At 38.5% G+C, this 72,089-nt stretch overlaps 3 protein-coding genes and 1 non-coding gene across 4 annotated transcripts; 2 read left to right on the forward strand and 2 right to left on the reverse strand.

The window, feature by feature from the left end:
- Nucleotides 1-39,152: 39,152 nt before the first annotated feature.
- LOC133823711 (uncharacterized) lies at nucleotides 39,153-41,840 on the reverse strand. The gene is made up of 5 exons (XM_062256557.1): nucleotides 41,189-41,840; nucleotides 40,873-41,009; nucleotides 40,152-40,734; nucleotides 39,886-40,016; nucleotides 39,153-39,500 (listed from the first exon to the last, which is right to left on the reverse strand). Exons 1-5 carry the CDS (start codon nucleotides 41,838-41,840, stop codon nucleotides 39,153-39,155), a joined length of 1,851 nt encoding a protein of 616 aa, XP_062112541.1.
- Nucleotides 41,841-47,200: 5,360 nt separating this feature from the next.
- Nucleotides 47,201-49,900, forward strand: LOC133823712 (zinc finger CCCH domain-containing protein ZFN-like). Its single transcript, XM_062256558.1, has 6 exons — nucleotides 47,201-47,791; nucleotides 48,072-48,087; nucleotides 48,312-48,440; nucleotides 48,603-48,725; nucleotides 49,638-49,699; nucleotides 49,798-49,900. Exons 1-6 carry the CDS (start codon nucleotides 47,388-47,390, stop codon nucleotides 49,898-49,900), a joined length of 837 nt encoding a protein of 278 aa, XP_062112542.1. The 5' UTR covers nucleotides 47,201-47,387.
- Nucleotides 49,901-68,479: 18,579 nt separating this feature from the next.
- On the forward strand, nucleotides 68,480-71,526 carry LOC133822248 (protein SIEVE ELEMENT OCCLUSION B-like). The gene is made up of 7 exons (XM_062254520.1): nucleotides 68,480-68,775; nucleotides 68,884-68,970; nucleotides 69,051-69,475; nucleotides 69,572-69,675; nucleotides 69,775-69,917; nucleotides 70,011-70,502; nucleotides 70,661-71,526. The coding sequence occupies exons 1-7, from the start codon at nucleotides 68,539-68,541 to the stop codon at nucleotides 71,297-71,299; spliced, it is 2,127 nt and encodes a 708-aa protein (XP_062110504.1). The 5' UTR covers nucleotides 68,480-68,538; the 3' UTR covers nucleotides 71,300-71,526.
- A 49-nt stretch (nucleotides 71,527-71,575) lies between these two features.
- On the reverse strand, nucleotides 71,576-71,719 carry LOC133828448 (small nucleolar RNA snoR137). The gene has a single exon (XR_009891059.1). It is a non-coding gene; the product is annotated as a small nucleolar RNA snoR137 (small nucleolar RNA).
- Between the last annotated feature and the right edge of the window lie 370 nt (nucleotides 71,720-72,089).

The following is a 72,089-nucleotide window of genomic DNA, read 5'->3' on the forward strand; positions in this document are numbered from 1 at the left end:
TGTCTCACCGCCACCCTAGTGGCCCATCTGCACACCTCGTGGCCTCATATCTGGCCCTAGAACTGAAACTGTGTCTGGGGTCTTCCTCTTCTGATCACTGGGGCATGTGCCCTTACAAAAGCCGAGAAATGGAGGTCCCGACCTCCTAGAATCCCTTATGGCTGCATTATCATGCCAGATCTTGTTCTCAGGGCTCTTAGCTGTAAGCGCCTTCTCCACAGCCTGTGCATAGGTAGTCACTCCCGGCACAATAGTAATGCGAACATCTCGAGCTATCATAGGCTGTAGCCCCTGTAGAAATCCCTCTCTTCTGGTCCCATCAGATTTCAGGGCATAATCGTTCACTGACATGTTACACTAAAGTAACCTACTGAACTCCTCCGCCTTCGCAGCCTTAACTGCATCGTTGTAGTATTTCTCATTGAATAAAGTTCTTAATTCTTCCCACTCCATTGTGGTAACTGCTTTAGTCTGGGATACCACCTCCCACCATATTTGGGCATCCTCCCAAAACACATAAGTGGCGTAGGACACTCTCTCATTACCACCTACCCTCATAAAGTCTAGGATAGTGGTTATCATGGTCATCCATTGCTCAACCTTTAGTGGATCAGAACTGTTGTAGAGTCCAAGAACTTTACTTAGCTAGTTAGATAATATTAGTAATAGTAATAGCTAGTAGTAGTTATAGTATGTTTATTACTGTGGATTTTGGTTCAAGCCAGGATTTAGTTGGAAAATCCTAGCAATAGTTATGGATTTTATAAGTTTAACCTATAGTTTAAGAATATTAATTATAACATAAGGTTTGATTAATATTGCTGGTTATTAATATGATGATTATTATAACCTAAGGTTTAGATAGAGCCAATAGGATTATGACACTTGTCATATGCATGATTATTAAGGAATCATTATTTTAATAAGGGAAATATAAGACTTAGTCTTCACCAGAATCTGTTAGGATCATGATATTTATTTAGATATTTAGACTCACAATTTTATTTATTTGTGGATTAGGTTGTTATTTAGATAATTAAATAGATTTTTTTTTCGTAACTTTAGGGTACTGTAACTTCTGACCTATTTTTAACCAAGTTATGTTATGAATTTTGAAAAATAGTATTTCTAAAAAGTTGTAGATAATTTAATTATCTTTCTAACAGTGTAAAGATATTCTAAATCAGAGTCCTACAGCTCCCAATATGTTTATTTTACTGTAGGTTAGTTTAGTGTTACGGGATTTAGAAAGTTAGAAGTTAGGATTCTATATTAAATTTAAATTTAAATTTGGATTATAATTAGAAGATTTTTATTCGTTAGGATTCTATTTTTAAATTTAAATTTGGATTATAATTAAAAGATTTTTATTCCTAGAACTCAATAAATAGGACCTAGCACCAAGCCTTTTCATTCATTCTTCAAGCATTGATTAGAGCCTTCTAGGTGCTAGTGAGACTATAGAGTGATAAACACTTGGGTTGGGGTTATAAGCTTTGTCATTCTAAGCTTATTAGACACTTGGGAAGTAAGGTTCATAGAATGTATTTCGGTTTCGAGGTGTAGTTCGGTCATAGCAATTTCAAAGGTATTCCTATTCTTTGTTCCTTTTTTGTATTGTTTCATTAGTTCTTATAGTTTTTCTCTACTCAATTCCTAACCCAATCTTCTCTATTCTTGGTTAGGCATCTAAGTTCTTCGAACTTGAGATTTCTTGTTGGTAAGTATCTTCTCGATGGTTTAGTTCATTCCGCTTCTTCTCTTTATTTTAGAAAACTCACATCTCTATTAATGGTTTTTAGGAGTGTTCCAAAATCCTGACCTTGTTCTCATCATCCCGGTATTTTGGTAAGGAAAATAGGCTAGATCTTGTATGTTTGTATGATATGTTATGTTTTTATGTTATGTTATGTTTAATATGTTATGATAAGTTTATGTTTTTATATGTTATGTTATGATTTACCCTACCTCAAATATTAGACAAGGGACATAGATGGGTTATCATACACTACATGTGATCTAACCTATCTCAAATATTAGACAGGGGACGTAGATGGTTTATCACATGTCATAATGGCCATTATTATTATAGTCTTATATAGTATATGTTATGATATGTTTTTAGCATATGCTATGATATGATTTTATGTGTATGTTTATGTGGTTAGTAGTTTTTCCTTACTGGGCATTAGGCTCATTCCTTTATGTTTATATGTGCAGGAAAATAGTTATGGCGGCAGAAAGATTCTTGGCAGTTTGAGGATGTGTATTGAGGCAGGATGGAATCGGTGGATTGCGCGTTCGATTCGAGGATGAAGTTTTTAAGTCTTTTAGTTATGATTTTTATGTATTATTATTTTTCGGCACTTAATTTTGTAACCAATTTATTTAAGTTATGTTTTGTTTTCAAAACAATGGGATCCCATATCCTAAATGAACTTTTATGTATTTAACCTTTACTTTACAGTTTTTAAATAAAGTTATGGTTATTTCATATGTACGTTTTCTTAAGATTAGTATAGTAGTTATTAATGGTCCAAAGTCTAGAATAGTTAGGTCGTTATAGTTGGTATCAGAGCAACGGTCCATTCGCATGAAGTTCTCCTCGATACACACACTCAAAGCTCGGAATCTAACCGCCAATGTAAGTTTTTATGTTTTAGTTGTTTTGATTATGTGTTTAGTTAATGTTTTAGTCCTTATGTTTTCATTTAATAATATTTGTAAATTAGTTTATTTTTTTCGTTATTTATTTTATTTATTATCTTTGAATTTATGATTGTACATAGTGAAAACTTTTTTTTCCAAATAAATATCTTTGTTATTTTTGAATGACATGTATGAGTTTGATTTTTTTTTTACAATCATAATAAATAATAAATTTAATAAATAATGACCAAGTTCGGTGAGGGTGGATACAAATCAATGGATCAGGTTATATATTGAGAGTTTAGGAGGCCATAGTAGTGGGAACGATTTTACTGATCCCAGCCCTCCCTCAATATGTTTAGGAGGCCGCAACGCGCCGCCGCCACCAGCTGAAAACACTGCGGAGATCGCCAGACTGTGACAACAAGTGGAGGAATTACTGCAGCAACTGCAACAACAGACTCAGACTCAGCCTCCACCTCAGCCGCAACCACTACCTCAGTAGATGACTCAAGTACCCCATCAGGTAGGTTCTTATGGGGGATGGCCAATGGCGAACTATGCCCATACCCAGCTCAGTACATGGAGCCAATCTATGAGCGGTTTCGTAAGCAACACGCTCCAAACTTTCAAGGGACAATAGAACCCGTTAAGGCAGAAGAATGGCTCAGAAATGTAGAGCCGATCCTAGCACATATGAATCTCAGCAACGCAGACCGCATATCCTGCGTTTCTTCTCTACTTAAGAAGGAAGCTAGAATATGGTGGGACTTAGTTCAGTAGACTAACGATGTCACCACCATGACATGGACAAGATTTGTGGAGCTGTTCCATAAGAAGTATTACAACTTGGCAGTCATCGCTACAAGGGTCGAGGAGTTCGCTATTTTGAAGGAGGGCAACTTAGCGGTAGTAGAATATGCTCGGCAGTTCAACAGATTAGCCAAGTTTGCACCAGAGTTGGTTCCAACTGACTTTATGAGGGTGACCAAGTTTGTTAGAGGACTTAGACCATAGATTGAATTGATGGGTTAAGCTAGCAAACATGGGAAATACTACCTATGTCAATGTTCCAGAAACAACAATAGAAGTAGAAAGGCTTCAGGCGAATGTTAGTAAGGAGAAAGCTAGTAGGCCTGAGCCTAAACAGTAGGGTCAACCTCAAAATGGTCAGAAAACAATAGCTGTCAGCATAACAATAGTAATAGTAATTGTCACAAGAGAAGGCATCCAGATGATAAGCAGTCCAATGGTGATAAAAGAGCACAAACAAACAATGGAGGCAATAAGTCGGGTTATGTAGAATACTCGCAATGCTCTAAGGGCCAAAAGAAACATCTTGGGGAATGTCATGCAAACATCAAGGGATGCTTCAACTGTGGTTAGGAAAGTCATCGAAAGACGGAATGTCCACAGCTCAAGCAGAAGGAGAAAAGGGATTAAACGATGGTTCTAGACCAAAGTCTTTGCCTTGACCCAGGGTAGAGCCAATGCTTGTAACAAGCTGTTACAGGTTAGATTCCTATCCTCGATATTATATGTTCTAGTATTGTTTGATTCAGGAACAACATACTCGTATATCTCGTTAGGAATGATAGAGAAATTAGACAAACCTTGTAGAACTAGGTTTGTGACATAGTTGTCTTCGGGTAAAATAGTCCTATCATCACGGATAGTACGAGGCGTACCGATCAAAATTGAGGACGTAAGAATTAGAAGGAGCCCTGATAGAACTGGAGATTAAAGATTTCGACGTGATATTAGGAATGGACTGGCTAGCAAGGCATGGCGTAACCATCGATAGCAGACATAAGCAAGTGATGTTCGAGACTCCTGACGGTCAGAAACGATGCTATATGGGAAAAAATTTAGGACTACATACGTCGCTTATTTCATCTTTCAAAGCTCAGAGGATGATAGAAAAAGGATGTCACGCATTCTTAGCTAGCGTTACAGATGTAGTTTAGGGAACACCACTAAAGGTCGGAGATGTACATATTTTAAGGGAATTTCCAGAGGTATTTCTTGACGACTTGCCAGGATAGTCGCTGACACGGGAAATGGAATTCACAATCAAATTAGTACTGGGCACCAAGCCTACTTCCAAGGCACCATACCGGATGGCTGCTACCGAACTCAAGGAGTTAAAGATGTAGTTAGAAGAACTCTTAGACTTGGGTTTCATTAGAACGAGTCATTCGCTATGGGGAGCACCGGTACTATTTGTGAAGAAGAAGGATGGAAGCATGCTGATATGTATAGATTATCGCGAGCTGAATAAGGTGACAAATAAGAATAAGTACCCGCTACCCGGAATTGACGACTTATTTGATCAACTCCGAGGGGTAACCATTTTTTTTAGATTGATCTACGGTCCGGGAATCACCAGCTCAAGGTACAAGAAGAGGATATTCCCAAGACGTCTTTTAGAACTCGTTATGGACATTATGAGTTTCTAGTTATGTCTTTTGGTCTTACTAACGCTCCAGCCACGTTTATGGATTTAATGAATAGGGTCTTTAAGGACTACTTGGATAAATTCATTGTAGTTTTCATCGACGACATCTTGGTGTACTCAAAGGATAAAGTCGAGCACGAGAAACATTTAAGATTAATCTTGCTACGACTGAAGGAGCATCAGCTTTACGCCAAGTTCAAGAAGTGTGAATTTTGGCTTTTACAAGTAGCATTTCTCAGCCATATAGTATCCAAGGACGGGATTGTTGTAGACCCATCTAAAGTAGAGGCCGTGAAGGATTGGCCAAGACCAAAGAACGCATCCGAAGTAAGGAGCTTTCTGGGATTAGCAGGTTATTATAGGAGGTTCGTAGAGGGATTTTCTAAGATAGCCACTCCATTCACCAACCTGACCTGGAAACAGCAAAGATTCAACTGGAATGATAGATGTGAAGAAAGTTTCCAGTTGCTTAAGGACAAGTTGTGCTCAGCACCAGTACTCTGTGTACCGACACCCAACGATAAGTTCGTAGTCTACTACGATGCATTGAAGCAAGGGTTGGGTTGGGTTGAATGCCGATGCAGAATGATAAGGCGATAGCCTACGCCTCACGACAGCTAAAGGAGTACAAGCAATGCTATCCAATGCATGATATGGAGTTGGAATCGGTGGTCCTTGCGTTGAAAATCTGGCGGCATTATTTTTACTTAGAATGGTGCGAGATTTATACGGACCACAAAAGTTTAAAGTACTTCTTCACACAAAATGAGGTCAACATGAGGCAGCGTAGGTGGTTAGAGCTAGTGCAGGATTACGACTGCGAAATCTTATACCACCCAAGAAAGGAAAACGTAGTTGCCGATGCGCTAAGTAGGAAAAGTTATGGAAGTTTAGCAGCGCTAACAGGAATAGAAAAGTTGCTACAACATGAGATGATCAATGCCGGAATAGAAATAGTTGTTGGTAAGATGGCTAATTTGTCTGTCCAGTCAAATCTGCTAGAAGATATACAGATTGGGCAAGGGCATGACGACACACTAGTGGCACAAATGGATGCAGTCAGAGAAGGCAAGGCCACAGATTTCTCAATATCAAGTCAAGGATTATTGAGATATAAGGATCAGGTATGCATGCCAAATGACCAAAGGATTAAGATGACGATTCTAGAATAAGCACACAGTACCTCGTACTCAGTTCACCCAAGGTCGACTAAGATGGCACACGACATCAAGGCAATGTATTGGTGGCCAAGGATGAAGAAGGACATAGCAGAATTTGTGTCTAGTATGCCAGTAAGTGAAAGCAGAACATCAGTGGGCTACAGGCTTATTGCAACCACTTAGAATTTCAAAATGGAAATGGGATGATATAGCCATAGATTTCGTGACGGGTTTTCCACGAACAAGTAAGCAGCATGATTTGGCTTGGATAGTAATAGATAGATTAACCAAGTCAGCTCATTTCCTTCCTGTTAAGACTTCATACACAGCGGATCAATACACAAATGTTTAAGTCCAAGAAATAGTACGACTGCATAGAATCTCTAAGACAATAGTATTCGATGGAGGATCAGTGTTTACATCGAGATCTTGGAGTGAGTATTTTCTGTTGATAGAATTCTCCTACAATAATAGCTACCAGTCAACAATTGGGATGGCACCCTACAAGCTACTTTATGGAAGAAGGGTCGATCGCCATTGCATTAGGACGAGGTAGGAGAAAGGCAACTACTTGGACCTGAAGCTGTTAGAGGAGCTCAGGATGTAGTAGCACTGATTAGAAAGCGTATGCTCGCTGCTCAAAGCCGTTAGAAAAGTTATGCGGATGCCAAGCGGCGTGATGTGGAATTCAAAGTCGGACATCAAGTTTTCTTAAGAATATCTCCTATGAAAGGTGTGAAGCGGTTTGGGAAGAAAGGCAAACTTAGTCCCTGATTTATAGGTCCTTTTGAGATATTGGAAAAAGTGGGAGCAGTAGCATATAGATTAGCCCTACCGCCAGCTTTAGTAGATAGTCATAATGTATTTCACATCTCGATGCTGCATAGATATGTGTCAGACCCATCTCACGTCCTCAAGTACGATACGATAACACTCCAGAAAGACTTGAGTTATGAGGAACGACCGGTTAGCATCCTAGATAGAGGGATGAAATAGTTACGGTCCTAGAGTATTCCAATAGTCAAAGTCCTATGGAGTAATTGTTCTGAATAGCAGGCAACGTGGGACTTGGAGGAGGACATGCAAGGCCGGTATCCGGAAATATTTGGTTAGTAAATTTCGAGGATGAAATTCTTTTTGGTATGGGAGAATTGTAGATTCCAAGAACTTTACTTAGCTAGTTAGATAATAGTAGTAATAGTAATAGCTAGTAGTTATAGTATGTTTATTACTGTGGATTTTGGTTCAAGCCAGGATTTAGTTGGAAACTCCTAGCAATAGTTATGGATTTTATAAGTTTAACCTATAGTTTAAGAATATTAATTATAACATAAGGTTTGATTAATATTGCTGGTTATTAATATGATGATTATTATAACCTAAGGTTTAGATAGAGCCAATAGGATTATGACACTTGTCATATGCATGATTATTAAGGAATCATTATTTTAATAAGGGATATATAAGACTTAGTCTTCACTAGAATCTGTTAGGATCATGACATTTATTTAGATATTTAGACTCACAATTTTATTTATTTGTGGATTAGGTTGTTATTTAGATAATTAAATAGATTTTTTTTTCGTAACTTTAAAGTACTGTAACTTCCGACCTATTTTTGACCCAGTTATGTTATGAATTTCGAAAATTAGTCTAAAAAGTTGTAGATAATTTAATTAGTTTTCTAACAGTATAAAGATATTCTAAATCGGAGTCCTACAACTCCGGATATGTTGATTTTACTGTAGGTAAGTTTTGAGTTACGGGATTTAGAAAGTTAGAAGTTAGGATTCTATTTTAAATTTAAATTTAAATTTGGATTATAATTAGAAGATTTTTATTCGTTAGGATTCTATTTTTAAATTTAAATTTAGATTATAATTAGAAGATTTTTATTCCTAGAACTCTATAAATAGGACCTAGCACCAAGCATTTTCATTCATTCTTCAAGCATTGATCAGAGCCTTCTAGGTGCTAGTGAGACTATAGAGTGATAAACACTTGGGTTGGGGTTATAAGCTTTGTCATTCTAAGCTTATTAGACACTTGGGAAGTAAGGTTCATAGAGTGTATTTCGGTTTCGAGGTGTAGTTCGGTCATAGCAATTTCAAAGGTATTCCTATTCTTTGTTCCTTTTTTATATTGTTTCATTAGTTCTTATAGTTTTTCTCTACTCAATTCCTAACCCAATCTTCTCTATTCTTGGTTAGGCATCTAAGTTCTTCGAACTTGAGATTTCTTGTTGGTAAGTATCTTCTCGATGGTTTAGTTCATTCCGCTTCTTCTCTTTCTTTTAGAAAACTCACATCTCTATTAATGGTTTTTAGGAGTGTTCCAAAATTCTGACCTTGTTCTCATCATCCCGGCATTTTGGTAAGGAAAATAGGCTAGATCTTGTATGTTTGTATGATATGTTATGTTTTTATGTTATGTTATGTTTAATATGTTATGATAAGTTTATGTTTTTATATGTTATGTTATGATTTACCCTACCTCAAATATTAGACAGGGGACGTAGATGGGTTATCATACACTTCATGTGATCTAACCTACCTCAAATATTAGACAGGGGACATAGATGGTTTATCACATGTCATAATGGCCATTATTAGTATAGTCTTATATAGTATATGTTATGATAAGTTTTTAGCATATGTTATGATATGATTTTATGTGTATGTGTATGTGGTTAGTAGTTTTTCCTTGTTGGGAATTAGGCTCATTCCTTTATATTTATATGTGCAGGAAAATAGTTATGGCGGCAGAAATATTCTTGGCAGTTTGAGGATGTGTGTTGAGGCAGGATGGAATCGGTGGATTGCGCGTTCGATTCGAGGATGAAGTTTTGAAGTCTTTTAGTTATGATTTCTATGTATTATTATTTTTCGGCACTTAATTTTGTAACCAATTTATTTAAGTTATGTTTTGTTTTCAAAACAATGGGATCCCATATCCTAAATGAATTTTTATGTATTTAACCTTTACTTTACAGTTTCTAAATAAAGTTATGGTTATTTCATATGTACGTTTTCTTAAGATTAGTATAGTAGTCATTAATGGTCCAAAGTCTAGAATAGTTGGGTTGTTACAACTGCCCTCAAAGACTGGAGGGTGTTGCTTCCTGAATCTCTCGTATAGGGGTTCCCACCTATCTCCCCCTATTTGGGGCTGTACAATTACCGACACCTTAGGTTGTACCATTGCTGGTACTGCGGCCTTTTGGTTCCCTGCTGGAACCTATCGCTGTCTCAAGAGGCATATCTCTTTTTCCGTCCTCTCTAACCTGGCTTGCATGTCAGCAAGCACTTGTTTCCAGTTCTCTAAAGCTGGCGGTGGGGCCTGGCCCTGAACATTCCCTTCACTGGCCTGTAACTCGTGGCCAGTCAGTCTCTCTGACCTTCGAAGGTTCATCTTGACACTCTTTCCACCCTACAGAGACCAAAGCGCCCATTAGGAAAGTCATAACTATACCACTTGCCGCCTGACGGTCCAAGATCATCAGAAAAACACACATATGCAATGCTAATAAGCATGCCATCACACAATAAATATACTCATTCATTCATAGTGCCAATAAGCACCTCCAAATATCCATCAGCAAATAAAAATACATATAAGCAAATCCAAGTATTTTCCACAAATCCAACATAACTAATAAGAATGTTCTTTAATTCCTGGCAGTAATAACAATGCTAATAAACATTTTCCCCTGACCTAATGATAAAGGAGTTTTAGGCTTGTTTATGGTCTAGCTTTTAGGAAGGTTTTCATTAGTTTAGGGCTATTTTATTATAGAATTATGCTTGTTTGTTCATGTTTCAGGTTTTTGATGCTAAGATGGTGAAAAGAGTGGAATGAAGTTAAAGTGGACGAAAATGGAGTTATTTTGGAGAAAATCAAGTTTTTCGGGAGTAATAGGTCCGAGTACTTATTTTGTCAATAGCGCTACAGCGCTATCATAGTGGCGCTACAGCGCTAGAAAGGATAATTTAAGGCTGTTGAATTTGTCAATAGCGCCCCAACGCTACATAACTAGCGCTACAACGCTCAAAAAACAATTTTTGAGGCTATTTGGTTCTGACTATAGTGCTACAGCGCTCAAGACCTGGTTCTACAGCACTATCGACGCGGTTTTGGGATTTTAAGCAACTTTTAGAAGGTCAAAATGGTCTTTTCACTTGGGAGCATTGGAAAACTATTTAAGGAGCATTATTCTGCGAATTTAAGTAGAGTTCTTGGATTTTTATATTCCCTAGATTTAGAAAAGACTGTTGTAATTAGATTCATTTTTCTGGTTTATGACTTTTTAAATTTCTTGTTCATTTGAATTCTTTAGTTTATTTTCTATGAAAAATTATCTGAATCATATTGTCATCATGTTGTCTATGAACTAAATTCTTATTTAGAGTATTTTAATGTAGTCACTGGATATTCTTTTCATCTTTAATGCAATTTTTATGATTCTTTTATTTTATGTTTATCTATTGTTCTTATGTTTAATGCTTGTAATTGATTGGCCATCTTTTGCATGATTATTGGTTTTAATTCAATATCTGAAAAGTGAGAATCAGAATAGCTTTAGGCAATAGACATAGATTTCAATTTAGAGCGAAAGTATCAAATTGGTTTGTGTAGCAATTAGGTTTTTGTTCTTAATTCAGTTTATGTGTAGAATTTATCACAGACATGTAGAGAATTCACAGGTAAACTGAATATTTTATATCTTGAGAAAGATAGAATTGTCAGTAGTAAACCTGCTATAATCATAAGTATAAGAATCATATTAGTAGTATTATTGTTTGAATAGAATTGAAGGTTGATGAAATTAAAATGCTCTAATATTTCTTTTATATTAAATTTCATTAATTAAACTTTGCTTTTCTAGTTTATTGTTAGTTGTAATTTGTCACTTCCCTTTCATTAGACAAATAGAAATAAAAGTTTGCTTTTGGTAATTAGTAGATCAATTCTCTGATAGAACGATATTGTACTTCCACTACTATTACTTGTTTGTTTGATTGCGTATACTTGCGCAGCAGAAATATTGCAACACCTAAATACAAATAATGATGCTAATAAGCGGCTCCCTTCCATCCACAAGCAGTAACGATGCTAATAAGCACATTCTTTAACTTTCATGCAACAGTCAAGGGCCAGGCCCTATCAGATAATCTCATGCTTCCTAAACAGACATGCAGATATGGCATTCATATCATTTTTAAGCATTTAAACATAAAACAGTTACCGAATCCTGAGTTGAGCTTGTCTTTAGTGGTAAGTGTACATGCCCGACCATTGTTCAAGAACCCTTAAACCTTGGTAGCTCTAATACCAAGTTGTAACGCCCTCCTAATCCAGAACCGTTACACTATGTACTTAAAATTTTTAGACCTGCTAATCAGGTCATTTGGCTTAAAATGTGTAACTAAGGTTAGTGACAATGGTTAAGGTTAAAATTTTGGCCAAATAATTTTATGTAAAAAATTTTATATAACATGGGATCTCAAAATATTACAACTCAACTGTTAAAAAGGACAAATACATAACGAAAGTTACATCAGCCGATCTAAGCGGCAAAACAGGGCTGTAACCCTAGTTCCTCTGAGACAACCCCAGCCATGATGGTCGAGCAGCCACATATGTACATGCCGCCACTGAAGCTCTCCAACTCATGGCTGGTCAAGCTTTCCCTTTCCCTTACATGCACTACAGAGCATCCGTGAGCCGAGGCTCAGCAAGAAAACTGAACATGCAACAACAGAAAAATATAACTTAAAATAACCATTCAACAAAATCAGCGACATTAATTCATAACCAATATTACGTAAGTCCAATCGAGTGATCATTGGATGAACCTGGGGTCGTCTCCCTATTTAGTTGGCTTTTAAGCCAACTCTTGGGCCTATGCCCTATTTACATGACCATAGAGTCACATGGGGCCTCGCCCTTAGCTCTGTCTCACTAGACATAGAGCTAGCCCAACCCTCGTGGGTCACCTTCGACCTTAAAGTCGATCAATGTAATAATATGTTGCTGGTTTAGGTCAATGCCTGTCGACCAGCGCACAGTGCGCTATTGCCGCCCTTAACTTATAAGTCAAGCCCTGATTAAGGATTTCATACCTTACTTATAAGGAACAGATGTAAATAGACACATCCCAACAATTCAGCACATACTCATGCTATTCATATAATCCCATTGGATAACCATTTTCATAATACCAAGCATATTCATATAACGGGGCCACATGCCCTAACTATAGAATTCATGTAACGAATATAAGCACTTAAGGATTTATCAGCAAGCATTTTAAACAATAGCCTAACATAACCAATTTTGGGGCCCAAGCCTTAATCATTTTAATATATACAAAACGGGCCAAGCCCTAATCACATACAGCATGTTCTGGGTGCAGTTTTCTTACCTTAGGTCCAAGCAAGCGTAACTAAGAACGACCCTTGAGCACGATCCCAGTTCAAAGCCCTTAGCGATACCCTAAGAAAGAACCATAAATTAGGATTCTATTAATATCGAATGATCAAAGGCTTCCAAACCAAGTCCTAGCCTCCAGGGCCTCGGGTTCCACAAAACCGGGTAGTGAAAACAATCCCGAGCCCTAAGGAAAAAGTTTCATTATAAAACAAACTCCCCAAGGAAAAACTGCCCAGGCGGGCCGCGACTTACCCCCCTGTGGGTCGCGGCACGCCCCCCTATGCAACCTCATCCTCCTCTCTGTCCAAAGGCACGGGCCGCGACTTGGCCTATCTAGTCGCGGCGCCTGGTTCAAGCTAAGCCGTGACTTGTCAAGAACAAGGTCGTGACTTGGCTCCTCGAATCCAGAAATAACCTCCATTTTAGCAATCAAATTCAATCCTAACCATACCAAATTCCACCCTAAAACATAATTCTACCATCTCAATCACTCTAACATGTTCCCTGCAATAAAATCCATCAAAAGAACTAGCTTAAAGACTCATCAAAACCACACTTCAATCTTTGAAACTCAAAGGCTCAAAAACACTTTAAAACAACCAGCAATTCCAGAAGTTAAATGCTAAAACCATAGTTAAAAGCTTACCTCTACTGAAGATTGAATTTCTACTGAGTTAATCTCCAAGTCTAGAGCTCCAATGTTGTGATTTCTAGTAAAAAATCCCTTGATTCTTTTATGGTTTAGCTTAAGAGGGTTTTGAGGAGAAAGGAGGGTCAGTTTAGGCAACTCCTAGGTGTTTCTCACTTTTGTCTTTTCTCCCTTAAGTGACTTAAGTGAATCCCAAGGCTCGGGGTACCGAAAACGTCCCCGAGGGCAAAATGGTAAATTTTCCCAATATTCCCTCCTAAACACTCTAACTCCAAATATATCTCCAAATATTTATTTTCATAACCTGATAACACAATTAAATATCTAATACCCAAAATACCCATTGACTCGCCTCGAGTCGGGTACTAGGTCTCGTTGTGACTTTCCTGCTAACTTGCTCCCTAGGATCGCCTCGTGCCGAGTAACCCAAATAAACCCACATAATAATGTGGTCACTCACATATAACACATATATGCACATAAATACACATTTATGCCTGCAACAGGCCAAATTACCAAAGACACCCCTCTAATAAGAAGCAGACCCACATGCATATTTAATATCCCTAAATATGTGCTTTTAATCATATATTCACATAATTCACATAATTAAAATTAACATAGCAATTAAACACATATGTTCACATATTGCCATCCTGGTCCCCTAATCAAGGCCCTAAGCCTTATTAGGTAATTTTGGGACACTACACCATGGATCCATGAAATTAAGCTCCAATATGTTATCGTGAATTTATTTACCAATAATTTCACTACTTTATTCATTCCTTGTGACTCCACTATAGACTCGGAATTGAACTCTTGAATTCATAGAAGGTATTTTCCAAACCACAAATACGTTATCCATTGTTATAACAATTACAGTCAGCTAATCCTCTATCAATGACTTTCTAACGAGTTGGGTGCAAATTACCAATTTTACCCCTCATCGGTATTTTATCCTTAACTCCCACTAAGTTCCTTATAAATGATATTTCCATGAACTTAATCACATAAATGATATCTCAATCATTTAACCTTTTGAACAAAGAAATTAAGGAAAACATCTTTTCACTTCTCATACAGAAGTTATTGATTTCATATCTATGAATAATACTTTCACTCAATTACACTACTAAATCTCCAAGATGTAAGTATGGGATAGACTGTAGGGTAAGCTGGTAACGAATAAGTCGAAATATTCAAATAATATAATTAGCATAATAATATCACTCACATTTAAGATAGACTTGATCTATGGTCAACGTTGCGACATTGATTAGATTCGATAACAACGATACTTTTTTATCTGTCAATAATCAATATTGGTCCTAGTCCAATGTATTCATATACTTCTAATCTTTTCTACTTGATCAATGCCTTGTGTAATATATGCTTTCATTAGTAAGAGGTATTTTGGTAATGGCATGGGCCAAGGTATTATGGTAATTTGTATTTTTTTTATGTGATTATGATTTAAGCTATGCTATGCATGAATTGAATGTATTTTTTATTTTATATGAACCTGTCAGTCAATCCACACATCTGTTTCTTCAAGTATTAGGGGCCAAAGTGTGATAGAAGTTGAATTATATGGGTCAAAGTAGAGTTATGAGTTTTATGGAAGAAAGTGTAATTATGAGAAGTTAAAACTATTAGATTTGATGGAAATTACAACAAGGTGCTTAAGTAATTATGAAGGAAAAGTTAGAGGTTGGGGATAGCATGGTAAATTCTTTTTTTATAAGATTGTTATCCCTCAAAATTCAAGAGATTACGTGATGAATGAGAAATTGGCACGTGGCATCACAAGTCATGGAAAAATGACAAAGTATTGAAAAAAAGACCGATGAGAAAAAAAGGATAGGTCCAGGACCTATAAGGAAGTCCACCAGGCCTAAACGCCCTAGGGTTGGTCGGCCTGGCCCTAGCCCCCTAGGGGTGGTTGGCCTAACCCCAACCCCTAGGGGTGGTCGGCATGACATGCTCAAAAGCCACACGGGTGGTCAACCCACCCTATTCTTCATAGGGTGGTCGACCTAAACTCCCAAATAAATGTAATGCCCCAAATTTCCTAATAAGGTTTAGGACCTTGATTAGGAGGCCGGGAGGGCCATAATTGATTTATTATAGTATTTAACGAATATATGCATGTTTACGTGAATTATATTATTATATGATGGTGGATGCATGCATATGGGAGAATTTATTATTGTGAGGGTATTCTGGTAATTTGGCCGCTGTGGGCGTAATTGCATAATTTGGGTGCATGATTGTGATTAATTAATATAGCCACATTATAAGGTGGATTGGTTCGAGCTAGTCGACATGAGACGATCATGAGATGCGAGAGTTCGGTCTAGTCATAACGGGTATAAGTTCGGGGCTCGGGGTGAGTCTCGGGGTGAATTTAATGATTAGAGCATTACCGGGAATTAAAGGGTAATGGGATATGATTTATTGGTATTTGGGAATATTGAGAATAGCGGGAATTGGAGGGTGTTAAATGTGATTAATGGAATAGGTGCAAAAGGACGGTTTTGCCCTTGGTGGCTATTAAGGTTTTATTTTAGACCTAAGGGTATTTAGGTCTTTTTACCCTAAGAGATATATATCAGCCATTAAGGCTAAGGAAGAGTATCAAAAAACAGAGTTTTCTTTTCTTTCTCTCCCGATGGATTTTCTTCCTCTTTTCTCTTTGGATTTTCAAGCTCAGTTTGTGGGATTAAGCCAAGGAACCAAGCTTAGCCAAGCTAGGGTTGTGCTCCACCATAGAAGAGGGTGTGTTGCCAAGATTGAGGTGAGTTTCTAGCCACTAGAACTCTTGGTTTTACTCTGTTTTCTAAGTTAAGTTTCAGCTGGTTTTTGAGTTGGTAACCTGGGAATTGGTTGGAGTTTTGGCTAGGGTTCTTGGGGTTGTGGTCCCTAGGACATGTGGGGATGGTTTTTGGGTTCATTTGGCACCAAAAATGGGATTTGGAAGCTTTGGAATCGAGTTAGAATTGAGGAAATCGAAGAAGGAAGTTTCAGGGGTGGTGCTGTCTGGGGGTAGCGCTACAGCGCCCATTAGAGGGCGCTATAGCGCTACACAGGGTTTCAGCAGGGCGGTTGTGGTTCTGTTTTGAGCGCTGGGGAGCTAGAAGGGCAGCGCTGTAGCGCTCCCCTGTTTCCTCTTAACCCTGTTTCGGGTGTTTTTAAGGGCTTTTGGCTTGGGGTTTCAATCCTTAAGGCCCGGGATCGAATCTACTCACTGTGTGGGCGTGTTTTGAGGTCCCGAGAGTGGGGTTTAGGTTAAGACCCTGTTTTTTTGGTAATTTTCATTAATTGGAGATTGTTTTGGTTATGACTAGGTGACCGTTAAAGGATTAAGGATCGATCATTCTCAGGGGTCGTTCTTACTCTAACTCTCACTCGAACCGGAGGTAAGAAAATTGCACCCTGTGTATATGTGACATGCGTGGTTATTATTGATGCATGTCGGTTGATTATTATGTATGACGTGCATGGCTATTCTTAATGCATGTTGGCGGGTTATTAAACGTGACATGCATGGCTGTTATTGGTGCATGTTAGATTGCTGGATGTATTGTATATGATGCATGAGAAACAGGTGATTAGGACATGCTCTGTATACTGGGTATGATATTGTTCAGAGCTTGAGCCTCTGTGTTGTTGCATAGTCCTAATTGTACTGGTATCTGTTAGTAAGCATGCTAAATACCTTGTTTATGAACCTTGGACATGTGATATATGTTTGGTGGCATGGCTTACCTGTGTATGGCGCTGACTTATTAGTCAGAATCGACAATGGTGTCAGATCCGTCTGTGAAGCTGTGACTTATCAGTTAAGTTCACCACGGGCTGTGCACTGGTCGCGTTTTACCGACCCAAGGGTCAGAAGTGGCAGTGCGTTGTGAACGCCGGGCCGATTAAAGATTGGATCTAATCGAGGTCGGCATTGAATGACTCATATGGGGTATTAATGCTAGACCGACCGGAAGGTCAATGAGAACTATAAGCGCTTGCCTGGTCTACGACCAGATGACTATAGCCAAGGTATATGACCCCGGTGACCGTTTGTCACATGGCTAAGGGACGTTGTCCATAGTTTCGACTCTAGAGTCGTGAGGAAGGTTATGTTGGTGACTAATCACCATGCACCTATCCTAACCAATCTTACGAAAGAAACACTTGTCAGTTGAGCCACGGTGACCCTATCGTCACGTGGCTAGAGGGAGCGATGCTCATTATTGTGACTTTTGGCTATTGTCACCTATCTGGATGGACCATTGGTTCCAAATGGTTACTATGGTTATAGTTGATATTATATCATGTTATATTGTGTTTTCTTGCTGGGCTTCGGCTCACTGGTGCTACGTGGTGCAGGTAAAGGCAAGAGAAAGCTGGACCACCCTTGAGTTGGAGAGCTTAGGTGATGACGTGTACATATGCAGCTGCTCGTCCGCCACGGCCGAGGTTTAAAGTGGAACTAGGGTTGAACCCTGTTTTGCTGCTTAGAACGGCCTGTTGTAAATATTTTCTGTAATAAACTCTGAAGCTTTATTTTCGGGATCCCAATGTATATGCTAAACGTTCTAGTGAAACGTTACCTCTTAACCAAGATGTTTAATCCCTAAACCGCTAATCATACTTAGTTCACGATTTTGGCCAAATGACTCGGTTAGCGAGTTTAGCACCGTTTACAAGGCACACCGTAACGGTCCCTGGAGTTTGGGGTGTTACAACTTGGTATCAGAGCGAGCCAAGGTTTATGGTTCCTGAAGACAAGCTGGGCATGTACACTCATCACTGAAGATAGCTTCACTCAAGGAATGGTAACTATTTCTGTAGCTATCTGTATAGCTGTTTGAATAAAATGTAAATGCTTTACCTCCACATTGTATTAGGGAGCATGAGATTCTGATAGAGCCTGGCTCTTGACTATATGATTATATGCTCCGTGAATATATATATATGACTGTGATCATATGTTTGCCTGCTCCATGAATATATAATTGTGTTATCACGTGCTGGGGTTAGAAGCATGGTTTGAGTATTGAAAGAGCAGGGGTTGTGGGTATGTATGAATGCCATGGGCATGTTTGTAGCACTGCAAGTGGTTTATGATTACAGTGTGGTAAGGTTTATCCCGTGGGAAAAGCCCTTGATATGGTTATTGTGATTAATGGGTCAAGTTATTGACTGCAGATTGAATCAGCAGGTTTATTCAAGGCAGATTATGAGGCCTGGTGATAGTTATACAGGGGGTGGGAGTTACCGCCAGGGTATCAGTTCTTCGTCTGCATCTCTGAATGTTCAGCAGACGCTTACAGATTTGCAACTAAGATTGCAGAGGCAGGAGGGAGAGATTAGGTACTTGAAGCAACAACGGAGTCTGTTGAGGAGTACCTCTTCCTTTGCTATGCCAGAGATGACATCAGTTTCAGCTCAGCCTAGGGTTGAGAATAGATGGGAATTTCTTTGTGGAAGATTCCTGAAGTTTTATCCTCCAGTCTTCGAGGGAGGCCTAGATCCATTCAGAGCTGAGCAATGGATGGGCATGATCAGCTCCATTCTTGATAGTATGGGACTGGTAGGTCACGATAGGGTGATCTGTGCTACATGTGTATTGCGGGATGATGCCCGGACGTGGTGGGAGGTAGTATCCCAGACACGAGACACAGCGGTGATGGACTGGAAAGAATTTAGGCAGTTGTTTAATGAGAAGTATTATTGTGATGTAGCTAAGACTGCCAAGATGAATGAGTTTCTGAATCTTGTTCAGGGTAATGCATCAGTGACTGAGTATGTTACTGAATTTGATGAGTTGGCTAAGTTTGCCTTAGACATGGTACCCACAGATGTGGCTCGAAAGGAAAGATTTATTCAGGGGTTGAATCCTGGAATAGCGCAGGGCATTAGAGTTGCCCCAGTGTATGAAGTCTCTACCTATGCTCAGGTGGTAGAGAAGGCCCTTGCTGTTGAGAGTATAGTAGTTGGGCAGCAGAGTGCTGGAGAGCATGGAGCTCAGATAGTGGTATCTCCACTTATTGGATCAAGTAACAGGGAAGGTCGGAAGACATATCCGATATGCACTCGGTGCAAGAGGCATCACCTTGGAGTATGTCGAGCACGGGCATGCTTCTCATGCAGGATGTTTGGACATCGAAAGAAGAATTGCCCAACGCGGAAGAAGAGTGAGCAAAAGGGGATAAACAGCTCGATTCCAACTCGAGTGTTTATTCCAGGGCAATCGGAGTCTGAGACCGAGACTAGTTCCTCGGGGATGACAGGTCAGTTTTCTGGTTCTGGGTTTGGGTTACGCTGTTTGGCTTTGGTGCCATGCTGTTTCTTTTGTTGGTATGTATATAGAGAAGGTATATTGATGGTATATATAGATCACATGGTTATGTTGTGATGGGAAACGTAATATGGTATTGGCAACCTAATGAGATAAGTGAGTTATGGCAAGGACTCATCAGGGATTCTGATAAAGCTGGTTATGATAGGCTTGGGTTTGATCCAGGGTTTGGATTGGTTAAGTAATTAAAGAGCAGTCTTGAATGGAAAGGAAAGTGTAGTAATTCTTAAGTTTGTGAGCGGGAAGTCTTGTGACGGTTGGCACTGTGCATGGATTTGATATGTTTGTGATACTTGTAGTGAGGGCTAGAGTTTGTGCAGGGAGGTGCATGGAACTCTTAGCCAGTGTGGTGGATACCACCTAGATTGTATTAGTGAGATCAGGACAGACTGGATTAGTCTGTGTGTTTTTAAATGTGTTTCCAAGTGGTCTGCCAGGCCTTCTTTTTATTAAAAGAAGATTGGAATGGTGGTTGGTTTAGTACCAGAGATGGAATCGGATGTAAACACTGTTTGGAGTGGCTCAGTAGGGTTATAAGAATTAAAAAGTTAGTTGTTGGGTAAGATGAAATCCTTTAAGGTGGATCTTGGATCTGGTTAAGACCAGTTAGAGATCAGAGTGAGAAAATTATGTAAAAGATTGTGCTGAGTATATCTGGAGGAATGTTTTAATGCTAAGTGTTTATGAATCAGATGAATAATGCATTCAAAGGTTAATTTGAATGGGATTTATGATCGTCTTGGACGATGGTATAGTGGTGTTTTCTCTGCGGAGAATTGCCAGGGGTAAAGGGTGCCTTGGGGACAGGAGTGTCCATGGATAGTAAAGACATTTTAGGTGCCTTGGGGAAAAGTGTTGGGTCTTTATAGACCAGGATCAGTTAGTGGGTTGTTATGACATCCTAGAGATAGAGGAAAGTGGTTGTTTATGCAACATGTTGATTAAAGAATCTGTCCAGAACTGGAGTAGAGTTTCTGGCGGGCCAAGTGGCCAGTTTATTGTTTGAGATTATTATCTCAAGAAAGATAAAAGGGAGATGGTTAAATGGGCCACAGATAGACATGGTTCAATGGAAAGCTTTAGCTAGATTAGCTAAGGGTTGTCTAGTGACGGACATGAATTTATGGTGATATAGAGGTCGGACTTGGGATTCGATGGACATTGAGATTAACTGGGAGGTTCTGGGTGAATCTTATGTTATTCTTTTATTTGTTTCATTCAGGCATCATGGATGGGTAACATGATATGGAAGTTTTGATAGTGATGGCTTGAGATGAAAGGGATGTAATAGAGTGTGATCAAGTTCTTAACCTGTTCACAAATTGAGACAGAATGTCAGGAAACAGCAAGGCCATTACAGCCTTTGGGTATCTCATAGTGGGAATAAGTGAGTGTCGCGATGAGTTTCGCGATGGGATTCCCAGGTTGAAGGATCGATGTGAAATGGGTATTAGTCTTTGTGGACTGGTAGTCCAAGTGAGTCTAGTGTATCAGTAAGGACAGGTGAAAAGTATAGCTGATCTATATTTGAATCTCCTTGTGAGAAGGATAGAGAGCCTTCGTGAACTCAAGGTCCATCTTATCAGATGAAGACTCTAATGTTATTTCCAGGTTATGGAAGGGTGAGAGACGGCGATGAATAGAAAGATGGAATTTTGTACAGATCGTTATTCTCGGGCTGATTATAATCAGAGGGAGAACTGTCCAGTGTTAAAAGGGTACCTTATGAGATAAGGTATGGTAGATCATGTGCATCACCTGTACATTGGAATGTGATGGGTGAGATGTTACATCTGGATCATGAGATGGTTCAGGGACCATAAAGGTTACTAGAGGTTGGAGCAGGGATGCTCATTTCTCAGATTAAATGGAAAGTGATACTAAACTGGAAAGCAGGAACATGGAGTTCCAGGTAGGAAGTTATGTCTTCCTAAAGAATCACCATGGTAAGGGGTGATGAGTAAAGGCAAGTTGAGCCTAGATTGGTATGACAGTCTAAGTCCTGGATAGGACTGGTCAGATTATCTTTTGTTGGACCATAGTTTGGGTTCTGATAGTTGTACATTGTTTTGTGCATTTCCATGCAGAGGACATGGGTTGAAAGAACTCATGAGTTGAGTTATGAGATTTTGAGGAACAAAGTATACCATGATTCAAAGTATATTGCAGGAACAGTGAGGTCAAGAGAATGACCTGGGAAACTGGAATTGTTTGTGCGGAATTCTTATTCCGGGCTGTTCAGATAAATTTCGAGGACGAAATTTCTGTAAGGAGGGGATAGTTGTAATGCCCAAAATTTCCTAATAAGGTTTAGGACCTTGATTAGGAGGCCGGGAGGGCCATAATTGATTTATTATAGTATTTAACGAATATATGCATGTTTACGTGAATTATATTATTATATGATGGTGGATGCATGCATATGGGAGAATTTATTATTGTGAGGGTATTCTGGTAATTTGGCCGCTGTGGGCGTAATTGCATAATTTGGGTGCATGATTGTGATTAATTAATATAGCCACATTATAAGGTGGATTGGTTCGAGCTAGTCGACATGAGACGATCATGAGATGCGAGAGTTCGGTCTAGTCATAACGGGTATAAGTTCGGGGCTCGGGGTGAGTCTCGGGGTGAATTTAATGATTAGAGCATTACCGGGAATTAAAGGGTAATGGGATATGATTTATTGGTATTTGGGAATATTGAGAATAGCGGGAATTGGAGGGTGTTAAATGTGATTAATGGAATAGGTGCAAAAGGACGGTTTTGCCCTTGGTGGCTATTAAGGTTTTATTTTAGACCTAAGGGTATTTAGGTCTTTTTACCCTAAGAGATATATATCAGCCATTAAGGCTAAGGAAGAGTATCAAAAAACAGAGTTTTCTTTTCTTTCTCTCCCGATGGATTTTCTTCCTCTTTTCTCTTTGGATTTTCAAGCTCAGTTTGTGGGATTAAGCCAAGGAACCAAGCTTAGCCAAGCTAGGGTTGTGCTCCACCATTGAAGAGGGTGTGTTGCCAAGATTGAGGTGAGTTTCTAGCCACTAGAACTCTTGGTTTTACTCTGTTTTCTAAGTTAAGTTTCAGCTGGTTTTTGAGTTGGTAACCTGGGAATTGGTTGGAGTTTTGGCTAGGGTTCTTGGGGTTGTGGTCCCTAGGACATGTGGGGATGGTTTTTGGGTTCATTTGGCACCAAAAATGGGATTTGGAAGCTTTGGAATCGAGTTAGAATTGAGGAAATCGAAGAAGGAAGTTTCAGGGGTGGTGCTGTCTGGGGGTAGCGCTACAGCGCCCATTAGAGGGCGCTATAGCGCTACACAGGGTTTCAGCAGGGCGGTTGTGGTTCTGTTTTGAGCGCTGGGGAGCTAGAAGGGCAGCGCTGTAGCGCTCCCCTGTTTCCTCTTAACCCTGTTTCGGGTGTTTTTAAGGGCTTTTGGCTTGGGGTTTCAATCCTTAAGGCCCGGGATCGAATCTACTCACTGTGTGGGCGTGTTTTGAGGTCCCGAGAGTGGGGTTTAGGTTAAGACCCTGTTTTTTTGGTAATTTTCATTAATTGGAGATTGTTTTGGTTATGACTAGGTGACCGTTAAAGGATTAAGGATCGATCATTCTCAGGGGTCGTTCTTACTCTAACTCTCACTCGAACCGGAGGTAAGAAAATTGCACCCTGTGTATATGTGACATGCGTGGTTATTATTGATGCATGTCGGTTGATTATTATGTATGACGTGCATGGCTATTCTTAATGCATGTTGGCGGGTTATTAAACGTGACATGCATGGCTGTTATTGGTGCATGTTAGATTGCTGGATGTATTGTATATGATGCATGAGAAACAGGTGATTAGGACATGCTCTGTATACTGGGTATGATATTGTTCAGAGCTTGAGCCTCTGTGTTGTTGCATAGTCCTAATTGTACTGGTATCTGTTAGTAAGCATGCTAAATACCTTGTTTATGAACCTTGGACATGTGATATATGTTTGGTGGCATGGCTTACCTGTGTATGGCGCTGACTTATTAGTCAGAATCGACAATGGTGTCAGATCCGTCTGTGAAGCTGTGACTTATCAGTTAAGTTCACCACGGGCTGTGCACTGGTCGCGTTTTACCGACCCAAGGGTCAGAAGTGGCAGTGCGTTGTGAACGCCGGGCCGATTAAAGATTGGATCTAATCGAGGTCGGCATTGAATGACTCATATGGGGTATTAATGCTAGACCGACCGGAAGGTCAATGAGAACTATAAGCGCTTGCCTGGTCTACGACCAGATGACTATAGCCAAGGTATATGACCCCGGTGACCGTTTGTCACATGGCTAAGGGACGTTGTCCATAGTTTCGACTCTAGAGTCGTGACGAAGGTTATGTTGGTGACTAATCACCATGCACCTATCCTAACCAATCTTACGAAAGAAACACTTGTCAGTTGAGCCACGGTGACCCTATCGTCACGTGGCTAGAGGGAGCGATGCTCATTATTGTGACTTTTGGCTATTGTCACCTATCTGGATGGACCATTGGTTCCAAATGGTTACTATGGTTATAGTTGATATTATATCATGTTATATTGTGTTTTCTTGCTGGGCTTCGGCTCACTGGTGCTACGTGGTGTAGGTAAAGGCAAGAGAAAGCTGGACCACCCTTGAGTTGGAGAGCTTAGGTGATGACGTGTACATATGCAGCTGCTCGTCCGCCACGGCCGAGGTTTAAAGTGGAACTAGGGTTGAACCCTGTTTTGCTGCTTAGAACGGCCTGTTGTAAATATTTTCTGTAATAAACTCTGAAGCTTTATTTTCGGGATCCCAATGTATATGCTAAACGTTCTAGTGAAACGTTACCTCTTAACCAAGATGTTTAATCCCTAAACCGCTAATCATACTTAGTTCACGATTTTGGCCAAATGACTCGGTTAGCGAGTTTAGCACCGTTTACAAGGCACACCGTAACGGTCCCTGGAGTTTGGGGCGTTACAATAAACATAAAGTTCATACTCATTTCATCAGGCCTAGAACCCAGAAGGTCATCAGGCCTAGCACTCAAAAGATCAGTAGGCCTAGCACCTAGAGGGTCACCAGGCCTAGCACCTAAGTTTCATAGACCAACCAAGACTTAACATTTTCCTGAAGGCTTCAATCATGCATCATCAACCACGATATGGAGAAACAACGAGAAGGCCCAAGATCTCATAATCATGGGAGGTGGACACGTATCTCCACTCACAATGATCGTGTGCCAAACCACGATTCCCAGTGTTACTGGACATGTAACAGCCCTGGGTACTATAAATGAAGGACCCAGGGCTTTATGATAGGGGGGGGGGGATCCTTGGACGATTTTTAGACGGATATTTTCTGGGGAGAGACTCTGGGAAAATTGGTGATGAGTGAACTCTTCAGTTCATCTGTATAATTGTCTATCGAGTAATTCAATACTAAAGACTAAGTGGATTAGGTTATTACTATTCATCAGAACAAGGCTGAACCATTATACATTTTTGTGTTTGTTTAAGATATTTGTACTCTATCGTATATTATATTTATTTCGTTCAAAAGGTGTTGTATACTGTACATACGACCATTGGCCAATTTCATAGGTCAACATTTTGGTGCTTTCATTGAGAGTATGAAATCAAGAAGCACACTTTCATCTGTTTTAAGATGCCTCCAAAACCCAGTCAGACGAAGAAGACGACTCGTAGGGATTCCACCACTCAGGATCCCATCGATCCCATTAACAAACATCAGGTTGAGGTTGGAGATCAACCTAATGTGAAAGATCCACAGGATGCTCACCGGGAGGAGATGGCGCATTTTCTAGCGAGGCAGGAGGCCTTTGCTACAGAAATTGCCCTCCAGAGGGCAACTATGGAACGAAAACAGCGGGAGATAGATGAGCAGCTCCATAGGATGATCCAGAGGGAGCAAGAAGCTGACGGAAGGTAACAAGAGGCTGGTATGGTCCTGGAGGCAGCTACCCAGTTAGCTCGAGCTAACTCTAAAGTTGTTGCTCAAGCGATGAGGGAGGATAAGTCCAAAGCAGCAGGGATGCAAGACAGCAGTAACAGGGAGTCCCAGAGCCACATTCCTAGAGACAGGATGAAGAGGCACAGCCCAAGACTGCCTCCTCCATGACTAAGAAGAATAACACTTGATCTCGGAGTAAGAGTGTTACCAACCCGAAGGCTCCCTCCCAGGGGGACAGATGAAACAGCACAGAAAAGGAAGGTCAGACATCTGAGAGTTGTGACAAGAATGGAAATGGTCGTTCAAAGTTTCATAGTCATGTAGAAGGAGAGGCTCGGGGGCAGGATCATGCCGGAAAGAGCAAGGCGGACCTACCACCCCTACACCCTCAGTCTCACAAGGGAAAGGAACTGATGAACAATACCAATTATGTGTTTGATAGGCTCGGGAAAGATACACAACCTCAAGATCTGAGGGAGGTCATCAACATGAGGACCAACGCTCAAGAGGGGGTACTAGGGACGCCTAACCCACCTAGAGCAGTGATCCCACCAGTAGTGCAAGCTCAAATAGATGCACTCACCATGGTTGCTCAGGGTCTGACAAACAAACCTTCCAATATCGTCCCTTTAGTGCCAAGATCGAAGCTGCTCAACCACCACTGAAATACAAGATCCCAAAACTTCCAACATAAGCTGGGAAGGAGGACTCAGTACGACACATTGGAAAGTTCAAGGATCAGATGGAGCTACTCGGTGTGGAGCATGATTATAGGTGCAGGGTATTCCCTACCACTCTCTCTGACTCAGCTCAGGAGTGATATTGGAAATTCAAACCTGGATCCATCACTTCCTAGGAGCAGTTCAAGAAGGAATTTTGCAATGTCTTCAGTGCCAGTTGGATTCAACTAGCTTATGCCAATCGGCTAGCTGACATCAAGCAAGGGAAGGATGAATCCCTGAAGAACTACATCCAAAGATTCGTGAGAGAGGCAAATTGAGAATCCACAGTAGGAGATGAAGGGAAGTTGGTTTCCATCTCGGCAGGATTAATTTATCGTAATCCCTTATGGGATAGCATACACACGAACCCCATCAACACCTTGCAGGAGTTCTTGGACCAAGCAATCAAATACATAAAGCTAGATGACGCAATCATGAAGGAAGAAAAGGCATAAACCATCCGACCACTATCACAGTAGGCAAGAACGGCGCATACCCTCAGGGTAGCAATGGGGGCAGTGGTAAGAAGAGAAGTACCTCAGGGGCCAAGCAGAGTGGAGAGAAGAAGGCTAAGTCAGCACCAACCGACAAACAACCTAAGCATCAGCCGTACCAGCCCAGGGTCACCAAGTAGACTATCCTGACAACATCAAGGGCTGAGATTTACTTGGAAACACACCAGGAGGTACCATATCGAAAGCCACCACCCTTACGTTCAGAAGGAAATAGGGACAAGAACATGTTTTGTCGTTTCCATAATGACTATGGGCATGACACAAACGAGTGCAAATAGTTCAATGATAAGATAGAGTTTCTCCTTCGATTTGGAAAACTCTCGAGATATCGAGTCAAGATCAAAACCTCAAGGATGAATCCAGAGTTTCGAAGGAAAATGAGTCCACCACTGGAGCCAGTGGTCGTGGAATTCACATTGGATACCATATGTGGGGGGGGGGGGGGCCCACATAGCAAGAAATGGTAATAATTCTCGTAAGCGATATGCAAGGACCCTAAGACATGAGGTAGGGGAGTCTTCCCAGTGCATGGTAGTCGAGGAGTGGTCTCCAAAAAATTGCGAAGTATTAAAGTGAAACTCTCACTTTTACGAAGGATGACACCAGGCATGTGATGTACCCCCACAATGACCCTCTGGTCCTTACTATCCAAATCGCCAATGCCCGAGTGAAGAGATGCTTGATGGATACGGGAGGCTTAGTAGATATCATCTACAAATCATCCCTCGAGAAGATGAAGCTCATGGTCAAGGACCTGACTACTTGTTCCCAAGTGATATATGGGTTCACAGGAGAATGCTTAGCTCTAGCAGGGACTATCAGACTACCAGTCACGATGGGGGATGCCCCTAGGCATGAGATTAATGACAGATTTCCTATGCTAGATTGCTCATCGGCTTACAACGTAGTGCTCGGGAGATGACTCCTGATTACATTACACGCAGCAGTGTCTATCTGACATCTAACTTTGAAGTTCCCCACAAGCGCAGGGCAAGGATGCGTATAGGGTAACCAAAGGGAGGCACGTGAATGCTATAATGCATCAGTGGTCAATGCAAAGAAAGGAATATGCATAAACAACATGGCAGTAACCTATTGCGAAGGGAATGGAGGAACCGATGAGGTTGTCAACATGGAAGTTGACGTTGAAAGAAACATTCTACTTGTAACGACCAAAAATCCCTAATGTGGCTTAATGACTGGATTAAGGGGCCAGGAGGGCCATAATTGATTTATTGTGCAATTAAATGATTATATGCATGATTATGTAAGTTATATAATTATATGATGATAAATGCATGCATGTGGGTCCACTTTTCATTATAAGGGTATTTTGGTAATTTGACCCGTTGAGGGCATATTTGTATATTTTCGTGCATGTTGGTGAATTATGGATGAGACCACATTATTATGTGGATATGTTTGAGCTTTTTGGCATGAGACGATCTTAGAATGTAAGTTAGCAGTTAAGTCATAACGGGGTTATTTACCGGGCTCGGGGGGAGCCTCGGGGTAATTTGATTCTTAGTACATTACCGGGAATTATAGGGTAATGGGATATGATTTATTATTATTTGAGAATATTGGGAATAACGGGAATTGGAGGACATTAATTATAATTAACGAGATAGACAAGAAGACGATTCTGCCCTTGCTAGCTTTGAAAGGAAATTATTTAACCTAGGGGCATTTTGGTCATTTGACCTTAGGTTATATGTGAACTAGAAGGCTGTAGAAGAATAAAGCAAAAAAAGATGATCTCCTTCTACCTCACGATCATCACCTTTTCTCTCTTTTCTTTTGAATTTTGAAGCTGAGATTGAGGGTTCAAGCTAGGAGATTAAGGCTTGAGATTCTAGGCTTATGTTCAACCATTGAAGGGGGTTTAATTCTGAGTTTAAGGTAAGGTTTCAACCATGAGGTTTCTGGTTTCTCGCTTTTTTTTTTTTTTGAGTTAGTTTTGAGCTTGAAGTTTTGGTTATAGAAGTAGTTGTTTGATGAATTTTTGAGTTGTTTGAGCCTTGGGTTTTGTTAGTGTTGGATCATTGGGATGTGTTGGGAACTTTGATTTTTGGATTTGCGGAAGTTTGAGTAGGTTTTTGGAAGGATTTAAAATAGTTCAAATGAAGGTTTTTGGCTGGGTTCCAAGTGGAGTCGCGGCCCTGTTCTTGGGCGCCGCAACCCGAGCTTAGTTAAGAAGAGAGGTGAAGCTGAAGGGCCTTGGGGTCGCGGCACTTGGGAGGCTGGCCGCGGCGCGTGGTGTAGGCAATGGAGGCTGGCGCCTCTGTTTTTAGGAGGTAGGCCGCAGCTCAGTAGGGTGGGGCTGTCGCACGTAAGGGTATTTGTAGCTTGAATGGTGTTTTAATCGTGGGAACTCAAACCTTAGGCCTCGGGATCGTTCCTATTACACGATTTTTTAGGATTAGATGTCCCGGAGGCTAGGTCTTGGTCTGGGAACCTTTTATTACTCATTTTATTGATGGGAGTTTATATTTGGCTATGAATAGGTGACCGCTAAGGGACTTAAGGACCGATCCTTCTCAAGGGTCATTCTTTTATTATTCCATGCTCGAACCAGAAGTAAGAAAATTGCACCCAGTATGTGACATGCATGGTTATTGATGAGGCATGTTGAGTTCTCTATATGTGGACATTGATTGCATTATAAATGCTTTGCAATCTCGCTTATCTGTAAATGGTACTAACTTATTAGTCAGAATCGGCAATGGTGTCAGTATTGATTGTGAAGTTGTGACTTATTAGTCTAGCCCAACAGTAGTACTGAGCACTGATTGTATGGGATTGACCTATGAGTCAAGAACGGTATTAGCGTGTTTAACGCAAACTGAAAAGATTAGATCTAATCGACATAAGCATGAAATGCTTGACCGACCTTAAGTTCGATGAAAACAAAAGCGCTTGTCTAGTCTAAAGGCTAGTTACTTAGAGCAGAGCCAAAAGGCTAAGGTGACGGACACGTCACATTGCTTAGGGAGAGGATCCCTGGAGATGGACTTATTAGCCATCTATTTAAGGAGCAGAACCCTAGAGATAGACTTATTAGTCATCTATACAGGGGACAGATCCTTGAGGTAGAATTATTAGTCACCTATCAAATGTGTGACTCATTAGTCACTTAAATAACGTGTGATTCATTAATCACTTATCTGATTTGGGATACAAGCCCCAGTATGATTATCATAATCATTCATTGATATTGTATACATGTAGTAATGAGTTGTCTTGCTGAGCCTTGGCTCACGAGTGTTATGTGGTGCAGGTAAAGGGAAAGAAAAGCTTATCCAACCTTGAGTGGAGAGCTTAGGTGGAAATGTGTACATATGCGGTCACTTGACCACCACGGCCAAGGTGTTCTCAGGGGAACTAGGGGTTAACCCTATATTTTTCCACTTAGGTCGGTGGGTTGTAATTTTTACACTATAATGACCATTTTGGATTGTAAATAACTTGTAAATGCTTTTATGGGCCCATGTATAGTTTTATGTTTTAAATAAAGTATATCCATTCCTTTTGATCGAGATTTTTTCACCTTGGCCTATTAATAACACCTAGATGCACGTTTATAACCTAATTACTCGTTTAGCGAGTTATGCACTATTTAAAGTTCACAGTAATGATATTGGAGTAACCAGGGCATTACACTACTAGAGTCGGGGGCTGCTTTAAACAAAAATTTGTAATCATAGCAAGTTTCCCAAATCGAGGGAAACAACATCGATCCTTGCTTTGGGAATGATGTCATGGGGGTAGGACCAGTCGAAGAACTTGATGAAGTCCTACCAGATGAGGAAGACCCGACTAGAGTAATCAAAGTCGGGAAGGAGGTAAAGGTTGAAATTAAGGCACGGTTAGTAAAATTTTTGAAGAAGAACTAGGACGTCTTTGCCTGGTCACATAAGACAATGGCTGAAATTTCTCCATCCGTAATAATCCACGTCCTCAATGTGGAAAAAAACTACCCACTGGTCCCACAAAAAAGGAGACTGCTTGACAAAGACCAATCTCAAGCCTTGAAGGAACAGGTCGAGCAGCTCAGGGAAAATGGTTTTATAAGTCTACGAACAAGTGTGTCCCCATCTTTAACTTACTAAGGGGCAGCAAGAAGATCCAATGGACTGAGGAATGTGAGAAATCTTTCCAAGCCTTGAAGGAACATCTCGCTAAACCTCCCGTCCTAGCAAAGCCAATAGATGGAGAAGTACAATTAATTTATTTGGCAATCACCAAGCATGCAATCAGCACTGTTTTGGTGAAAGAAGAGAGCAGGGTATAACACCTTGTGTACTATATCAGTAAAAGTCTAGTAGGTGTGAAGTCTAGGTATCCTCGTCTTGAAAAACTAGCCTATTGTTTAGCAATCGCCTCTCAAAAGCTGCGTCCATACTTCAAAGCTCACTTGATCCGGGTCTTAACCGATCAACCTCTACGACAAGTTCTTCAGAAACCAGAGGCCTTGGGATGATTACTCAAATGGGTGGTGGAGTTAGGACAGTTTGATATCACTTATCATTTGAGGATGGTGATAAAAGGACAAGCATTGGCGGACTTCATAGTTGAAGGCACCAACCTTGAAGACCCTTCCTACCAATCGGAGAATGGAGATACTGAGAAGGAAGGAGATACTCCCCTATGGAAGCTACATGTTGATGAAGCATCTAATGAACATAACTCAGGCATAGGAATCATAATGATCACTCTGAAGAATCATCGAATCCGATGCGCTCTCAAATTTGGATTCAACGCTTCAAACAATGAGGCTGAGTATGAGGCATTGCTAGCATTACGCTTATCTCGGGATGTGCATGCATAGTCCCTAGAGATATTTAACGATTCCTAACTAGTAGTATACCAGGTATTGGGGGAGTATCAAGCCAAGTGACTAAGGATGGTGCGGTACCTGAACAAGGTGAAGGACTTGTTGACACAATTCAAGAGATACTCGATTACATAAGTCCTAAGGGAGCAGAATGCCAATGCTGATGCCTTAGCCAAGCTTGCCAGTGTCAAAGACGCGAACTCCCTCAATGTCGTTCCTATCGAATACTTGGCGGAAAGAAGCATTGCTGAGCAGGAGGCAAGTGTATTATTTTCGAAATATCTATGTAACAGCCATTGTGCTTCAATGAATGAATGAATTTAATTTCTTAAGTTTCACTTAATTCTTTAAATTTATTTCAACAAGGGACTGGTAACTTTAGACCTGTCAACCCCATCGGATCATGTTCGATTCTGGTCCTTGAGGGACCTATCAACTCATATGATCCAAAAGAGAGACAGGTCCTAGGACCTTGTCACCAAATTATCGGATCATGTTCGATTCTGGTCCTTGAGGGACCTATCGATCCATATGATCCAAAAGAGAGACAGGTCCTAGGACCTTGTCATCAAATTATCGGATCATGTTCGATTTTGGTCCTTGAGGGACCTATCGACCAATAAGATCCAAACAAGAGTCTGGTCTGAGGACCTGTCACCATTATGGATCATGTTCGATCCTAGTTCTTGAGGAACCTATCAACCCCCACGATCAACAAAAGAGACTTGTCCTAGGATCTTGTCGCCAAATTATTTGATCATGTTCGATCATGGTTCTTGAGGGACCTATTGACCCATACGATAAAAAAAAAAAGAATGGTCCATAGACCAGTCGCCATCATCAGATCATAATCGAATCTGGTCCTTGAGGGACCGATCGATAATTTGATCTAAGACTCGCTACAGGCTCGATTAGCCCATTAAGACCTGATTGGTCCAACTTAGACACTTATGTCTACAATCATTATAATGAGTACATGAGATATTACGTAGATCATGATTGACACTTGCTAAACAATTTGCATCTATGTATAGGTATCATTACTACTGAGTATGAAATAATCACCTGACTACCAATGAGGGATAAGCATTTGCTGCTTGCATCATTGGGTGAAAAGGATAGTACTATGTGTCTAAACGCTCAAAGCAAGGCATGGTCAAGTAGCAAGTGACCAATGCTTTTAAACACATAAACACTAGGGGGCATATAGTACATACCGATCTGGATATACACAAGCAATGAGGACGTGACCTTAAGTACTAAGCAAGCTCAAGTTTTTTTAGGACATTTGTTCAACATATGTTCCGAAAGTGCAAAAAAACAAAAATAAAAAGGCATTGGTAGGGAGACTCCTAGCCGTGTCCCTTCTAGGGTCTTCGACGAGTCCATCAACCCTATAGGGTGGTTGGCCTATCACCCAACCTGACTGTTTTTGTTCATGGTACTTGATGAACTATCGTTACTACTCACATTACCATTGTTAGCATGAAAAAACGTAAAGGAGCAAGGTTAGTATGGCACATGAAATACATGAGTTCAAAGTATACGAATACATGAACCAATGAGGGTTGTGAGTTGATATACTTAGTAAGCATTGGAAATAAAAAATTTCGATCAATACACTGAGTACTCATAACAAAAAAGCATAATGGTATAAAATTTCATATGTAAAAATTTTCAAGTACAAGGTGCCCCACCAATGGCACGAAAGGAAAGACAGAGTAAAAGACCAAAAGATGACTAACTAGGGTGAGGAGTATTGTCTGAAAGACCACCTTAAGCCTCGGCAGCCTCACCAGCCAAACACTTCTTAAGCTCATTCGCTCAAGTCTTCTCAGGAAGGAAATCCAAGTTCAGATCTTTGTTGGACTTCCAGATCAAGTAGAAGTAAGAGAAATCTGTCTCTGAATACTCCTCTCGAGCCTTGTCCCATGCATCCTTGACCTCATGCTCCTTCTCTACAAGAGCATCCTTCCGATTTTGGTACATGTCGGCAATCAACTTCTCTTTCTCAGCTTCAGGCTGCTTGAGCTGATCGGCAAGTTTTCCCGCCATCTGGGTTACCTTGAGAGTCAGCTCGATCACTTCATGCTTTGTAAGCTCCACAGTACTATGGAGAGTGTTGATCTTTTCATCTTTCAATGCAATGTTTGCATCCCTATAGCCAAGAACGCGCCTAAGGTCCAGCACCTCATGGCGAACAACTTCAATCTCAGAACGAAGGTTGGAATGCTTAAAGGTATACTCTACAAACCTATCACAGACATGGGAGACCAACATCAGCACCTGCAAAAAATATACAAGTGTTAGATAACATCGACACACAAGCTAACTAGACAGAAAGAAAACTATAGAGGACTTACACTCTGAATGTCAAGGAGTGACTTCGTGAGGATGGTGATCAAGTCCTCATTCTTAATCCCATTAGAGGACATTTTCTTCTGCTCCAGATGGGATGCTTGGTTCATGATGGCACCTAAATTTTGTATGGCAGACTGGTGTGGCTCAGATAAGAGAGCAGGCGTAGAGGAGGAGGCACCCGCATCAGTGATAATGGGAGGAATCGGCTTAGGTAAGAATGACTCTACCTCTATGATAGGACTAGACGCCAAAGGAGTCAGAGGAGGCACCTTGGGAGGAACCTCCGTTATTGACTCAAGCTCAACGTTACCCCTCTTAGTTGCTCGAGCGGGAGGGCTAGTCTCGGTTGGAGTCGAGATTTGTTGGGTGTGAAAAAATTAGAACATATCTGAACCTACAAAAGAAGATTAAATATTAGTGGGATATGAAATACAAACAAAACGTAAAGTAAAGATGATAAAAGTGTCGAAAATTCTTAATGAGATTCAGGTTCGAACGTGGGTTCATCAAAATCATATGAAGCAAGCAGCAAGTGCGTGGATGCACCCACCTCATCACCCTCCTGTCCAACTAGCATGGACGAAGAGGGTACCTCCTTGATACGAATAGGTCTCGATGAGTCTATGGCATTCACAATCTCGGGAGTATCTTCATCTGGAACACCGACGATAGTAGAAGGAAACAGCCCAACCTTCCTAAGGTTCTCTGAAGTAACGAGGGTCTTGACATTCTTCTCTCAGGGGTCATGGCAATCAACACCTTAGCCCTAACAGTCATAGCCTGGGTCAGGAGCGGTCTATAAAAAGGCCCAACATGCTTAATCTTGGAATAGTTGGCCTCAGCATCCTTAGTTAAGAAATTGTTGTCGGTATATCTAAACGCCTTACTATTTCTAGAGATCTCTTCCAAGAAGGTGTCGGTACCCTCACTCGTATAATGGTGGAAGTGGAAGTACCCCGAGTTGCACTGAGAAGGGTTCGTCTTCAGATCAAATAAGTAGTGGATCTCATGAGGTACTGGAGCAGCCCATTTTCTACGATGATAGATAATGTACAAAGCAGATAACACCAAAATTGCATTAAGAGCCAGCTGAGAGGGAATAATACCAAAATAATCTGCCACGCTCCAGAAGTATGGATGAAGAGGAAGTAGGGCACCAGACTTGATGGCAGAACTTGTCCAAGCACACATACCCAAAGGGCATCCTCAGCTCTATCATCTGGACCAGGGATAGTAATAGAAACGCCTGAGAGGTCAAAGGTCTTCCTTAAGTTATTTTCCTTCTCTTCAGTCATGTCATAGGCAGCCCCTTTGAACCAAACCATCTCGTAATCAGCAGGGAGAGGCTTCTCAATCGGTTTCCATATGATCTCATTGGCAAAGGTAGCCCCAGAATCTGATGAATGGAACTCTTTTTGTCATCTCTTCTTCTGCTGCACAACTAGTGAGATTGTCTTACACTTGGGAGAAGGGTGAACCACCTTAGGCTGGAACTTGTGAATAGATGCTCCTGAGAGTAAGTAACCTGGCGATGAGAGCCCTCGATATGTTCTCGCTGAGAAGAATAGCGATGGGAAACTCGACTGGTATTCCGTTCAAAGGGTGTTGCAAGGAGTCTCACTGACTGGACAGACTCTGCTGAGAAGAATAACTTCGTTGAGATGTGCCTTGAGAGCCTTGGGGAGTACTATGCTGAGAAGAGATCTGAGAAGAGCCAGGCGAAGAGCCTTGAGTGATGTGCCTGGCAATATGAGGATTATCTTCGGAGGCTTGCCAAGTTGTTTGTTTTACTCTCGCCATTGGGCTATATCTTTTCAAGAAATCTTTCTCACTGAATAAATATAAAGTGGAGTGAGGAAAAATCCTTTTAACCCTTTCCAAGAACTTCTGTGGAGTACGCTCACTTATAGACTTATCTGACAAAGAGGAACTAGACATCTGCAACAAAGGGAAAATAAAGATTAAAGTTAGTACATCAACATAATAAATCCAATAGCTAGGGGCATATCCATTACTCAGGAATAGAACTGAAGAAACCGAAGAAAAAAAAATTAGGGTCTCGGGTGGTCGGCTCATGGTGGGGCCGACCACCCTAGATCTTGTGTAGTGTCCTAAATTTGCTAATAAGGCTTAGGACTTTGATTATGGTGTCGGGAGAGCAATAATTGATTTAATTATGGTAATATGTGAATTTAATGATTATGTGATTAGAAATGCATGTTTAGGTGAATTAATTATGCATATGGGCCCATTTGACTATTTGGGGCATATTTGTAATTTTAGCCTATTGAGGGCATAAATGTAATACTTGTGTATATTGTGTTTGGTACCATGAGTGAGTGGTGATATATCCATGATTCACGATCCGAGACGATCCTAGAGAGCAGTTTAGCTAAATAGTCAAAGCGGGGTCGAATACCCAGCTCGGGAGGAGCCTAGGGGTATTTTGGGAACACAGTTGGTGTTTAAGATTTACCGGGTGACAAGTAGAAACTTATTAATTATTTGGACATGTCAGGATTAAACGAGGATCTATAGGAGCACTCAAGGAATTAGCGGGACATGACAAATGACAAAATTTCCCTTGGTGGCACTTGAGGATGTAGATGGGCTTAAGGGGCATTTTGGACTTTTGGCAAGGGATATACATGGTTTAGGATGCTGAGGTTCTAGAGGGACTTGGAAGAAAAAAAACAAAAGGAAAACAAAGCAAGAAATCTCAGCCTTGCTCTCTCTCTCAGCTCACTCCCTCTCTCATTGATGCTTAAAGATTTTTTTAAGAAAATCTGAGGATCCTAGGCTATGGAAGTGAGGAATTGGCAGCTTGTTGTGCTAGGAAGTGGTTCAGGGTCAAATTAAGTTCAGAGGTAAGCTCCTAAACTTAAACTTGTTGTTGAATTCTGCTAGGATTATAGGTTTGCATGAGAGTTTAGTTCTAAGTTTTATTTTGGGTGTTTGATGAGTGTGTGGAGTTGTTTGTGGTTTTGTTGTGATGTTTAGGTTATGTGAAAGAGAATTCTAGACCTAAATCTGAGTTTGGATAATGATTGGGGTGTGAATTTGGGGCTTAGGCTAGAGGGAAAATGCAGAGATGGGGTTGATTTTCTGGGTTTGGGGGCTCGGGCCACGACCCTATTCTTCAGGCATCGCGGCCCGTGTGCTCGAAGAGGCTTGATGGACCCAAAATGGGTATGTTTTAAATATTTATATCTCAAGCGCATGAATCGTTCATATAGAATAGTGATCGTGTAAGCAAGGATGTCGAACCCAAAGGAGTTGTCTAAAATCAAAATGAAAACTATTTTAAACCAAAATTAATAAACTCTAACCTTGCTCCAAAGATTGATGAGATTTTTGTACCAATAAAATAAAATAAAAGATAATAATATAGATATTATAGCAAGAAAAATAAACAAGATAGGAATTGTAAACAAGTTGTAAGAGAAAGATTATTAAGATAATAGAATCCACAAAATATAAGTTCAATAATATCTACAAGTACATTGATTCCCAAGTTTTAATAGTAGAAATTAATCAAACTATTGAAATTATCACTAATATAACAACATAAACACTTAATCTTAGCCAATGATCACAATATGGAAGTAATTCATCCACCAAAAACCATATAATCCAAAATACCCCAAATCTCATTCTTCAATACTCAAAACCCAATAATCAAAGAATCATGAGAAGCTACTTACTTGTGATTGACTATAGGATGTCTTTGAAAGCTTGATTGTGTCAATGAAGCACCTTCAAACTAGTTGATTAACCTCAATTGTCAAATTTGAAATTATGGGACTTTAGGTTTTGAAAGGGAATTTTTGTAGAAAAGGAGGATTTGAGTGAGAATAGATGAAAAATGGTAGAGAATGAAGATTGATGATAAGAATTGTGATGATTTTAGGGAATAATTTGAGTGAAAATAAGAGTGTTTTTCAGTTTCGGGGTATTTGTATTTGTGGAAAGTGGAAAAAATGAAATGAAGTTTTTTTTTAAAAAAAATTCCCGAAATCGCATAGTGGTCGTAGCTTGGGCTTATTGGTGGTTGCGGCCACTGCGCTCTGTTCTCCAGGCCGTGGCCACATGCTATTTGGCCCAAAAATATATTTTTTTATATTATATTTTTTTAGAAGGAATAAAAATGTCCAAAAAATAAAATTAAAACTAAGTTCAAAAAGAAAAAAAAACTAAACAAAAATGTCTTAAAAATAAAATACATAAACTTTAGCCAAATTTAAAGTCGCTAGCTCGACGTAAAACCTTTTCATACCTCATCAACATATTCCGGATCGAAGAGGTGAATCACAATAACTTTTTCCTCCTCCAAAGACTCATAATAAGGTTTCAATCTCAGGCCATTTACCTTGGGTATTTTTCCCATTGATGGACTTGAAATTTCTACCGCTCCATGAGGATAGTGATGTACCACTATGAATGGTCCATCCCATCGGGACTTCAACTTACCCAGAAATAGTTTGAGACGAGAATGATACAATAATACTTTCTGTCCTGCATCAAATATTTTCTGAATAATTCTATTTCGATCATGAAAGGCTTTGGTCTTTTCTTTGTAAATCTTAGAGCTTTCACAAGCATCATTACGAATTTCTTCCAGCTCTTGTAATTGTAGCATTCTTTGTTGGCCTGCATTATCCATCTCCATGTTACACTTATTCACAGCCCACCAAGCTTTATGCTCCAATTCAACCAGTAAATGACAAGGCTTCCCATACACGAACTGATATGGATAAATACCAAGAGGTGTCTTGTAGGTCGTGCGATATGTCCATAGAGCATCATCTAATCTTATACTCCAATCCTTTCTATTTGGAATCACCGTATTTTCAAGAATAGGCTTGACTTCTCTATTCGATATCTCAGCTTGGCCAGTTGCTTGTGAATGGTAGGCAGTGGTTACTTTATGAGTCACTTGATAGCGCCGAAATAAAGCTTCGATCATTTTAGAAGTGAGTACCTCAATCACTAATTATTGCCCTTGGAGTACCAAATCTCACAAAAATATTTGATCGAATGAACTCAACCACTATTTTAGAATTATCTGCTTTACCCGAATAATTCTGGGCTTCGCTTCTTTCTGAGCTAGTAAATATTTAAGAGCTACATGGTCAGTGTAAACAATAACTTTAGTTCCAATCAAGTAAGACCAAAACTTTTCTAGAGCAAAGATGACCGCTAAAAGCTCTTTCTCCATAGTAGAGTAATTCAACTGAGCATCATTAAGAATTCGAGAGGCATAGTATATAACATGAGAGACCTTACCAACTATTTGCCCAAGGACTGCTCCTACCACATAGTCACTAGTGTCACACATTATTTCAAATGGTAACTCCCATTTCGGTGGCTGAATAATAGGTGTTGATGTCAAGGATTCCTTCAATTTGTTGAATGCAAACAAACATTTATCATAAAATTCAAATGCCACATCCTTTTGAAGAAGATTTCATAAAGGAGAATCAATCTTTAATAAATCCTTTATAAACCGCCTATAGAATCCTACATGACCAAGAAAGGATCTTATTTCTTTTACACTTGATGGTGGTGGAAGAGAGTGAATGAGATCAATTTTTTCCTTGTCCACTCCAATCCCTTTCTCTGAAATGACACTTCTCCCAATTCAATACAAGATTAGTGTCAATACATTGTTTAAGAACTAGAGTTAAATTGTGGAGGCACTTATTAAAAGAATCACCATAGAGACTGAAATCATCCATAAACACTTCTATGATGTTTTCTATGTAATTAGAGAAAATACTAACCATACATCCTTGAAAAATAGCGAGAGCATTACACAACCCAAATGGCATTCTATGAAAAGGAAATGTGCCAAATGGGCATGTAAATTTGGTCTTCTCTTGGTCTTCAGGAGCAATAATAATCTGATTATAACCTGTATAATCATCAAGAAAGCAGTAATAAGTATGTCCCGCTAATCTTTCAAACATTTGATCGATGAATGGCAAAGGGAAGTAGTCTTTTCTCGTTGTAGTGTTCAACTTTCTATAATCAATACAAACTCGCCAACCTGTTTGGACTCTTGTGGGCACTAACTCATCCTCATTATTCTTTACCACAGTGATGCCTGATTTCTTAGGAACTACTTGAACTGGACTTGCCCACTTTCTATCTGAAATAGGGTAAATCACACCCACACTTAAAAGCTTCAGTATCTCCTTTTTTACTACCTTCATCATAGGTGGATTTAACCTTCTTTGAGCTTCTCTAGAAGGCTTGGATCCATCTTCAAGGAGAATATTGTTCATGCACATAGTTGGGCTTATTCCCTTGATATCTGCTATGGTCCACCCTATGGATGTTTTGTATTCCCCAAGTACCCTTATCAAATGATCCTCTTGTACTTGGGTAAGTTTTGTGGTGATAATAATTGGCAATGTCTCTTTCTCACCCAAGTAGACATATTTGAGATGTTTCGGTAGTAGTTTTAATTCAATCTTGGGTGGTGATTTAACAGATGGTTGAAGTTGCTCATGAGAAACAGGCAACTCTAAGCACAACACCTCTTTAGAAACCTCTCCACCACTATTAAGCGCAGCCACTGTCTCATTCACTTCAATAGTGACATCGTCTTTCTTCAAGTCTATTGGTTCCTACAAAACAACATCTAACCCATCCTCTCCATGTAAATCCAGAATTCTTTGTGATAATGAGTCTATAATATCGATTGAAGAAACTGAATGAACATCACTTGGATACCCTATAGCCTCAAAAATATTAAAGAAAATCACCTCACCATCAAACTCCATGGTCAAAGTTCCCTCATGAACATATATCTTAGTTCTAGCTGTCTTTAAGAATGGCCTTCCCAATAATACTGGTGTAAAACATGGAATTGAGTCATCTTCCATATCAAGAATGTAAAAGTCTACTATAAAAACCCATTCATTGACTTTAATCAATACATCCTCTATTACTCCCCTTGGATAGGCATTAGAACGATCTGTTAATTATATGATCACCCCATTTCTTCCAGTGGTCCCAAATTCAATGAGGTATAAATAGAGTAAGGCATTACATTGATTGAAGCACCCAAATCTAACATACATCTTTCAATCCTTTTATTTCCAATAGTGCAAGGAATAGTGAAGGTGTTAGGATCCTTACACTTTGGTGGAAGTTTCTTTTGAAGAACCGCCGAAACATTTTCCCCCACACTCACCTTTTCATTCCCTTTTAGTTTCCTCTTATTGGTGCACAACTCCTTTAAAAACTTTGCATATCGAGGTGCTTTCTTAATGGAATCAAGTAAGGGAATGTTTACCTCAACCTTGTGAAAAGTCTCCAGTATTTCTTTTTCAGCTTCATGTTTCTTTGTCTTTCTCAAACGACTAGGAAATAGAGGAGTAGTAACATAAGTGGGAATAGTGGGTTTAGGTTTGGGTGATGTGGTTGGGGTTTCATCTTTGTCTTGTTGGGTGGATTGGGTAGGAGGTAATGGTGCATCATTTGAACTTGATGGGATAGTGGGTGGATCGTAAGTCTTGCCATCTCTTAATGTGATGGCATTAGCATTTTCCCTTGGGTTTTGAACAGGCTGTGAATGTAATTTTCCTTGATTCTGTAACTTACTTTTACTTAATGAAGTGGCAATTTGACCCATGGTGTTCTCTAAATTTTTCAGGGACACATGAGCGCCTTGAAGAAGTACTTGAGTTTGTATATTGGAAGCTACTAATTGTTTTAGCATATCTTCCATTGATGGTTCTTAAGCATGTGAGGTAATTGGTTGTTGAGGCTGAGGTGTATAGGTTTGTTGTTGCCTTTATTGATAAGGAAATCCTGGTAGTCTAGTAGGTACAGTTTGTTGTTGATTCCCATATCGAAGATTAAGATGTTCCTTCCATCCTTCATTATAAGTTATAGCATAAGGGTCATACCTTTGCCTAGGTTGTCGTGAGAATCCCCCCATTGCATTTACATGCTTATTGTTATCCTCTTAAAGTGTGGGACATGCATCAGTAGGATGCCCCACCAACTAACATATGCCACAAGGTCTCACTTGCTGACCTAGAGCCATTTGTTGAACCATACTAGTTAACTGCGCAAGCTGCTGCTTTACTTTAGAGTTTGCGTCATTTAATCCCTTAACTAAAACTTCTTGACGAACTTCAAACTGTTGAGAATTAGCTGCCATATTAGAAATTAAACTTCTAGCTGCAGTAGGAGTCTTGTCCACCAGTGCTCCCCCACTTACTGCATCAATCGTGCTCCTGTCCAATGGAAATAGTCCCTCATAAAAGTATTGGATCAAGAGTTGTTCACTTATTTGGTGGTGGGGGAAACTAGCACATAGCCTCTTATATCTCTCCCAATACTCATATAATGACTCCCCAGTCTGTTGGTGAATGCCACAGATTTCCTTCCTTCTACTACCAACCTTAGATGCTGGGAAGTATCGCTCCAAGAACAATGACTTCATTTCATTCCAGGTATTAATAGTTCTAGGAGGAAGGTAATAGAGCCATTCCTTTGCACCATTCTTCAACGGAAATGGAAATGCTCTTAATTTAATCTGCTCTTCTGTTACTAAAGTTGGTTTCATACTAGAGCAAACTATGTGAAATTCTATCAGATGCTTATTCGGATCCTCTCCTAGTAGCCCATGGAAAGATGGCAGTAAATGTATGAGGCCCGACTTGAGTTCAAAGTTAACGTCCAATGTCGGATATTGAATACACAGAGGTTGATGGTCTAGATTCGATGCTGCCAACTCTTTTAACGTCCTTTCGTGCGCCATCTGAGACTTAACTGATGTTTTAGAGTCAGAATCGTCATCAAATGGTAATGGTATCAGTACCGGATTAACTCTCTTTGAAGGTTGAAAAAGTGGATTGTCAGTGATATTCTTTGAAGAGGGGGACGACAATGTCTCAATATATTGCTTTATGGCTTGTAGTCTTTCTTGAGTATCGTCGGCGGACATAAACACCTACAATCAAAAATTTAAACTATTGAGTATGTAGTTAGTTAAATTGAATAATCAAAATGACTTACAATAAATCCTAGAAAACGGTGCCAAAAATTTGATGTGTGTTGTATACCATATCAAATTTAAATATATATTTTTTTATTCACTTACACCAACTACTTCAGTATAGCCGTAAATAAGGGTCAAACCCACAAGGACTATGATCAAATTATTATTCAAAATAATAACTAAACTAGAATTAGAAAAGGGGTTTAGTTTTAACATCTAAAAACATAAAATGAAATAAATATCAAAGATTAAATAACAAATTATATAACGATATCAAAGAAATAATCAAGAATTACTCTCCACCTTCAACAATCAATCTATTAACAATGACGAATAATATTCCTTATCCCCAATTAAACTATTCACCCCACAGATAACACTTAAGCAGTGTATTATCCCAAATTTCCTATTATACTTAATTGAAGCTAAGTGCTCTTAATTAACCCTTTTTACCCAGCAATAAACCTTAAGCGTGTGATCCATTTAACCTAGTAAAAGCATTACACTTTGTGGAAACAGGTTAATTTAGGCAACAAATTCATTAAACATGCAATTCATTTAACCTAGGTTCTATTGTTCATCACAATCAAAATACGTGTCACAATACTCTAATTTCAATTTATCACTCTACTTAGAATCCTAAATTATTAGGTCAATAGAAATCCTAAGATGATAGTAGAACAATGCAAAACCCTAATTAGTTGGCCACCTAACAAGATCTCACAAGATTAATAACATTCAATTAGAAAAATAGAACCAATTTAATACAAGGGAATAAAATGAATAAAATTCATCAATGCATTCAATATCTCATTTCTAGGGTTTTGAAATAACCCTCAACTATAAAGAAAAATACTCCATAATTATATTCATAAACATAAATATTCAATGAAAATAAAAGAATTTTGAGAAGAAAGAAAAACTAGATTGAAGAATACAGATGATGATATCTTTTCTCCTCATCTACTAGAGCATCTACTGCTCTAGCCTCTAAAATTCGCAATCCAAAGTTATAATATAAATTAACCCTGATCCCTTTTATAGCCCATCAAAAATTACATTTAAAATTTGAATTTTAAGGAAAAAATTATCGCACGACCGCGGCCATGGGAGGTTTCTGGGCCATATTCACACAAAGGTCGCGGCCAGTAAATGTTGGTGGCCGCGGCCACAGGCCATTTTCTGCTCGCGTGCTTTTCTTCATAATCTTCAACTTTAAGCTCGAACCATAGGTTTAAGGACTTATAAAACACTTCAAACTCATTTCAAACTTCATTTCCTCGAGTCCTATCATTGCACATTCATTCCTAACCACAAAAATGTATCAAATTCATCAATAATACCTTATAAAATATTTTATGGCTTAAAAATCAAAAACTCGTAAAACAAAGCTAAGAACACCTAAAAACGCTTGAAAGGAACATTATCTAAGTGCGAAAGGATAAAAAATATAATATCCAAAATACCCTTATCAACTATCACCTATTCAATTTAGATATTCTTTTTAAGCACAAGTTATTATATTAATATAGGATTTATCTTCACTTTTAGCAATATAATATCAAAGTATTTAGTGTGAATTAATCTAATGAAACAACAACAAAATCAAGGAATATTATTTATAAGGCAAAACATAATATTTTTTTCTAAGCATTTGATGTGCACAATTTAATGGCATACCTTAATCAAAGAATATTATGATTTTGCACTAATGAAGAACAAAGTGTAAATATATGCTAACAATAAAAAATGCATAATATTTAAGATGAAATAAAATATTTGAAGAAGAAAAATCCATAAACTTTGTTGCACAAATGGGAAATCAACATACAAAATAAATACTATCTAGTTACATATTGTTTCATCATCACCTTAATAATCTTAAAAAGATTGGAAACTCATAACTAGAATAGAAAATACAAACAAAAAATTACAAACATAAATAGGAAAATTTGGAGGAGGAACCCCCAAAATTTTCCTCTAAAAGCTCATAGAAAAATTACCCAAAAAAAGAAAAAGATGAAGAGAATGGAGTGGTCTTGAAAGTGTAGCAATTGTGTAGTGTAGCCTCTAATTAAGCACACCAAAAATTGTCTTGAAATTCCATATTTATAGCCAAAATGAGAGTATTAAAATAATCAATTTAAATTGATTAAATTAATTAAATAAAGTAAATATGGCATGTAGGGGTAGATTTTAGGTGTAATGATGATTTTGGGGTAAAATTTGTAGAAAAGTTTGGGTAAAAATGCGGCATTTTTGGACAAGGGGACAAAGAGACATTTGTGGGCTCAAGAGGAGAGAAGGTGGCTGGGCATGGGTGCAGGTGGTTTGTGGCTGGTGGCAGGTGGGCTGGGCCATGGGAGCGTGGGCCTGGAGGCTTGGGAGGCAGCTGGGTTGGTTGAGGCGTGCGGGCCCAAGGGTGCGGCCTAGTGGAGTAGCAGGGGAGCTTCGGATTGGGCCTAGTGGTTGGGCTGTGGGCTTCTCTTTTCAACAATACCTTAAATCCTTAATCCTTTGGGCTTTTGATTTTAAAAAATACCAATTTTCCAATTCTCTTTTCAGTTTTAATTCTTTTCTTTTCTCTTCTTTTCAAAGTGCCAAAATGCAACATAATTCCTGCAAAAATAAATCAAATTGAATCTAAACTAAATATTTTCAGTTTGAAAATTTATTGCATTAATTTCTTAAAAATATTAATTAAGACTCAATTTAATTTGATATTTAAGATCAATAAATGTGCATTTTGGACCACTAATCACACAACAATAATTCAAATAATTAAACTACAACATTCTACAACAAAATAACTATAAAAACACATAAAATTCTATAAAAAATAGAACAAACCTAATAAATTCATAATGACTAAAAAACTTAATAAATTACTTAAAAGATCAAAGGCTAAGCAACAATTAGCATAAAAATTGTGGTAAAATAACTTTATTTTGTAGAGTTATCAAGGCTGGAAGGCCTTTGTTTTGCCTAGGCGCACCGCGGCCCGTGTCCTTCAGCTGGGAGGGCCTCGCCTCTGACTAAGTAGTGGGTCGCGGCCCTAAATGGAAAGAAAAAGGGAAGTTAAGAGTTTTTAGCTCGAGAACTTGAATGTTAAGGCTCGAGAAGGATCCTACTACCCGGATTAGTAGAATCCAAGGTCCCGAAGGCTAGATTAATATTCCAAAGTTATTTATTGTTTAGAACTTGACATATGGTTATTATGAATGCGTTGTGAGTATGTTTTCAATGAGGCTCAGGTCAAAGGACTATGCTTGGGATCGCGGTGCTCAGATAGCTCGGGACACAGGTAAGAAAACTATTGTACCCATATAGCAAGGTGTGGCCCTATTGTTTGTATTGCAGGGTGCGGCCTTAAAGCTTATGTTTAATATGCATTTAAATATCTATGAATATTATGCTATGTGATGCATGTTTGCGAGTGAACGACGAAGGCTGAGAACGGGGAAGGTCTGGAATGGCAAAGGCCGAGAACGGCAACAAGCCGGGTACGGCAAGGGGCGGGATCGGTGTTGAGCACGCGGAGTGCGGGCTGTTAGGGAGTGACCCTCCTAGAATGCTATAGCCACCCTCTCGGTGAAGACCACGAACCCAGGGCCTGGTAAAGTGCCTAGGATGGCATTGGCCGCTATGTGTTTATCCTAATTGCTATTTTGTTGTATGTTGTGGATAGTTATGCATATATTATATGTTTTGTGTTGAGTTTTCTTGCTGGGCTTCGGCTCACAGGTGCTTTATCACTACACCAAATACCCCTTTCCATAACATATGAATATAATAGTATTACTAATGTTATCTTCTACTTTTTACTTTTTCATTTGCCTCTACTTTTTTATTTCCAAACCTCTAAACAATTTTCTATCGCCTACCATCATCGACTGTGTTTCCAAGGCAAAAATTGTTCGACTCATCCAATCTGAGCAACTATGGCGGCGACTAACGGTCCGATCGCCATGAGGGAGGCCCTTACGATCAGTTCTTTCACTCTTAGCTTATTTATCACCTTTATTTATTTATTTATTATTATTCTCATTTTGTTTGGTTCGATTAGCTTAAGCTCATGGGGCGGTTGAGAAGGAGAAGTAAGAGGAGGTAAGCGGAGCTTTTATTCATCAGGAGCTTGCGAGTTTGGAATTGAAGGAGAACGAGGAAGAGCCGGTTCTGAAATCGGATTTGGAGGAGAAGAAAGAAGAAAAATAAGAAGAGAAGGATGAGGAAAAGGTTGTTGACAGGGATTTGAGTGGAGAAGAAATGGGGAGCCGGAATGGAAGTGATGATGGAAATGAGAATGGGAATGAGGATGGGTATGGGTATGGGAATGGGAGTGAGAACGAGAATGAAAATGAGGATGAGGATGAGGATGAAGATGAGGATAGGAAGAGAGAAGTAGAAGAGAACGATGATGAAGATGGTGGAGTGGGAGAGAATAAGAGTGGAAATGAGACTGAAAATGGCAGTGAAGTAAATAATGGTAGCAGTGAGATGGATAAGAAGAACGGGTATGGTGGTGGTATTCAAAAGTATCAGTATCCAGTGAGGCCTGAAGCTGAAGATTGCTCATTTTACCTCAAGACTGGAACGTGTAAGTTTGGATCCAATTGCAAGTTTAATCACCCAGTTAGAAAAAGAAGCAATCATGTATTTTTTTTCTTCTTCTTCTTCTAATTCTTCAATTCTTACCCATATAATTTTATATCAATACTTCACCACAAAATGAAGTTGTTTTTGTATGCGTTGTCTTTATCTTTGTGGGTCTTTATCTATTTAGTGTCTTTTTTTCTTTTACCTTTTTTGATATTTGTATCTATATATATTATGTACTTCTTTGTTGGGTTGTGTTATGGTTGGTGGGTTTTGTTGGGGGAATTTTGCTGGTTATGGATAACATTAGAGACACTCGTTTTGATGTATTGTTTGCTCTTGGCATGGAGAAAGGCAGTCGGAATGTAAGGTTTTTATAATTACAATAATTCTATATATTATAATTTGATCTTTGTCTCTTGTTTTGTAAATTTTTTCATTTGATTCATTCTGATTATTTGAATGTTAAAAGTTATATATTATAAGATTTTAGGAGATTTTTTTACTCTCTTTTAATACCACATATTCGACTGCAATGTGTCTTTTGGACTAATAACAGTTTTATGGTGCTATAAAATCTTGAGCTTCTTGCAGTATTATTTGAGGTCAGGGGGATGTAAATTTCGAAAAGCGTGTAAATATAACCACACTAGAGGAAAGACTTTTGCAGCACCATTAGCACCAGTTCTAGAGTTTAACTTTGTTGGTCTTCCAATCCGAGTGGTATAACATCATTGTTCTGTCTATAGTTTAACCTTTCAACATATAAAATCTGCAATAGTTGCTTGTGGTCATCTTATGTGGATTCATTTAGCTCTACAAAATTCGGTATCACTTAGACCAAAGATTGTTCCAGCTTCATTATCACATATCATACTTAAGAAGCATGCAGATAAAGGATTGTTTATTGATGGAGCAGAGGATGAAATTCAATGGCGAATTCTAAGTGGAAAAAGTCGATATCAAGAACATCTGCCATTTCTATCAATGTCTGCTGCTATTTTCCGGGTAAGTTATTATGTTACCAGAAATTCTACTCATTTCCATGCTTATTTAAAGGGTAGCGATGATACTAAGTTTTGAAGATTGGGAGTCTATTCAAATATTTTAGTTTGCATTTGACATTAGTTGCTTATGCTTGCAAACTTTGGTTTTATTAATGCACTTTATCCTTTATAGGACTTCAATCTATTACTTTTTTGCTTGAATGATCCTTTTTTTTAATGAAAAAATTATTTGGCGGTTGCTTCTTGATGGATGCGAAACTATGTGATAAGTTTGTCTAAAACAAGTAGGAGAACTATTAAGAAATATCTTAAGAATCATGTTTCGGTGATGAAAATAGTAATCACCCTTTCCCTTGTCATATTTATTTTTATCATTTAAGTGATGTTTTTTTTCTTTTAAATATGTACTGGATACTTTTCTCCTAATGACTGTGAAACTGATTTATATTTCATGTGACACAGTGGGTTCTTCAATAGTACAATTTTTTAACAACATTTAAGAATTCTATTCATGTTATCTTTATGGTGGATGGCTCTTGAGAGCTCTCCACCACATATATAATTATATTTCAAGCTTACACACACACACACACATATATATTAAAATATATACATATATTGATTGAAAATAGTTTATTAAAAAATAAGATACTATTTTTTGATTGAATTTGGCAGCAATTTCTGCTTTCTTCTTCTTTTTTTCCTGAATGTTTATTGGAGTTATCAATTTAAGTGTTGATTAGATGTGTATTTTTTTGTTTAACTTATCCTTTTTACATATTCACGACATTAACCATTTAGACAGCGGGGATTAATTTTTGGGGGAGAAAAATATGTTGTATGTGTCATGAGTTTCTGTAATTTCCATAGGCTCTCACAAATAGCATCTAATTTTCTGATTTGTAATGCACAGGAGTGTTTTGATCCTATGGTAGCAAGATCTGGTCGTGATTTGATTCCTGTTATGGTGTATGGGTAAGCAAAGTTAGCCTATTAGTTTGTGATTTATGTGATAATATATTGGCAAGCATAGAATCTTAATTTATGATGTCATTTGCTTTGGAAATTTGCAGAAGAAACATTTATGGTCAAGAGTTTGGAGGAATGTACTGTGTAGTTTTAACTATGAGGTACTACGCCTTTTCTAATATTATATTGGGCAATATGTTATGTTAATGTTCTTTCTTTAATTGGTTATTGATACGAGTATAATACCTTTCTTTTGCAAATGCATCCATCCACACAGGTCTATTGTTGTATCAGCTGGTCTTCTTAGGATATTTTGTCGTGAGGTAGTCGAGCTTCCCATAGTGGCAACAACTAGAGAACACCAACGGAAAGTAGGAACAAATGAAACTTTCATTTTTTTTCTTCGTCTAAGTATTTTAGTTTTCTTTTCGTTAATGTTAAGAAGCAGAAGAAGAATAACTATTAAGTTGGTATATTTTGGTTTGTTATAACAGGGCTATTTCCAAGTATTATTTTCATGTATAGAGAAGTTGTTGGTTTCAGTGAATGTGGAAAACATTGTGCTTCCTGCTGCTGAGGAAGCAGGGTCAATCTGGACAAACAAGCTTGGATTCACAAAGATGAGTGATGATCGAGTAAGTGTATATATATTTCATGACACCATTAAAAGATTTTGTTTGGTTTTTAGGTCTTACAAATTAAAAATGAGTAATGTGGTTTGGTTGTAAATTTCTTTAGCTGTCAAAGTATATGAGAGAGGTGCAGTTTACAATTTTCAAGGGAACATCCACGCTGGAAAAGGCAGTGCAGCAGCAACAACAATGCATAATAAAGTGCTACTGGATAATCTAGAGTTGGACCTTTCAAAACAATGTATCCATTTATTCTTGGTGTTGTGAAAGGGGAGGCAGTTGTGAGTAATAGACATAGAGTTGATTTGTTCATAGAAGAATTATCCAGAGACTTTTTGGATTCCAGGTACCATTTTCTTAAAACTTGGGTATCTCTTGCTTTTCCATTGCATGATCTGGTTAGTTTTCAAATTTTCTAGTTTTGCCTCAACAAAATACAATATGGGGTATTTCTATTTGGTTCTCACGAAATTTTTGTTATTTTTAATTCTTTCTAATACTAAACTCTAGTGTTGTAATATTTTCTTTTGTTTAGGAGATGAAGGAAAATGATAAATTTGTTGAGAATTTGAGCTTAAATGAAAATAGAGAATCAGAAGAAGAAGAACATGAAGTAGAGGAGCTTAATAATAATAATAATTTATTTTCTGGTAGTTACAGGTTTTGCCATTGTTTATTGTTCAATATATGCAGTTAAAAGGTATAATAAGCTTAATTTTGAAAATTGTCTCAATAATTTTTTTAGGAAGGAGCATAATAATTTATCTACAAAATTATTATGCTAATGTAGTGTCCTCATGCATTTTTAGAGAAACCTCTGGAGAAAGGGTAACCAACAGGCTGAGCAGCCTCTAAAGGTATGCTAATTCTAATCAACATGTGCATATTCATCAACTTTGTGTTAGTTTTGCTGATTTTAATGTGCTAGAAGTTTTGGCTTAACCTATTTTTCTGTTTCTGCTCAATCCATGGTATTCTTTTTTTTTTCTTTTTTAATACTTTATGACTTATTGTTCTCTTTCTACATATGAGTTCTCCAAAATTTATGAGCTTCATACCATTTAAATTCATATTATAATGTTGATGGGTTATACACTAATGTGGATGAGCCATAAGCTGAGGGTTTATTGGGCGGTAGATGAAGCGCTTTAGTGCAGTGGAGCTATGCTTCAGGATTGGCTTTTATTTCTCTCATCACTGATCCTAGGCATAATGATTGACATTGAAGTTCACACCTTGGTGACCTTGACTTGTAATCAATTTGGCTTCTTTCGTGAGATACCAACAGTTACATGTGGGCCATTGATTTTTTGCAGTGCTTCTTAGGTAAACTTGAGAGGTGCTTTATAATCCAAAAAAAAGAGGATTTGTTTTTAAAAAATATTCTTATAACTATTTTAAAGTACTATTTTAGCGCTACTCACTGTGTTTTTTTTTTTATGATAACTAGCTATCAACTTCAATGCTACAACTGTTGTCAGTGTTCAGAAACTTTTGATCGCAAGATCTCTTCAAAGGTACATATATGTGTGTACATAAACATCGTCAAATTTTTTTGATTATGCACTTTGGCATTGTTTGGGGTACTAGTGACTCAAATGAAGAACCCCTTGTAACCAGTTAATGTTGGTAAAGACTTGCTTCTTAAAGTTTGATTATGTATTTGCATTTTCATCTTAAAAACTATTCAGAGTTGCTTCTTAGAACATGATGATACATTTGTGGTAATAATCTCATTATGTTCTTTTTCTTAGTAAATTCTTTTCTCTTTTGTTTTTCTCTTCAAATTCTATAAATGAATTATAGACTTGTACATAATTTGATTTTGATCAAAATTATGCTCAATCAGTTCGATCAAATGCTTACATGGAAATTATGAGTAAGCCCTTTTTTTTTTATCATTATGGCTCTTCATATATCTTTCCAGTTATGAAAGTGGTAATTAATTTTATATTTCTTTATTTGTCTGATATTATCTTTATTATTTATATTTTTTAAATAAATTTGAGAGTGATCTGATTTTTTAAGAAAACCAGAGATATGTGATATTTGGAAGGTCTCTAAGTTGCGTCAAAAATTTTTGGGGATTGTTTAGATCTTAGGACATGTGTTTTTTATTTTTTATTTTCATAGAGCTTGGTTGTTTAACAATGGAGGTTGGGCTCACTTGGCCTAGTCCAAGGACCTTATGGGTGTTTATCATTTACTCTATTTCTTATATCAAATATGCTAATCTTTTTATACACGCTGATTTTTTTTATAGAGTCATTGGGTTCTGCAACAATACCTGCTAGAAATTCTCCATCCACTACCATTGCAAGAAGATCTCCATCCTAAATGAGATAGTGGGAAATGTATGCAAGGTTATACCGTATAATTTTGTAATTTATATGGATTGTAGTAGTATGGAGTAATATGAATTAGTTTCAAAAATCTTTCTATGTTTTATTTTTGTTGTTTGTATGCTTATGTATGATCTCATGATTTGGGTGAGTTTCTTGATTTCACTTGAATAATTTTCCTTATACACATGACAGTTTGTGGAATAAGTCTTTTTTTTCTTTGTTTACAATTAAATGATTAACTAAGCATTCAAATCTTTTTGTCTGTGTTAATCCTCAATATAGTATCAAGTGTTTGTGACTGTGTTCCTTTGACTTATTTGCTCCACATTGACTTGTGGGTGTGCTTTTCTTATATTCTTCTTGTGACTATGTTATAAATGGGAATATAATTTGATCATGATTATTACATGTATCTTAGTTGGACACTTTGATTATGATTTTGATCATGAATTAAAAGATTAAGATGCTTATGTTCAACAAAATACTTCCAAGAAATATGATTAGTACAAGTACATAATGAAAAAAGTTGGTAGCATTTGAGGGATTAAACTATAGCAATGAAAGAAAAAAAAAAAGGGATAATATAGCCTCATCAGTCATCAACCTTCTGCAGGAACACAGCATAATGAAAATTTCATCTGTTTGCCATAAAAATATTGCTAGACAATTTTATTGTGACAGTCTTGTCTCCATGAAGTTTAATAAAAAGGTCCAATTATTATGAGACATGTCTAGAATCCATTCTTTTTTGTTTTTCCTCTTCATTTTTTATATAATTCTTTTGGCTACTCCTTCTCATGATTAATTCAGTATTGATTATATTTTTTAGCTCATTACAAGTGTTGAATCACAAATATTCAACACTTGCATATATTTAGATAAAGTTTAGTTCATTCATTCTCTATTCTCTTTGATGAATGTGGTGCTATTTGGAGAAACCAATGATAAGGAACACAACATAATGAAAATTTCATCTGTTTGCCATAATGGAGCTGTATTGTATTGTATGTATTTGGTTTCGATTCATGTTAGGGTGATTGGTGCAAGATAATTGGCCTTCTGTGATGTTTGCAATGGCAGGAGGGGTGGTACTTAGCCTTGGAAATCTCTCAACTCAGTATGCTTGGGCTTTTGTTGGCTTATCAGTCATAGAAGTGATCACTGCAAGCATAACAAGTGTTATAGATCCTTTCTTTCATTCTCTCTCTCTCTCTTTGACCATTTCTAAATGTTGATGTTTGTCTGTGTTGCTCTTATGGATACTGAATTTTTTTCTTCTGTTGCGATCTTTAATGGTGACAGGAACTGTAATGCCCCAAATTTCCTAATAAGGTTTGGGACCTTGATCAGGAGGCCGGGAGGGCCATAATTTATTTATTATAGTATTTAATGATTATATGCATGTTTACGTGAATTATATTATTATATGATGATGTTATTATATGATGATGAATGCATGCATATGGGAGTATTTTTAGTTATGAGGGCATTTTGGTAATTTGGCCTGTTAAGGGCATATTTGTAAATTGGGTGCATATTGTAAATTGTGAATGACATTTTATTATTATGGAGATATATTCGAGATATTCGACATGAGACGGTCATGTATAGTGGATTAGCGGTTTTGTCATAACGGGGTCAATTTCGGGGTAATAGAAATGTTTATTTGGTGATGGATTGGGAGTATTTGAGATCAGGATGGAATTCTGGAAGTTTTGACTATAGTATCCCCGGGGGTGTTTTTGGGACCCCGAGCACTAATTTTTATTTGAGGTTACTTAAGCTTGAAGTAGCTTGTCAGATAAGAACGTACGTTAGAAACCTCTCGTTCTCTCTCAAAGACGGTCTGTTTTACCGTTTGAGCGTTTTCGAAGATATCTTGAGTTCTAGGAGTCGGAATCAAGCGAGGGTCGAGGAATAGCGATCCTAGGAAAGAATAGAAGCTTCCTAGCCGAAGGATTTGACGGAAAACAACCCAATCAAAGGTAATTGAAGTTTAAGTTTTGAGTTATTTCGAGTTTCTAAGCTTTGAATTGATTTTGTGAATCGTTGAGTTTTCAGTTTGTTTGAACCTTGGGTTTTGAGGGTTTTTAGGTATTGGGAAGCTTGGGAACTTTGCTTTGATGATTGGGGAATGTTTAGGTGTGTTTTTGGGAACTTTGAAGTGTTGGAAACACGTTGGAGAATGGTTCTGGGTTGGGCGCCGCGGCCCTAGCTCGAGTTAGCAGGTGGCCTTTCTGTTTCGCTGGGCGCCGCGGCCCTTGTGTGGGGCGCCGCGGCGCTTGCCTCTGGAAATTCTGGGGGCCGCGGCCCAAGGTGCTAGGGCCGCAGCCCTTGCCCTGTTTTCACCCCGTTTGCTCGTTTTGACCCCGGGAACTTAGCTACGGGCCTCGGGAGTGTCCCTACTACTTGGATTAGTTTGGATTGATCTCTTGGAGGCTAGATATTGGTTTGAAAACCTTTGGTTATCATGTTATTGATGGTGTTCTATATTTAGTTATGATTAGGTGACCGCTAAGGGCTTAAAGGTTGACCGTTCTCAAGGGTCGTTCTTATATTGATTCTAGCTCGGATCTGAGGTAAGAAAACTGCACCCTGTGTATACGTGACATGCATGGCTATTATAATGCATGTTGGTTGATTACTGAGTATGACGTGCGTGGTTATTATTGATGCATGTCGGTTGATTATTATGTATGACATGCATGGCTATTCCTGATGCATGTTGGTTGATTACTAAATGTGACATGCATGGCTGTTATTGGTGCTTGTTGGATTGTTGAATATATTGCATATGATGGATAAGAAATGTGTGATTAGGACATGCTTTGTATACTGGGTGTGATATCGTTCAGAGCTTGAGCCTCTGTGTTAATGCATAGTCCTAATTGTACTAATATATGTTAAGTAAGCATGCTGAATACCTTGTTTATGGATATTGGACATGTGATATATGTTTGGTGGCATGGCTTACTTGTGTATGGCGCTGACTTATTAGTCAGAATCGACAATGGTGTCAGATCCGTCTGTGAAGCTGTGACTTATTAGTTAAGTTCACCACGAGCTGAGCACTGGTCGTGCTTTACCGACCTAAGGGTCAGAGGTGGCAGGGCGTTGTGAACGCCGGGCCAAATAAAGATTAGATCTAATCGAGGTCGGCATTGAATGACTCATATGGGGTATTAGTGCTGGACCGACCAGAAGGTCAATGAGAACTATAAGCGCTTGCCTGGTCTATGACCAGATGACTATAGCCAAGGTATATGACCCCAGTGACTATTTGTCACATGGCTAAGGGATGTTGTCCATAGTTTCGACTCTAGAGTCGTGAGGAAGGTTATGTTGGTGATTAATCACCTTGCACCTGTCCTAAACGAACCTAAGAAAGAATCACTTATCAGTTGAGCCCTGGTGATCCTATCGTCACATGGCTAGAGGGAGCGATGCTCATTATTGTGACTTTTGGCTATTGTCACCTACCTGTATGGACCGTTGGTTCTGAATGGTTACTTTGGTTATTGTTGATATTATATCATGACGTATTATGTTTTCTTGCTGGGCTTCGACTCACGGGTGCTACGTGGTGCAGGTAAAGGCAAAAGGAAGCTGGACCATCCTTGAGTTGGAGAGCTTAGGTGATGACGTGTACATATGCAGCTGCTCGTCCGCCACGGCCGAGGTTTAAAGTGGAACTAGGGTTGAACCCTGTTTTGCCGCTTAGAACGGCCTGTTGTAAATATTTTCTGTAATAGACTCTGAAATTATATTTTCGGGATCCCAATATATATATTAAACGTTCTAGTGAAACGTTACATCTTAACCAAAATGTTTAGACCCTAAACCGCTAATCATACTTAGTTACACGTTTTGGCCAAATGACTCGATTAGCGAGTTTAGCACTGTTTACAAGGCACACCGTAACTGTCCCAGGAGTTGGGGCGTTACAGGAACAACCTCAAATTACTTTTTAGACAATAGAATTAATAGAGCCGAGATCCTTTTCCCTGGCGTTGGCTGCTTCTTGGTTGCAGTTTGCCTTGTTTCTACTGTCCACTCATCTAATGCAGCTGATAATAAAGAAAAGCTTGAAGGTTTTTCATCTAAAGAGGGGTATGTTTCATTCATTAAATTTTAAGGTTATCAAAGAATTATCATGTTTTTATTCATTTTTAAAAACAAAATCATCGAGCTTGTTGAGTGATGCAATTTTTACTTAATTGTTTTGTTTGATGGTGCACTTAAGGATAATGAGAATGGGCAGAAAACGAGCTATACCATTATAGATGGCACTGTAAAAGACAATAATTTTTAGTATGGAAAATCAATTAAAATTCTCACATTTAGATGAAAAGTGATAATCTTGTGTTGCAAAAATACTACACAACAATATTTGGGCGTTCATCACCTGACATTCAAATCCAAACATCTCAGATTCTCTATCACATTTAATAATTATAACTCTTGCTACAGGTGTTTGGGAAAAGCACTCTCATTGTTCTGTCCATATGTTTCCTTGCTGGTGTTTGCTTCTCTCTATTCTCACCAGCATTCAACTTGGCAAAAAATGTTCAATGGCATAAATTGAAAGATGGGGCTCCTCACTTGGTTGTCTACACTACATTCTTTTACTTCTCAGTATCTTGTTTTGTCCTTGCTATAATCCTCACATCACATTCCTTTACTACCATGTGCTGGACTTACCGAAATCATCATTCAAGGCTTATATGTTGAATATTTAAGACTACTTGAATACTTTAAGAACATTTTGTTGTTGATGACAGTGTTGAATGTTTTAAACTAATTTGTGGATTGTTAATATAATGTTGAATGTTTTTTACTATTTGTTATTTGAAAATCAAGTTCATTTGATGATGCTAGTATATATTAGAAAGCTAATTTTAATTATATATAAAAAATTAAAATATAATAGAACAAATTAGTGTTATATAAATGAATATATAATGAGAATTTAAACTTATCTAAATATTAAAATAATACGAAAAATGTGTTATAATATCTATTACAATAACACTTTTTATAAGTAGAGAATTTTGTTATGCAAACTTCATTATATAACACAAATAATGTGTTATACTAAAGTGTAGTATAAGACAAATTTATAAGTATTGAAATGTGTTATATAATCGACTATAAATAATATAATTAAACACTTATCTATTTATTAAAATAATACAGAAAGTGTGTTATAGTTGACAGTATAATAACACATATGTATAACAATGATAAAGTGTTATGTAAAGTACCCTGACCTACGATAACATAGTCGGTCTTAACACATCAAAAAGTGTTATGGTATGTATTGATAACACATTTTTGGTGTTATTAAAAGCATTTTTCTTGTAGTGTATGGTGCATGTAAGGGCAAGGGAAAGGTCGACCATGAGTACAGAGAGCATGGAGAAACGGGTACATGTTCGGCCTCCCTGGCTGCCACGGCCAGGGTTATTTTTGGGAAAATGTACTGCAATAGTTGTTTTGTCACCTAAGTCAATCATGTGTATATTTTGATCTGTATTGTATTTTTTTTCTAAACAATATTTTGGGATCCCAACTGTAAAACATTCTAAGATTTCATTGAATGCCCAAATTTTATATTTTTTGTCATTTAACGAGTTTAACTTCAGTTTAGTCACACTTTTAACCCAAAACCTCAATTAACGAGATAGTGGTAGATTTTTAACTCACATAGTAACGGCTCTAAGGAAGTAGGTCAATACATCTTGGATCCCTGGAAATCGCCCAAGGAGTATGGTGGTTGGCCTATGCTAAGGTTTGGGTCGACCACCCAGGTCTGGGAACCCTGGAAATTTCCCAGGACATGGGAATGCAGTCTAGAGTTGGATTTTGTGGCCCTAGAAATCGCCCAGGATAAGGAAGCCCTAAGGGTGGTCGGCCCATGATGAACTTCACAAGCCTGGAAATCGCCCAGGCTAAAGGAGCCCTAGTGTTGCTTGGCCCATGATGGGATGTGTAGGCCTAGAAATCGCACAAGGCAAGGAAACCCTAGGGGTGGTCAGTCCATGATGGAATTTACAAACCTAGAAATCGCCTATGCCTGGATCCAAAACCATGGAATCGCCTATGCCTAGATATGAAGCCCAAAAAATTGCCCAACCCTAATTTTTATAAGCCTGGAAATCGCTCAGGCTAGGGAAACTTAAAGGGTGGTCGGCCTAGGGTTTTACAAGCCTGAAAATCACCCAGGCTAGTGAATCTCAAGGGTGGTCAGCCTAGGTTAGGGTTTTACAAGCCTAGAAATCACCCAGGCTGGTGAATATGAAGGTGGTCGGCCTACTGACCTCTAAACCCTAAAGCATCACACAAAAAGAGCCAAGGTTCAAGCCAATTTTTTATTACAAACAAGTTCATTGTTTTGAATCAAAGTAGAGCAAAGTAAGGAAAGTCAGACATATTCATCAAAGACGTAAAGATTGGGAAATAATACTTGCCAAAGACAAGAGACACATATTTGATGAAGAATTGGAAAATTCCACAGCTCATAATTTCCTGAAGGAGATGCATGGGTCAGGGTCTGATGAGTGAGGCCCTACTTATAGCCTCTTAGGCTAACCATGTTTTTAGGAATTCAAATTCCTTGAAAAATATCTGGTATTTTTAAAAATTCAAATTCCTTGAAAAATATTTTGTATTTTTATGAATTAATATCCTTGAAAAATATATTATATATTTAGGACTTCTAAATTCCTTGAAAAATGTAATTATTTTTAGGAATTACAATTGTCCTTGAAAAATACGTGTTGAGCAAATTATCGATAGTTTGTAAAAGTACTACGTAATGTCCCGAGGTACTTTGCAGATAGAATACTGCTACGATATGTTTCTCGGGTCAAATCAATTTTACCGTAATTTTGAACACAGTACGATAAACTTGGGGGGGCAAATGTTATCCCTCAAAATTCAAGAGATGATGTGGCGAATGAGAAATGGCATGTGACATCACAGGTCATGGAAAAACGACAAAGTATTAAAAAAAGACTGATGAGCAAAAAAGCATAGGTCTAGGACCTATAAGGAAGTTGACCAGGCTTAAACCCCATAGGGGTGGTCGGCCTGGCCCTAGCCCCCTAGGGGTGGTCGACCTGACCTCAACCCCTAGGGGTGGTCGACATGACATGCTCAAGAGCCACATGGGTGGTCGGCCCACCCTATTCTTCATAGGCTAGTCAGCCTAAACTCCCAAATACACATAAAGTTCACAATCGTTTCATCAGGCCTAGTACCATAAGGTCATCAGGCCTAGCACCCAGAATTTCAGGAGGCCTAGCACCCAGAAGATCAGCAGGCTTAGCATCCAGAGGGTCATCAGGCCTAGCACCCAAGCTCTAAAGGGTCATTAGGCCTAGCACCTAAGTCTCATGGACCAACCAAGACTTAACGTTTTCCCAAAGGTTTCAATCATGCATTGTCAACCATGATCCAGAGAAAAAATGAGAAGACCCATGATCTCATAATCATGGGGAGATGGACAAGTATCTCCACTCACAATGATCGTGTGCCAATCCACGATCCCCAGTATTACTGATCATGTAACAGCCCATGGGTACTGTAATAAAGGACCCAGGGCTTCATAAATGGGGTATCTTTGGACGATTGTTAGACGGATATTTTCTGGGGAGAGACTCTAGGAAAATTGGTGACGAGTGAATTCTTCAGTTCATTTGTATAATTGTCTATTGAGTGATTCAATACTAAAGACTAAGTAGATTAGGTTATTACTGTTCATCAGAACAGGGTTGGACCACTATAAATTTATGTCTGTTTGTTTAAGATATTTGTACTCTGTCATATATTACATTTACTTCGTTCAAAAGGTGTCTATAATGTACATACAACCATTGGCCAATTTCATAGGTCAACAAATATTAATTACCAATAAAATTAATAATAGGAATTAAGTTTAGAATTTTATACATTAGTCAGACACTTTTGATTCACATTACACGATAGAATATCAGGCCAAGAATATCCTTCTTGTTCTTTGTTAGAATTTTGAGGCTTGGAGATTCAAAAGAGAGTGTAGATGTTAAATGTTGGTGGACTGAGGATTGCACAAGGGGTGAAAGACTTTGAAGATTTAATCTGATAATTTGAAAGATGAACTCTTTGAACTGTGCTATTCAAGTTATGATAGATCTAGGTTTTGATGTTGTAAGAGGGATTCAAATGTATATGGGATTATGAATGTTTATTAGAGGTTTAGTATTGATTATACCTAGATTCCAAGGGTTAGAAACATGTTAGGATGGCTGATTTGATGATTTGGGGTCGAAATTTTGCGATTTGGGTCGAATCCTTGGTTTAAAAATCGCATCTGCGGTTTCCAGGAAAAAGGGCCTAGCCTGACCACGCCTAGCCCTGGCACGACCATGCTACTCAGCTGGTTAGCCCAGACGCTCTGTGGTCGCAACCACGCTCAGGCACTGGCGCGACCGTGCCAGTTGTCGAGAAATGCATATTTTGTGATTTTAATGCACCTTTATTTTTTGTATAAATTGATACCCTTTTTGGTTTGGGATTCTAAGCAATAGAGTTTAAGACTTTCTTAGGGATATTATGAGTATGAGTTAGCTTTAAGAAGAACATGGGTGCATTCTATTATGGCTTTGGTTTGGTTTGAGTTTTAAGACTTTGATATTATGTAACATGTTTAAGCTCGCTAAGGATACTTGAAGGGATGCGTTATTGTGTGTATGGATCTGTGTTACTTCAACTTGAGGTAAGAAGAGTGGATACCTGCACACAGGGTGTACGCTTAACGTACTTTTAATGGTAGGATTTTTATGTTTAATTACATATGCTAGATGTATGGTTATGTTAGTGAATGTTACATGTTTTAAGTAGTTTACATTGCATGTTACTTATGTTGATACTTGCATGTGTGATATGTTGCTTGACATTATTATGTTCTTAAACGCATGTCTATGTTCATATTGGCATGCTTATGATATGTTGAAATGCATGCTTATGTTCGTTTGTGCTTGAATGCACTATGATTATTTTGTTTTGGTTATAACTGATTTATGATTTAATTACATGTTTCTTATTGGGATTTGAATTATGTTCTTGGGTAAGTTCTAAGGGGGTTGTGTCCTACACAACTCTTCCTAGTGGGCTTTAGCTCATGGGTACTCCGTGCTGCAGGAAAAGGCAAAGATGTGGTTATAGAGAAATAAGTTGGAGAGCTTTTGGTAGTGGGTGATGTCAAGGATTTAACAACCATATGGGCCAAGCTTATAAGGGAATTTCATTATGAATTCAAATAAAGTTTTAAGTTTTATTGTTGGATTCAAATGTTTGTTTTATTTTATTTATTTACGATAACTACGAAATTCCGGAGTTTCTTTTCTTCTTAAACGTTTAGTTGTTAGTCACATTTGATTACTTTATAATAAAAGGTGTTTGTTTTAAAATTATTTATTGTATAGGCTAGTTAACGTCTCAAGAAATTGGGACGTTACAAGCAGAAAATGGGGGTGTGTTTACTGTCGTTTTTATATACAAAGCGCGAGGAAAATGACCTTTGTTGGCTCATATATATTAAAGCACCGGCAAAACCCTTCATTTTTGTAGTGGGGAGACGTGAGATGTCTCTCACATCTCCCTATGGGAGACATTAAAAGTCTGCCTACGATGACTCCACTTCTAACGTTTCCCTTAGTGGGAGACATTGTCGACTTTTAATGTCTCCTAAATAAAGTCATAAAACTCTTATATTATTTTGTAGTAGTGAATACACATAAAAGAACAAAGAAATCTTTTTGATATATGACTTGTGTATGACACATTAACCTCCTTTGAAATTATATAATTATTTTTAATATTCTTTTAATTATGTTTAAAAATGGTCAAAAAATCCTTAAAATAAAAAAATACTCCATTTAAACTCTTTCTAGAGGAATATTTATGCAATAATCCACTGCACTACTACAAAAAAGACTTTTTAGGGCTCACGGGGTGCGAGCCCTCTATCTGAGAGCCTTAAAAAGTGAGATTTTTTAGGACACGCATTGCAAGCCCCGACAGAATGTTTTTAGGGCTCACATTGCGAGTCCTGAAAATTTTAATTTTTAATTTTTAAAAAATTAATTGGTAGCCAAAGTTCTCGCCGGAGCTCCACATTGACGGCAATGCCACCACCCCACGATGGTGGTTCGGAAAAATGATGACTGGGCTTCAAAGCCCAAAGCTCAAGGAATGTCATGGTGGTGGTGGTTTCTCTTGGAAAGGCCTAAAATGGCCGGATTAGAGCCATGAATTCTCGAATCACTATGGCTTCCGGCGAACGTCGATTCTAATTCTGACGACCAAACGAATAATAAGTCTATCTCGATTAGATGACTAATAAGTCTATCTCAGTCAGATGATTGATAATTCTATCTCGGTCAGATGACTAATAAGTCTATCTCGATTAGATGACTAATAAGTCTATTTCGGTCAGATGACTGATAAGTCCATCTCGGTCAGATGACTAATAAGTCTATCTCGGAGGTCCCATACCCTCCTAGCCATGTAACGTGTAGGTCACCTTAGCCTTTTCAGCTTTTGGCTCTAAGTAACTAGCCTTTAGACTAGACAAGCGCTTTTAGTTTTCATCGAACTTGAGGTCAGTCCGGCATTAATGCTCATGATGAGTTATTCAATGCAAATGTCGATTAGATCTGATCTTTATCGGCTTGCGTTAAAAACTCTACAACCGTCCTTGACTCATAAGTCAATGCCATATGACCAGTGCTAGGTACTACTGTCGAACTTGACTAGTAAGTCACAGCTTCCCAGTCAATACTGACACCAATGTCAATCCCTGACTAATAAGTCAATGCTTCCTCAATGAGGTAATGCAAACAGACATATATCATATGTCAAATATTCAGATATAAGGTATTTAGCATGCTTAATCAATAATCAAAAGCAAATTATAATCATGCTCAAATACAGAGTCTCAAGCTCTGGTCAATCTTAATTTCAATATTCATGCCATGCCCTAATCTCATGTAACTTATGCATCACATGCATCACATACTGGGTGCAGTTTTCTTACCTCTGGTCCAAGCACAGGTTACCAATAAACGAGTCACAAGCACGATCCTGGTTCCAATCCCCTAGTGATAACCTAGTCACAACCATAACATAAAACCTCATCAAAACGAGTAATAAAAGGTTCCCTGACCAAGACCTAGCCTCCGAGACATCGAATCCTACTAAACTGGGTAATAGGAATGATCTCGAGGCCAAAGGTTTGAGTTCCCACGATCAAAACACCACTTTGGCCACAAATTCCCTCAAGCGCCGCAGCCTGCCTCCCCAAGCGACGCGGCCCCCAGCCATGACATAGGTGCCAGCCTCAAGCACCTGCCCCAATTGCCGCGGCCCGCCTCCCCAAGCGCCGCAGCCCCCAGGCCCTTCAGCACCACCAAGAACAGGGCTGCGGCCCCACCTCGAAACCCAGCCAAAACCTAAATTTTACCATTTTTAAACCTTCCAAAATCCTACCCAAACATCTCCAAATCCAAAAATCAAAGTTCCCAAACATCCTAATTATCCAAAACCATTCAAACCCAAGTTTCAAAATAACCAAAAACACATTAAAACATAAAATTGAATTCAAGCTTAAAAACTTTAAAAACTTAGACCTTAAAACTTGGATTACCTTCAATTATGTCATTTCCCAACTAAATCCTCTGGCTAATAAGCTTCTAATTTTCCCTAGAATCACTACGCCTCGATCCTCACTTGAATCCGAGTCCTAGAACTCAAGTTTCCTTCGCAAATGCGATCGGGAGACGAAAATGGAACTTTGAAGGAGAGAGAACGTTCTGAATGTTCTTTTTATTTCTTAACAGGTTACTTCAAGCTTAAGTAGCCTCAAACAAATCCTAATGCTCGGGATCCCGAAAACGCCCCCAGGGGTAAAATAGTAAAAAACTTCCAGAATTTCTCCCTGATCTTACTAACTCCCAATTTATCATCAAATACTTATTCCCATTACCCAATAACCCGGTAATGTGCTAAATACCCCTTGACTCACTCCGAATCAAGTATAAATCTCGTTGTGACTTTTCCACTAGCTTCCCTCCTAGGATCGTCTCGTGCTGAGTAACCCTATCATAACCAAATAATAATGAAGCACCACACACATACCACATATATGCCAAATATGCCCAAAATGGCCAAAATATGAAAATCACCCAATAAATCAAAAGTGGGTTCACATGCATTTTTCATACACCTAAACATGAATATTATCATTTTATTACATAATAAATCAATTATGGCCCTCCCAACCTCCTAATCAAGGTCATAAACCTTATTAGGAAATTTTAGTCATTACATTGAAGATTTAATTTGATAATATGAAAGATGAACTCTTTGAACAGTGTTATTCAAGTTATGATAGATCTAGGTTTTGATTTTGCAGGAGGGATTCAAATGTATATGGGATTATAAATGTTTATTAGAGGTTTAGGATTGATTATATCTAGATTCCAAGGATTAGAAACATGTTAGGATGGCTGATTTGATTATTTGGGGTCAAAATTTTGCGATTTGGGTCGATTCCTAAGCTTTAAAATAGCTTCTGCGATTTCCAGGAAAAAGGGCCTAGCGCAACCGTGCCCAGCCCTGGCGCGACTGCGCTACTCTGTTGGTTTCCCCGAAAGTTCTATGGACACAACCATGCCCTGGCACTGGCGCAACCACGCTAGTTATCCAGAAATGCATATTTTTTTATTTTAATGCACCTTTTTTAATATAAATTGATACCCTTTTTGGTTCGGGATTTTAAGCAGTAGAGTTTAAGACTTTCTTAGGGATATTATGAGTACGAGTTATCTTTAAGAAGGACATGGGTGCATTCTATTATGGTTTTGGTTTGGTTTGAGTTTTAAGACTTTGATATTGTGTAACATGTTTAGACTCCCTAAGGATACTTGAAGGGACGTGAAAGTGTGTGTGTCGATTTTTTGCTTGGACTTGAGGTACAAAGAGTGGACACTTGCACACAGGGTGTACGCTTGACGTACTTTTAAAGATGGAATTTTTATGTTTAATTACCTATGCTAGATGTATGGTTATGTTAGTGAATGTTACATGTTATAAGTAGTTTACGTTGCATGTTACTTATGTTGATACTTGTATGTGTGATATGTTGCTTGACATTCTTATGTTCTTAAACGGATGTCTATGTTCATATTGTCATTCTTATGATATGATGAAATGAATGCTTATGTTCGTTTGTGCTTGAATGCACTATGATTATTTTGTTCTGTTTATAACTGATTTATGATTAATTACATGTTTCTTATTTGGATTTGAATTATGTTCTTGGGTAAGTTTTAAGGGGTTGTGTCCTACACAACTCCTCCTATTGGGTTTTGGCTCATGGGTACTCTGTGCTGCAGGTAAAGGCAAAGATGTGGTTATAGAGCAATGAGTTGGAGAGCTTTGGCGGTGGGTGTACATGTCAAGGATTTAACAACCGTATGGGTCGGCCCTATAAGGGAATTTCATTATGAATTCAAATAAAGTTTTAAGTTTTACTATTGGATTCAAATGTTTGTTTTATTTTATTTATTTACAATAACTACGAAATTCTGAAGTTTCTTTACTTCTTAAACATTCGGTTGTTAGTCATGTTTGATTACTTTATAATAAAAGGTGTTTTGTTTTAAAATTATTTATTGTATAGGTCAATAAACGTCTCAAGAAATTGCGAAGTTACAGACAGAAAATGGGGGTGTGTTTGCTAGTGCTTTTATATACAAAGCACCAAGGAAAATGACCTTTGTCAGCTCATATATATTAAAGTGCCAGCAAAACCCTTCATTTTTGTAGTGGGGAGACGTGAGATGTCTCTCACATCTCCCTATGGGAGACATTGAAAGTCCACCTACAATGACTCCACCTCTAACGTTTCCCTTGGTGGGAGACATTGTAGACTTTTAATGTCTCTCAAATAAAGTCATAAAATCCTTATTTTATTTTGTAGTAGTGAATACACAGAAAAGAATAAAGAAATCTTTTTGATATATGACTTCTGTATGACACATTAACCTCCTTTGAAATTATATAATTATTTTTAAAATTATTTTAAATGTGTTAAAAAATGGTCAAAAAATCCTTTATATTATAAAATACTCCGTTTAAACTCTTTCTACAAGAATATTTATGTAATAATCCATCGCACTACTACAAAAAAGGCTTTTTAGGGCTCACAGGGCACGAGCCCTCTATTTTAGAGCCTTAAAAAGTGAGTTTTTTAGAACACGCGTTGCGAGCCCTAAATATTGGTAGCCAAAGCTCCTGCCGGAGTTCCGACGATGACGGCGATGCCACCACCCCACGATTGTGGTTCAGGAAAATGATGACTAGGTTTCGAAGCCTAAAGCTCGAGAAATGCCATGGTGGTGGTGGTTTCTCTTGGAAAGGCCTAGAATTGCTAGATTAAAGCCATGAATTCTCGAATCTCCATGGATTCCGGCAAATGTCGATTCCAATTCCGATGACAATTGAATTTGATCCTCTAGTGGGTTTTGAAGCCCAAAGCACAAGGAATGCAGTGGTGGTGGTCATTTGGCTCGGGGTGAGTCGAGGTGGTCGAATAAGGCCCAAAACTCTTCGGAAACCCACATAGTCGACAAACTTTGGAAGCTCCATAGAGAGGGCTAGGGGGCGCGTGCGGCTAGGGGCTTGCGGGGCTGGGGGTTTTGGGGGCCTGTGAAGATGCCTGGGTAGTGCGTGTAGGCGGGGTGTGGCTGGAGAGCCGTCGTTCGTGGCTGCAAAAAAGTTGCGAGAGAGAGAGAGAGATAAATGGGGGAAGAGAGAGGAAATCCAAGGAAGGGAGAGAGAATGAGGTGAGTGTTTTTTTCTTTTCTGATTTAATATATAATAAAACTTTTGTTAAAAAAATTATTCTAACTTTTAGGACACACATAAGTTTTTAGGGCTCGTACTGCATGTCCTTAAAGAAATTATTTAAGGACTCTCATTGAGTATCCAAAAAAGTTCAGGAACTTATTTTGTTAAAAAAAATTTAACTTTTAGGACACACATCAGGTTTAAGGGCTCGCACTGCGTATATCCTAAAAGAAATTCTTTAAGGAGTCCTAAAAAGTCAAAGAACTTTTGTTAAAAAAAAATTCAAACTTTTATGACACACATCATCTTTTAGGTCTCGCACCGCGTGTCTTAAAAGAAATTATTTAAGAACTCTCAATAAGTGCTCTAAAAAGTCCAAGAGTTGTTTTTAGAGCTCACATCTAGGTCAATGCCCTAAAAAGTGTCCTAAAATTTTGTTTTTGTAGTAGTGTAGTAAAGTTTATTATGAGATATATATTACTTTAATTTAAATTCCTAGTTAAATAATTGAGAAAAAAAATTAAAAAAAAAAAAGACAATAGATTTGTAAGTATCCACATAATAAGACAATACATAAAATTTTATTTTGGAAGGAAGGCATAATACATATCAATAAATAAATGCAAGAGACAAGAAAACTAGATCAGAATGTCTTAGGACAAGTAAAAAGTCACGGTCAATATTTCATAACTTATATTCCTTAAAATCTTATAATGACAACCAAACTGATACATGAGTACAACATATAATACTTTACTTGACGAATATAGTTTTTTAAAAAGAATATGAAAATTCCGTTGGTCTGAGACTTACTCAAGAAGAAGACAAATAAAAAAGAGAATTTCAATACCAGAGAAGCATATAAATATGCACACATATATCTTTCCTACACAAGAAGTGGTAGAGCAAAACCAAAGCCAAACGGTAAACAACACCATACTTTGCTTCGAAAGAGGTGTGAGAAAGCGCTAAAATGGAAGCTAAGCTGGTTGGGCTACCCAAACACGAGCAAAGCATTGCTTCTAGTTTTCTTGGGCAAGGCCGCGCAGGTCGTGCACACGCTGGTGGGGCAACGGACGACACTGAGTTGGGCAAGAAAATTCTTGCCACTCATGAATCAAATGAGCGTGGGTTTTATGTCAAACCAGTCCTGTCTGTCATTGATGTCATATTCAACCGTGCAAGTGAAGACATCTTTAAATTCACACAGGTACTTACTAATAACATAATTACTTCTATAGCAAATTCACCTTGATCAATTACAATAATATAAATATAAATATATATATATATATATTTCTATGTATACATGTAACAGGGCTCGATTACACAATGGGACATTGCTGTGGCGGATGAGAAGGTGTTTGATCTTCCAACCAGGGTCATCAGTGCAATTTCCCTAGAGGTAAAAAAAAGATTTCATCTCATAATTTGTTCACTTTCTAATTTGTTCATTCATGATCCTATTGCATATTATGGTCACAGATGTACAGTAAGTGCTCGGCTGGTGTAGACGTGCACAATATTGTCCTTGAAATATTACGGCTAGTCAAGCACTACAGCTGGGAAGTGAAGGTTGCACTAGTCTTGGTATCTTTAATGATCACTTTTGGCAAGTTTCGGCTTGTTGTTCAGCAATACACAACTAATCCACTCCCAAAGGCAATTGCTCTTCTTAAGCAGTTGCCAGAAATATTGGAGCATCTTCACGATTTGAAACCAACACTAGATGCACTCTTCGCTCTTATTGGAGAAATTATCGACACCACCAAGAAACTTGTCGAGTTTTATGAGCTCCCTGAGATTATTGCTGCCGATGCTAATGTTCCCACTGTTGCTTATTGGAGCATTCGAAGCATAGTTGTTGCCTCAACTCAAATGTTCGCCCTCACTGGCTCCTTACCAATCGAGTAAGTAGTTTATGTGATTACCATATACTTAACTTAGATAAATAATCTACTCTTTTCTGAAACATTTCCTAAAACATTCAACTGTTCTTGTTTAAGTCTCTTGACGGAGTCGTGGGAGCTGTCGTCCTTGGCTCACAAACTAAATAACATCAAAAGGCTTCACCTTATGGAGTTAATTGAACGTTGCTTAAAAATCATGCGTGAGTGTCATTGAAATCCCTCCTGATATTCATCCAAGTATATCCATAAATAACAAACTAACATATATATATATATATACATATATTTGTCTAATTCAGAGGAAAAAAGAGATGAAGAAGCTTTCAGGGAGCTTGAACGCATTTTCACAACACCACACCTTGACAACACGAGGTCTTTGGCTACTTTGTTCCACTACAAGGATGGGCAACCGGCACTCTATGATTGCTACATCAAGAGAAAGGTTTGCACCAAATTCTAACTTTACTTCAATTTGTGTAAACTTTTTTCCTGCATAAATAAACCACTTAATGACTTGAATATTATCCTAAACAAGGTTGCCACTGAAGAATTCAGCAACAAGACTGTAGCCTTACTCATTACAGATCTAGATTTCAATCTCCAGCGCGGGCAGGAATACAAAATCTTGGAACGAATGTATCAACAAAAAAAGCATAACCCGACCAAAATGGATAGTCAGTACGAGATAGTTTGGGTCCCAATTCTCGACAATTGGGATGAAGACAAACTCAATCTCTTTGAGACACTACAAAAGCAGATGGAATGGCACTCCATTGACCATCCATCGGTGGTATCAACGGTGGTAAAAAGGTACATCAAAGAGAAGTGGAACTTCAAGAAAAAACCTATGCTTGTGGTTATAGACAAACAAGGTGCGATCGCGCACCATGATGCTATCAACATGATATGCATTTGGGGAAGCACTGCCTACCCTTTTACCTTCAATCGAGAAAAATTGTTGTGGGAGGAGATGAGCTGGTCCGTTGATCTTCTCATTGACAACCTCGAGCCTAATTTGAATGCTTGGGTGAGTTTTCTTATTCTTTTTCTTTTTCTTTTTTCAGAACAAAAACATGCTACGAACCCTCAATCTAGGTAATAATCTCATTAATAGTTTGGTTGGACTAACTTTGACTTCTACCTCTACCAGACTGGTCTTATAACTATTAAATGTTTGTGTGTCAGATTCAAGAGGGAAAACACATTTGCTTGTATGGAGGTGAAGACATGGAGTGGATCAGCGATTTCACAATAGCTGCAAAAAAGGTGGCAAGAGAGGCCGGCATCAACCTAGAAATGGTTTATGTAGGAAAGACCCAAACTAAGGAGAAGCTTGTGACGACCATTATTGACACAATCCAAAAAGAGAACTTGAGCAGAACTCTTGACCGCAACCTTATTAGTTATTTCTGGTTAAGGCTGATGAAAATGTTGGATTCTAAGCGACAATTGACCAAGTTTGACAGCACAAGATACGACCAAATACTGGAAGGGATCACCGTGATTTTAAGCTACGACTCTAGTGATTATAGCAAGGGAAGGTGGGCTGTGATGAGTAAGGATATTGGCGAAATGGTTCGGGGCAAAGGGACACACATGCTCAAAGCCTTGACTGAGCACAGAGTCTGGAAGCCACGGCAGCAGGAGATTGGGCTCGTGCCTGCTCTTGATGAGTACCTCAAGGAGTATGTCCAGCCCCTCGAGCCACACCACTGCACCAGCCTTGTTCTACCATCAAGCGCAGCCTTGCCTGATGTCATGAAGTGCTGTGATTGTGGCCGTCTAATGGAGACTTACACTTTGTTCCGCTGCTGCCTAGAATGAACTTGACATGGGATTTTTTCAGAAAGACCGTGCATGTTTGATGCTGATGCTTATTATTATAACTATCACTACTATGATAGCTTATAATTAAGCAATCAAAATAATGACAAGAGAAGACCCTAATAAAGGTCTTCTTCATCATTTATTTTACTCTTTTTTTCGTTTATGTAATTGAGAATAACTATTTGTCTCGATAATATGTTGAGTTGAATCCACTTTTTTCTTGATTCCTGGTTTCTTATATCAAAACTTCCTAAAGGTCTTGGATTCATTTCAAAATGTACCAAAAAAAGCAGGTAACAAAGTACAGCGGAAAATACACATTCTTGTTTAATACTGGTTTAAAAATTAATTTTTGCTTCCGAAACTTTAACAGATACCTCATATTTTGATTAAAAGGGGTTGACCATAAGAAGCAATTAAACAAGATTTAAAAAACATATATATTAAAATGGCACAATCCTAAGCCATAAAACAAACACTACGAATTATATGAGTGTAATTATTTGTCATCTTATGGTGTCTAACACCACATGAAATGGCAACTTATAGTTTATTAGTGATACCTCATAATAATTATTAAATTCAAATATGTGAGACTCGATATTGGATTGCACCAATAACAATATGTCAATCCCTTGTGTTGGAACCATTGGTAACCTTAGCAATCCAAATTATATATTGTGTAGATATTTTATGATAAGATGATTTTGTTGAGATTGAATATGGTTTATGCTTTCCCTGACACTTTCAAGTTTATAGACCATTGGTGAACGCAACCCCTATCAAA

This window comes from Humulus lupulus, chromosome 3, assembly GCF_963169125.1.
Source record: "Humulus lupulus chromosome 3, drHumLupu1.1, whole genome shotgun sequence".
Taxonomy (NCBI): Eukaryota; Viridiplantae; Streptophyta; class Magnoliopsida; order Rosales; family Cannabaceae; genus Humulus; species Humulus lupulus.

Bases quoted from the DNA above. Each gene is read 5' to 3' on its own strand.
- LOC133823711 (XM_062256557.1), bottom strand. From the start codon at position 41,840: ATGGAAGATATGCTAAAACAATTAGTAGCTTCCAATATACAAACTCAA. The intron at 41,010-41,188 runs GTATGTTAGATT...TTTTTATAGTAG, and splicing joins AAATAAAAGGATTGAAAGAT to ACTTTTACATTCTTGATATG. The intron at 40,017-40,151 runs GTTGGCGAGTTT...ATGATTATACAG, and splicing joins GCCCACAAGAGTCCAAACAG to GTTATAATCAGATTATTATT.
- LOC133823712 (XM_062256558.1), top strand. From the start codon at position 47,388: ATGGGGAGCCGGAATGGAAGTGATGATGGAAATGAGAATGGGAATGAG. The intron at 48,441-48,602 runs GTATAACATCAT...ATACTTAAGAAG, and splicing joins TTGGTCTTCCAATCCGAGTG to CATGCAGATAAAGGATTGTT. The intron at 49,700-49,797 runs GTAAGCAAAGTT...GGAAATTTGCAG, and splicing joins ATTCCTGTTATGGTGTATGG to AAGAAACATTTATGGTCAAG.
- LOC133822248 (XM_062254520.1), top strand. From the start codon at position 68,539: ATGGAAGCTAAGCTGGTTGGGCTACCCAAACACGAGCAAAGCATTGCT. The intron at 69,676-69,774 runs GTGAGTGTCATT...TGTCTAATTCAG, and splicing joins ACGTTGCTTAAAAATCATGC to AGGAAAAAAGAGATGAAGAA. The intron at 70,503-70,660 runs GTGAGTTTTCTT...TTTGTGTGTCAG, and splicing joins AGCCTAATTTGAATGCTTGG to ATTCAAGAGGGAAAACACAT.